Below are 70,624 nucleotides of genomic sequence, written 5' to 3' on the forward strand. Positions count from 1 at the left end.
GAAATAATCAGAAAATCAAACAAAATTATGGACAAAGAAGACTAATAAAGGGAATGTTGGATAGCAAAACACGCAAGCTCAGATGCGCTGAAATAGGTAAGTAAATAAGTACAGCTAGTGCTCGACTTACGACCACGATTGGTTCCGACAGACCGGACGTAACACGATTTGGTTGTAAGTTGAGTAGGTTATATGTACGGTACTGTGAAATGATGTTATAAAAATCTTTAAGTCATATTTTATCATAATTTTCTTTCATTATTGTCATATATAATTTTCTTTGTTCATTTTATGCCATTTGTATCATCTCTACACCATTTGGTTTCTTATTTTTACATTCGTCAGGTTTAAGTAAAACACTGCATTACCAGTACAACTGGTTTAATATTTGCAAAGACAATTTCCTTTTGGTAGACATCTTGGGAGGGGTTTGATGAAAAATTTCCAAGACACAAAACACAAATTGCTGTACCGAGTCTAGGATAACAGTTGAAATGGTGCACGTGGAGATGGTAGTGCTGCCAGAAGCTGGTCCACACTGTCCTACGCCCATCTGGGCAATGCTTGCGCTGCCAGACGCGGAGCAGTCATGGCTAGCGATTGTGGTTGTAAAGTTGAATGGTCGTAAGTTACATAGGTTGTAAGTTGATCAATATTTGTATATTATGCTACCACCCAGAGTCCCCACCCTGCCCCTCACTCCTCTCAGAGCCCCCAGTGCTGGCAAAGACAGCATCTCCATGCAGTGAGGAGCCTGGGGTGGGGTGGGGGGGAGCCAGCCTCAAGGCCAGGACAGGGCAGGGTGGTCATGCTGGGGGCCTGGGGCCAGCCAGCCAGGCTCTGATAGCCGACAGCTGCTTTCACAGTGCAGGGGCAGAATCAAAGCCGGCCCCAGCCACTGTGCCCAAGTCCCTGTGGTGTTACCAGCCCCTTCCTTCAGGGAGCTGCCCAGGAAGAGAAACCTCTGTCATGTTCCTGCAGCAAGAAACAGCTCTCCTGGGTCAGTCCCTTTGTGCACACCCTCTCTCCTGCTTTATAGAAACTGGGACAAAGTCCTGCTTGAAGCCATCCATCACCAGGCCACACAAAGCCTCGAATGTGAGCTTGGCTGCCAGCCCCCAGAGAGCCACAGCCATTTAGATTCTGAGTACCCCGAGGGTCGGATGCTGCCCAAGGTTTTAACAACAGGTGTTTGTTGTCAGACTCCTGCGCTGGCCGCATGTGTGTGCGGCCCACCACCCTCTGGAGCCCATGTGATCTCGTTTGAGGTTTCTGAGCAGGAACACAGCTGTGCTGAGTCTGCAGTGTGGCCGGTGGCCCCAGAAATTCTTGCTGCGTTGTATCGGTGACTATGAAGTAGCTAGTGTGGGCCTCCGGCTGGGAAGTCCTCGATGACCCAGGGGCGAGCCTGCTCCTTTCCGAGGCGGGGGTGGAGGCCACAGGACAGTTAGCCAAGAGCCCTGCTCTGCTTTGGGACTCAGCAGTGGGTGTCGGGTTTGGCGCAGAGGCTGGCCTCTGGCCTGGGGTTTGGATCAACAAGGCGGGTGCTGGCTCGGCCCGGCCAATCACTCTCACGGTGACTGGTGCCAAGGCCTCCTCAGGACAGATATGGAGCCCAGCATGTCCTGTCCCAGAATGCCAAGGGGACTCTCTCAGAGCCAGAGCAATTGGATTAGGGTGAGTGCCCTGGCAGCCATACGAGGGGCGCCCACACTATCAGAGCCTCAGTTTCCCGGCTATTGACTTTTCGGGCCAGGCAAGTGTAGCTGTGCCTTGCAGAAAGGTGATGGCTGAGGGGGGCAGTGGGGGCCACATGCGCTGGCACAGAACTGTGCCCACCCAGAGGAAGGCATGCTTTTTCTAATTGGCACAGAGATGGCCTATGAGCTAGCTAGTTGAATCTTTCCACATCATGCAGAACCATTATCTTCAACATGGCAAATGCTCATGGTCCATGTTTTCTGGGCAGGTGGGCCCAGAAAAAGGAACTCATTCCCATGTAGCACCAGGAGGGCTGCATGGAGGAAGGGGATTTGAACTGGGCCTGGCAGGGCCTATCACAGTCAGTGATTCCACCCACGATCCATGTCTGGCCAACTGATTTTCCCCAGAAGGGCTCTGGCCCGATCTGTGCTGCTGTCCTTCCCAGCATGGTTGTTTTTTCTTATTTCTCTATTTTGCTTCCTGTTGACTCTTCCATGACATAAATGCAAATGAGACCAACAGACACACCAACTTAAAGGCCAAGGAAGCTGGACTGTGCTGGGCAGAGAGGGTGGCTGAAGTGATGGCCATGCTCATCAGCACTCACCCTCCAGGACTTAGCCGGGTGAGGAGACCTTTCCAGGCCCTGAGTCCCCTGGGCGGCCAAGAAGAAGTGGTAGCCTGGAGGTAGAGCCTTTGGCTTCTGATTAACAAGAGATCCAAGCATGAGTCACGACTGGATTTCTCTTGTTTTTTTAATCACAGAGAATTTAGTTCAAAGGTTTTCCTGCATGGAGCCCCAGAATATAAAATGAAGGAAGGAGTGACCCAGAACCTCCCACCCCGCTTCCCCCTTATGGGCCCAAAAGCACTTCCACCAAACCTAGGGCTCCTTGGGCCACCAGTAGTGGGGAAAAACTGACCCACCAGTGTGACCAACATTTCCAAAGCTTTTCATAACTTTCTCCTCCATCCCCTCCGAACCCTCAAGCTGTCTCATCCTACCTCTGGCCACATCAGAGTCCCTGTTCCTCTTCTGTCCTCCAGTGTTTTGATCATTTCTGTTTTGTCGCTCTGGGATATTCAGTCTCTCTTCTTTCCTCTGTCCCTGTCATTCTTCTCCTGGAGAACTTCTAGTCATCCCTCAGAACCCTGGCGAAGATACGATCTGCTCTGAGAAGCTGGCTTTGATTTCTCTTCCCCTCTTCCTACAAACACAGGCAAAGTGGTCCCTTCCCACCCCCTCCCATACTCCATTCTCCTTACCATCAAAATATTCCTTCTATTGTTTCTGAAGTACCCATTTTCATGTTAGTTCCCACCGGGATCTGGGCTCCTTCAGAGCCTGGTGTCTCTTTACCTCTGCCCTCCCCGAGGTAGGCCCATGTAGGCGCCCCATCAGGGATTGCTCAGTGCAGGCCCGAGGCAGCCATGAGGGGCCTCTGCAAACTAGACCCAGGGTGAGATTTGGGCCACTGAGTGTGTTTAGGGTCCAGCTCAAGGCCTCCGCCTTTATGGCCGCAGAGAGTGGCTGAGCCTGACTCATCCTGAATCTCCACTTGAAGAGAGAGACCCAGAGAAGGCAGGGCCTCGAGACCAGCCACCCAATGTTGCCTCGGCCCGCATCCCCAGGTCCCTGGCTGCCTCCATGTTCACGGCGTGGGCTTGGAACGCTGGCTTCCCAGGCCACGGGCGGGTGAAGCCCTCAGCCTCAGCCCTGGCCACCTCCTATCCCCCCAGCCCAGCAGGGAAAAGGCATTTACTCCAGGACTCTGGAGCGAAAGGTCACTTCCTGGGCCAGGGTAACCACAGCAACGCCATTCCCACAGCCGCGGACTGGCCAAGCATCCTCCTAAGCTCTCACTTTGTCCGGCTTGACCATCTCAGGCTGAGAAAGGACTTGGGTGGTGTTGAGCCCTGGCCCGATTTCCAGATGTCCTGGACAGGCTCGGATTGGCTGCTGACGTGGGGGGTGGGGGGACTCCAGCGAGCTTTGCCCCTTCCCCCAAGCCTTCTGCCTCACTTTTCTCAGCTGGAAGAAAAAGAAAATTATTTCAATTAAAACTGGGCTGTAGGAACCTTAGGGTTTCCGCAGACATTAGAGTACCTTTGCCAAGCAAAATACTTTGCCTGAAGAAACCTTCTCTTATTGATTTTATATATCAGACATGTTTAAAGCTCTGGGTAAGATTTTTGGCTTGAGAAAAAAAAATTTTTTTTTTACTGATTTAAAAGAGAGACTCTGAAAACTGCTGGGTGTACTTTTCATGTATTTAGAAATCTCCACTGAAATTGTAGTGGGTTCTCAAAGATCAGGACTGGGAGGGTCCAGGGATGACCTGCTTCCGGTTTTCCAGCTCTAGTGGCTTTTTCCACACTGTCATGTGTCATATTTCCCAGGTGCCAGAGGGCCCCGTAGCATCCTCTGCCCAGCCTCACTGTCTCAGTCCCGCAAAGCAGGGCTGCCCCAGATGTTAGGCAGCCAGGTATGAATAGGTATGCCAGCAAAGCCTCTTTCTGCCCTGTGCCTTATGTCAGTCCTTCTCTCCTGTAAGACTAACTTCTTTAGATGTAACACTGTGTTCTTTAAACTTTGCTTTTATACTTCTCTCTTCCTTTTCCAGTGGGTACTGAGATGGTGAGCTGAGTTCCTTCCTGGCAGAGGGTCTCAGATGCTTGAGAAGGAGGGGACAGATTCTGGGAAGGTAAGGTGGGGGTGAGGGGTGGTGGGAATGGGTGGGAGTGGGGAGTGGAAGCCAGAGATGGGCACAGAAACCCGAAAATCCTGAGCACTGTCCCTTCTGGAGTGATTGCTAAATCCTACTAGCAAAGTTTCTATTTTTCTGCCCAGACTCCTAGCATGCTGGTCAGGCCAGTAGCTGGGGCTTGTTGGGATCCTGAGACAAGAACTGGAACAAGAAGATGGAAGAGCTGTCATAGCCCCTGACTGAGTGAGGACACAGCAGTGCCAGCCTGCCCCACACTCCCAGCCACCCTGGGGCCAAGGAAATGCATCCCTCATGGGCAATCCTGCCAACCACAATGCGACACCTGGCCTCAAGCCCAGCTGGGGACACAGGCCTTCATCACCCCAATTGTCCCTGCCACCCAAGTCAAGCAAATGAGATCTGGGTACTTGGAAACCAAGCCAGCGGAGTGCTATATGGGGAACAGAGGCCAGGGGGGCTTTGAGCCTTCTCGGCAGGGTCCTACTTTTTTCTTTTTTCAAGAAAATGTATTGATGGATTACTTAAAAATAAAATGATAAAGTTTTAAAAAAATAAGATTTAAAGAACTTATTGTAATAATATCAATTGTCTTACAAGAGACTCTAAACATGTTTCTTTTTTTTTTTTTTTTTTTTTGTATTTTCTGAAGTTGGAAACAGGGAGGCAGTCAGACAGACTCCTGCATGTGCCCGACCAGGATCCACCTGGCATGCCCACCAGGGGGCGATGCTCTGCCCATCTGGGGTGCTGCTCTGTTGCAACCAGAGCCATTCTAGTGCCTGAGGCAAAGGCCATGGAGTCATCCTCAGCGCCTGGGCCAACTTTGCTCCAATGGAGCCTTGGCTGCGGGAGGGGAAGAGAGAGACAGAGAGGAAGGAGAGGGGGAGGGGTGGAGAAGCAGATGGGCGCTTCTCCTGTGTGCCCTGGCCGGGAATCGAACCCGGGACCCCTTGCACGCCAGGCCGACGCTCTACCACTGAGCCAACCGACCAGGGCTAGACACGTTTCTTTTTCAGATACGGAGGTAGCGCTTGCCTGGCTCACACGGTGCTCCCAACTTGAATGGTTTGGTACCACATCTGGCTCTTTGGGCCTCAGTTTCCCCATCTGTACCACAAGGAGTGGACCTGACAGACTCCAAGGTCCTTCTAGTCCTGACATCAGGATGAGAAGTGTCACTGTGTGAGGAAGCAGCAGCCTGTCTGTCTGTCCCGGCTCCTCTGGGCCCTCTCTGCAGTAGTGCGAGTTCACTCCAGACACAGTTCTGAGACGCAAGCCCTTGGAGGCTAGGGCTGTCAGCTGGGGGGTGGCCCAGGGCCATGAGGCGGCAGCAGAGCACCCCTGGGGCCCTTGGGGCAGGTGAGCTGAGCTGTTTTCCTGAGAACAGTTATGACAGGTCCCAGAAAGCCTTCGGGGTCCCCCAGCCTCAGCAGTCAGAGCGAATGCTGACATCGCAGATCAGTCATGTCTCTCTGAGTTTGGGATTTAATAGCCATGACCTGAATGTGTCACTGACAGAGATGGTCTGGTTAGAGATATTGCCCTGTGATCCTGCCCCCCACACCAATCACTATGACAACAGCTCAATAGGGGCCCAAGGAGCTAAGAATCCTGCTTGCACTGAGTTGGAGGCTGGCCGAGGTCAGACAAAGAGGGATTAATAGAGCCGTGTTCTCATTAGGCCACAAAGCGCCCTTATTACAAGTCACAACAGCCCTACTAGGAGACACAACAGGCTTTCCAGTCACTGAGAGCCCAGTATACTGCAGAGAAGGGCTCCAGCATCAGCCTCGAAGTCGCCCTCAGACCAGATCAGGGGAGGAGGAGGAAAGCCCAACAGAAGGTTGCGCAGAGCATGCGTCAGCTCAGCAATCACACAGGCTGCAGTCATTCACACGACAGTGCTGACCAGATCACATTACAGTCCTCACGATACACAGAAACAGGTCCGAGAACTGCCAACAAGATGTCATTTTTATAAAAAAATAAAATCATATGCATATGTACACACAGTAAAAACAATATAGAAGAAAGTATTTCAAAATGTTAGCAGTGGTTACCTTTAAAAAAGTGTGATCGTGTGTAATATCTGTTCTTCTGGTTTATTTTCTAAAATGGACATATGTGTCTTATATTTCTGAAAACTTTTATTTTCTGAAAAATTGGTGCCAAGAATTAGAGGGTGGTCCTTCTCCTTCTTCCCCTCTGTAATCAAACTTCAGTTCATGAAACCCACGAGAAGGCTTTGTTTTGGAAAGTCAAGTTTTCTTTATTACTAATATTTTATTAATTCAAGAACAAATACTTGAAGAAATTTTTGTTTTCTATTTACCAGTGTTTAAGAAAATTCTTCTAAATAACGGTGCCTTCTTATAACAGAATACAATGAAAAGAATTTATCATTAAGTTTGACATTATGAAGGGTCCAAATTAGATAAAAGGCTGATCTTCGGGGACTATTGGATGATGAAAAAGTGTTTGTGCTTCATTAAATACCTTCAGATTACTTCATTTAATGAGTATGTAGATTTAGTATTTAGAGTGTGAACTTTATCCTGGGGGCAATTGCAGCTATTGAAGAATTTCAAGAGGGAAAGTGAAGTGCTCATATTTGTGTTTTTAGAAGATTACTACAAGAACAATTTTATGTGTGGCAACACAGTTAGCAGGAAAAGATGGAGGTCTGGAAGGAAATTGTGCTGTGAAAAGATAGATTATCTGGGACAGTCCAGCTGATAAACCCAGACACAGTCTTCCTTTAAGAATAGCCAGGAAAAGTGATGCCTCCCCTAAGCTATATAGACACATGTTTATCTCAAGGTCCTGTGAATCTTACAAAATAATTGCATTTTCCTCTCTACTTTGGCTGCTAGGAAGCCCTGTGTATGTAATAATTCTGCCCTCTGACTTAACCTTTGGCTTCATCGCAGATACATACTTTGATTTTGCCTAGAAGTCTTTTTTATGGTATCCTTTCCATTATTTGAACTTTCATCAGTAGCATCGAAACCGATCAGTTGCTGTTTTGGTATGGGCATGGTTCTCCCTCTCCCGACGCCGATTTTCAGGACATTCTCAGGCCTCACCTGGTTGTGCTGCCCGCTCTTCATCCCCCCTGTTCCCATTCATTTCTCCTCCAAATTCTGGATTCTCTGCAGCCCAGGCTCCTTGGGTCTGACCCTCTTTAAACTTGAGCACGGGAGCTTCTGTTTAAACTCCCATGGGAGAAAAGGAGTCATGGTTATTCCTGAGCCTTGACTCTCTCCCTCAGAATGCCTTTTATTGCCAAGAAAAATGAAACAGATGTCTTGGCGATAGCTTCAAATGCTTCCTGCCAAACCCGGGGAGAGCTTGTCTTCAGTTTAGATGCAGCCAAGAAAGACAAGTCCCAGCTCATATCATTCCCAGGAAGCACACAAACACACACGGGCTCCTTTAACCTGGGAGACCCACACTCCCAGCAGCCTCTCTCACTGATTTCAACATCAGCTGCGAAAATGGACTGCCTCCCTCCCTTCATGCCTTCAGTGACTCCGGGACCCCTTGGCCTGGCAGGCAAGGCCACCTTCCTTGCTGGGCTTGTCTCCATCTTGTCCTAGGTACACTTGTATGTGTGGGGTAAAATAACACACAATGTAACACCATTTTAACCATTTTCAAGTATACAATCCAGTGGTGTTTAGTGCATTTACTAAACGTTGCACAACCATCACCATCTTCTAGTTCCAGAACATTTTATCACCCAAAAAAGAAAGCCCATACTCATCCAGTACTCACTCCCCATTCTCCCATCCCCAGCCGCTGGCCCCTGGCAACCGTTAATCTGCTGCTATCTCTAAATTTGCCCATTCTGGGTATTTCATGTAAATGGTCTTGTATAATATGTGGCCTCTTGTGTCTGGTTTCTTTTGCTCAGCTTAATGTTGTCAAGACCCACCCATGCGGGAGCGTGTTAACAATGCTTCGTACGCTGCACATCACAGCCATCCCCAATGGCTAAAAGATAGAAACAACCGCGATGTCTACCAACAGATGAATGACTAGACAAGGGTGCTAACAACCACACAATGGCCTTTAGGATTTCCTATGTGCAAGATTATGTCATCTGCAAATAGATCATTATACTACTTCTCTTCCAATTTGGATGTCCTTTATTTCTTTTTCTCGCCTAATTGCTCTGGCTAGAACTTCCAGGACAAGGCTAAAGAGAAGTAGAGAAAGTGGGCATCCTGTCTTGTTACTAATCTCAGGCGAAAGCTTTCAGACTGTCACCAAGACCTTTCTTGACTCTTACTGGCTAATCTTGCCACTCTTCCCAGGTGTCTGGCTCCGTCCTGGCTTATCCTGCTGCCCAAAGGGAAAGGACTCCCAAGTCATTGCCATGCCCTCCAGTCTCCACCTCTGCCACCTGGGTCTGAGTGAGTTTCCCTTCCTTTAACATTGCTTTGAGGCGTCCCTGTGTCTCAGTCATGGGTCCCACCTAGGCCGCATTTCTCCTCCCTGGTTCTCTCGCTCAGTCCTGAGCATACAGGGGACAGACCTCATAAATGCTGTGAGGTCTTGAAAAGCAACTGGTTTTCAGGAACCTGAGAGGTCAGGCTTGCTGAAATGAGCTTTGTCTGAGCCTGCTTGGCCCCAAGAAACACAAATCACCAGGTCTAGCTGGCCTGGTTGTCAGGAGCCCAGAGAGAATTGAAGGCCATTCAAGAGGCAAAGGTGTTATAGGGCACCTGGCTTCCTGGCAGGGGGCACTTGCCATGTGGCATGGACACTCCTATTTCTGGGCAGGACCTTTGGTTTTCTTCCCTCTTAGCTGGAGGGTAAGCTGTAAATGCCTGCCTTGATGCCCAGGCCTCTGAGACCAGACACCTCTGTGAAGAAAATGACTTGGGACACAAAAACATGTGTTTGGAGCATAAATCCAGAGACAGAAGCCAGATAGGCCCAGGACTGTGGCCAATGTGAGGTCATAGCCTCATGGGAACCTCCGGCATTTCTTGGAGACCAGGCAAGAGACTGCCAGGGACCCACAGCCGAAACTGGCTCCAAATAACTTCCAGGAGAATTGGACAAAACTCCGTGCCAGTGGGGTGCCTACAATCTCCCCTCTGAAATGATGGCTCCAGGGAACCCAGAGTAAATAAGAATACCAAATTCTGAGAAACATCCTCAAAAATTTAACAATTACAGATATTCTATAAATAGAATATATATTTTGAAATATCAAGTGAACACTTATGGCCTCTTTAGAGAAAGGTTTTTAAGTTACAGAAAGTAGAAGTCCTATAGATTCCCTTCCTCAGATCACCATATACCATAAAACGAAATAAATCGCAAAGGAACATTAACAATAGTGACAAAACCTGGAAAACAAAAGCACAAACATACCAATGCTACTAGGATTTAAAGTAGTTTTAGAGTTTTCAGCAGGAAATAAAAGCTACACATTTACACTTCCCAAAGATGAATGAAAGCGAAACGCTACAAGGCAAGTCAGTGGTGAGGGAGAAGCTGCGGGGTGGGGGGTGGGGTGGGGGGTGGGGGTGGGGCTTTTGTACGATTAACAACAAAAAGGAAAATAGACAATGAATGCCATGCTAAAGAAACTTTAAAAAACATGGAAAGAAGAAATGAATACTAAAATTAAAATAGAAATCAATTGATTAGATGTAAATAAATAGTAAAATAGATCTTTTAAACTAGAACCTGGTTCTTTGAAAAGATGAATAGAATAAATTTCTGACAAATATAACCAATAAAAAAAGAGACAACCCCCACTCCCTAGGAGTGATGATTAGACTATAACCACAACTAGGGAGACAATTTTTGAAGTTACAAGAGAATATAGACAATAATGCCTTAGGTGGAGATGAGAGGAAATGTGCCCTGTGTAGACAATCTAGCATGTAGTCATGTAGCATGTCCACACTGTTATTTGACCACGGGACAGAAAAACCCTGCCCCCTCTCTGCCCAAAGCCTGTAGCAGGATGAGACTGTCCTGGGAGACTGAGGCTGGGCCCTGCCCCGCAACAGGACCCTGACTTGCCCTGGAACAGGGCCTTGTAAGCAGTCTGAGCTCTCTTTCCCTGAGAACAGCGCTTCCTTGCTCCCAGCAAGCCAAGTTCCCTGCACTTTCCAACTTGTAGGAGAACTGGTGGGAATGTTCTGCAGGACTGAGTCTTCAAAGCTTGCTCCAGGGGCCCAGGTGGACCACTGAATCTTGGCCCATCTGAGAAGGCTCACTTTCTTCAGGACCACTGTAGCCTACGCTCCTGCAGCTTGTTGAGAGCTTTAGGAGCACCTGTTTTCCTGATACTGAGCACCCTTAGCTTTCTTCCAGCAGGGGGGAGAGGAGGAGGGACAGGAGAGGGGAGAGGGGGGAGAGAGGGGAGAGCGAGGGAGAGAGGAGGAAAAGAAGGGGGAGAGAGGAAGGAGAGAGGGAGGAGAGAGGGGGAGAGGGGAGAAAAGAGAGGGGAGAGGAGGAGGGACCAGAGAGGGGAGGGGGGGAGAGAGGGGGAGAGGGGGGAGAGAGGGGGAGAGGGGGGAGAGAGGGGGAGAGGGGGGAGAGAGGGGGAGAGGGGGGAGAGAAGGGAGAGGGGAAAAGAGAGGGGGAGAGGAGGAGGGACCAGAGAGGGGAGGGGGGAGAGGGGAGAGAGCGAGGGAGAGAGGGGGGGAGAGGGGAGAGAACGAGGGAGAAAGGGGGAGAGAGGGGGAGAGAGGGGGAGAGGGGAGGAGAGAGGGGGGAGAGAAAGGGGGAAAGAGGAAGGTGGAGGAGGGGGGAGAGGAAGGGATATTGGGCTGGGCCACTGCAGGCTTGCTCAGGGCATCGTGCCCACCTCCGAAAGGCGCTGAGCCACCTGACAATAAATCCTCTCCACCTGTCTCTCAGGGCAACGTGGGGCGACTACTCCAGGAAGGAAAAAGGAAGATACAAATCATACAGAGGAGGAAAGATGAGCTTTTTTCTTTTTATTTATTTATTTATTTATTTATTTATTTATTTTTAATTTTTATTTATTCATTTTAGAAGAGAGAGAGAAAGAGAAAGGGGGGAGGAGCAGGAAGCATCAACTCCCATATGTGCCTTGACCAGGCAAGCTCAGGGTTTTGAACCGGCGACCTCAGCATTCCAGGTCGATGCTTTATCCACTGCGCCACCACAGGTCAAGATGAGCTTTTTTGATGAAGCAAGGCCAGTGAGCATCTGGGGCTCCCAGGCCTACTGGGGGTTCTGACCCCTCATTTCCCCAGAGGACTCTGGGCAGTCCCCCCTTCACAGGGAGCATCCCGTTGCCCCTTCCCTCCCTGCTCTTTTTTTTTTTTCTTTTTCTTTACAGAGACAGAGAGAGTCAGAGAGAGGGATAGACAGAGACAGACAGATGAGAAGCATCAATCATTAGTTTTTCGTTGCGACACCTTAGTTGGTCATTGATTGCTTTCTCATATGTGCCTTGACCGTGGGCCTTCAACAGACCGAGTAACCCTTTGCTCAAGCCAGCGACCTTGGGTCCAAGCTGGTGAGCTTTTGCTCAAACCAGATGAGCCCGCACTCAAGTTGGAGACCTCGGGGTCTCGAACCTGGGTCTTCTGCATCCTAGTCTGATGCTCTATTCACTGTGTCCCCGCCTGGTCAGGCTCTCTTCTGGCTCTTACCTACATTTTTTCCATCTACTAGACCAGAAACCCCTCCCACTGTCAGCTGAATGTCTCGGAGCCTCAGCTGGAGCCCTGGGCATGCTGGAGGCTGGGGGGACATTACTGAAGGTCAGCACGGCCCGGGCGGCACGACTGGCATCTCAGAGCCTATGTATCTACCTTCTGGGCCAAGAGCCTCCTCCTTGTGGTTCCTTTATTTTTACTTTTATTTTTATTAATAACCTTTATATTTGAGAGCAGTTTTGAGTTCACAGCAAAATTGAAGAGGAAGTGTAGAGTTCCCTTGCCGCACACACATCCCCTATGACCAACACTCCCCACTGGAAGTGCGTTTGTTAAAACTGATGAACCTGTATTGACACATCATCACCCAAAGTCCACAGTCCACTTAGGGTTCACATTTGGTGCACGTCTGTGGGTTTGCACAAGTGCATTAGACACTGCAGCATCCTACACAGTATTCCCACTGCCCCGAGAACCCTCTATGCTCGGCCTAGTCACCCCTTCCCCCCCAATCCCTGGCAACCCCTGGTCTTTTTACTGTTTCCATAGTTTTACTATGGAAAACATAATGCCTTATATTTGGACTCCTATGTACTTTTCACAGAGGCTTCTTTCACTTAGTGATTTGCACTTCAGGCTCCTGCCCATCTGTTCACGCTTGACAAGTCCTTCCTATTTGGCGCTGAACAGACTTGTCTGATGTACCGCAGTCTGTTTATCCACTCACCTACCTACTGAGGGGCAACGTGGTTGTTTCCAATTTTGGAAAGTATGAGTTAAGCAGCTATAAACATCCGTATGCAAGTTTTTCACACGGACGTAAGTTTTAATTCATTTGGGTAAATACCGAGGGACACAATGACTGGGTCATACAGTCAAGAGGATGTTTGGTTTTGTATTGCAGCTCCTTTTTCAACATCTTTACTGAGGTACACTTTACGTACAATAAACCTTTCCCATTTTAAGTGTGCAGTTCAATGAGTTGCTTATAGTCATGCCCACATTTTAGAGCATTTGTCACCTCAAATGGTTTCCTCCTGTCCTCCTGCCGTCCACCTGCACCCCACCCCTGCCCACTACCGATCTGTTTCTTGTCTCTATGGTTTTCTCTGTTCTAGAATTGCATATAAATGGAGGCATACAGTGTAGTTTGCGAGGTCTGGCTTCTATCACTTAGACTTTCTGAGACCCATCCGTGTCATTACAACTCTTACTACATGGTTTCCTTTACTGAGCAGCACTGAACTGAGTGGATGTTCCTGTTTGCTTATCTGTCGACCACTGATGGAGATTTGGGTGGTCTCCTTTGGTCGGGGCAGGGGCTGCTATGAATAACGCTGCTATGAACATTTGCATATACGTCTCCATGGGTGGGGTTTCTTTTCAAAGAAGCATACAGGAAGGTACTTCACTCTCACCCCGCCAGCCACCCTTCCACCCCAGTCCTGCCCAGAGCCAGCAGGGCGATGATGGGGAGGTTGGAGGAGGCCCAAATCAAAAAGATGTGGCACGGTGCTGAGGCACCTCCGCAGCCCCTCCCAGCATGGCCGCCAGCTGTCAGAGCCGCCAGAAACCTCTCCCCACTGGACACTCCCTTCTCCGCCCCGCCCAGCCAGTCCCTCTGAACAAAAGGTCAGGGGCCAAGAAGGAGAGGCCCGTGTTTATTTTGCTTGTCTCTATGGGGCTGGGAAAGCGGTCCCTGAGGTGGCGTGTGGGCTGTGCTGGGATGAGCTTCCTGCTGCCGCAGCCTGCGGCTGTGTTACTGGTCCCTACCGGGATGGCATTGTTGCCAGGGGCTGATTTCCAGCAACATTCCCTCCACTCTCCCTCTGGCAGACCCCACGGCCCACCCATCCGGGACCTGGCCACACCCTAGAGCCCCCAGACACGGGGCCGAGCAGCTGGTGCCTTGTCCACCTGTTCCTCAGACCGCCGGGAGCAGCGGGGGTGCCGGGCTCCTGTGGCTCTCAGTTGGTTTTGCATGTGCGTGTCCTGGGATCCCCCCCCCCTACGCAAGGCGGCGGAGGCCAGCTGTGTTACCCCACTTGGCAAGTGAACAGACCGTGGCTCGAGAAGCCCAGTGGCTGGCGTCAAGTGGCACAGCCTCTCCTCCCACCCGTTTCCCCTCCACACGGCAAGTGCCACGGGCTTCCCTGTCCACCCAGAGGTCTCCTTGTCACTCTTAGATGAAAAGAGGGAGCACTGGAACCCTGGAGCTCCTTACTGAGCTTTAATTGTTCACATATGTGTACTAGACAACAGGAATTCATCAGAGAACTTCACAGGTAAACTCATTTTCTCCTGGTAACTACCCTAATAAAGCAGGCACAACTCTTGTTCCCATTTTTTAGATAAGGACACTGAGGCAGGAAGAGGGAAACTGGCCTGGGGCCCCACAGCGCGGAGGCCAGAGGGCTGGACGTGGAGCCAGACCTCTGGCCACTGCCCCTGCTGCCCATGCGTCTTTGTTTCCTTGTCCAGTCATTAAGTTTTATTCAGGTATAATTTAATGGTGTAATTTAAAATGCACCTATTTTTGGTGTATAATTGAGTTCAGTAAATTTACAGAGCTGGGCAAACATCACAACAGGCCAATTTTAGATATTTCCATCACCCTCCCCCCCAAAAAAAGATTTGTGCCTATTTACAATCACTGTTTCGACCTCCGGCCCAATGCACCTAATCTACTTTTTTTTTTCTTTTGAGAGAGGCAGAGGGAGAAAGACAGGAACATCGAGCAGCTCCTGTATGTGCCCTGACCAGGAAATTGAACCGCAGCCTCCATGTTCTGGGACGATGCTCCAACCAACTGAACTATCTGGTCAGCGCTTAACTTTTTTTTTTTATTCTTTTTATTTTAATTTATTGTGTTTACATAGATTCTAGGAGCGCTTAACTTTTGACTTTTTTTTTTTTTTTTTAAAGAGAGATGGACAGAGGCAGGGAGAGAGAGGACTGGAGAGAAAAGGGGAAGTACCAAAACCTTGTTTCCAGACGACGCTGTTAACGGACTGAGCTAGTAATCTACTTTGTGACTTTGCAGATCTGATTCTTCTGGAAATTTAATTGTGATGCCTGAGATCGAGGCCAGGCAGGTTACACTGGATCCGGGCAGACCTCAGAACCGCAGAGTGGAAAGGTGTCGAAGCCTTCCCTAGCAGCGGGCCAGCCGGCGGGAAAAGCGGCCTGTGGCAGAGTGCCTGCAGCCGTACATGGGCTATGCAGTGTGTGCCCCTCGGCCCCGCCCTTCATCACTAATTAGGAAAGTGCAGCAGCTGGAAACAAGAACACGCGCCTCACTGCAGACTTCCCCCACCTTCTGCAGATAGAGCCATGCGAGGTGGCCTTGTGAGTCAGCCTTCTTTCCTGCAGCGCAGTGTTTCTGAGGTCGATCCACACTGCATCATTCTTTTCGATTGCTGAGGCCACTGTGTGGCCACCCCACATTTTGTCTATCCACTCGCCAGCTGATGGACGTTTGGGCGTCTCCACCTTTCCACCACACTGAATAAAGCTGCTGTGAGCATTTGTGTATGTCTATGTAGACATATGTTTCCCCCTCTTTTTTAGTATATTTTCAGAGTGAAACTGCTGGGTTGTATTGTAAATTTACGTTCCATTTTTTTAATAAAAAATGCCAAATTTTCTCCCCCAAGATGCTGGGGCATTTTCCCTTCCCATGACCATGGATTTTCTAGTCTGAAAGGCCAGGGTTCCAATCCCAGGGCCACCATATGACCAGGCAGAGCCCATTTAGAGTCCTAGACCATTCCGCCAGGAACATGAGGCCCTCGGGCCGCTTTGGGTTGAGCTCAGCCTTTCCGCCGCTCGGATGGTCTGAGAAATATGTGGATAAGATGACAGCTGTTCTGCTTTCTAATCTAAAAAATAATCACCCTCTGGGACTGAAAGCACTTCTTAAGGGGAAATCAGCAAAGTGGCTATTAAACCAAAAGGAAAAACACACACACACAAACATACACACGGACAGACAGACAAGTCAGGAGGGATCTCGCCAAAGGACGCAAGCCAGCTTGAGAAAGCAGAAGCCGGGAAGACACCCTCAGGTTCCTGGGTTGCTGGCCAGCAGCATTTAGTGCCCTGGAAGGCTGTAGCACTTTGTTATGATGGCCCTAGGAAAAGAATACAGTGACCAAGAGCTGGGCTCAGGTTGTCCGCAATACACTAGGTGCTGGCGGGTGTCGGGGTGGGGGGGCAGAAAGGGTTGCACGGAGGGGGAGGTGCCACGTTTGGTTGTGTCTGACGTTTGGGCAGGAGGCCCCGAGAACAGAACTGAAACCGGGGGCTCAGCCTGGCTCCTGGTAGGTCGGCTTTAAGGGCACATGCTTTGCCACCTTTGCGTCCTCTGTCACGCTTGGAATGGGCTTTGCACCCAGTGGGTTGTTCAGGAAATGTTCACTGGCCATGCCAGCCTGATTCTCTCCGTGTCCTCGAGCCCCAGCACGGTGCCTGCTTTGCACTGTGTTGTTCATGAACTTGTCCTGCTCCTAACAGCTTGTCTTCACGTAATCACCAAACTGTGACTGATGGCCATTGTGGCGGGGATCTTTTAGACCGAAAGGGCCCGTCTGCAATTTTCCTGCGCCTCACCTTCCCTGACTTCTCGTGTTCGACAAGTTGTAGTGCCTACACACACGAGGTACCACGGAACACCTAGTGTTTTGGGGTGAGCTTTGCACGTGAAAAGACAAATGACATGATTGGCCTGCGGGCAGGAGGGAGCTAACTCGGCTTACCTGAGAGAGCGATTTCGAAGCTGCTGCTGCCGCTGAGTAGGCAGACAAGCATCAGCAGCTCTGGGAGTTGTCCATTGGGATTCTGCTTCTGCTTGCTGAGGCCACATGCTAAGCCCATGACCCCTGCCTCAGAAGCTGTAGTTTTCTCCTGGGTGCTACCAGAGCGATGACATGCCTCGGCTCTCACCAGTGGCCAGAGCCATGGAAAACAGGAGCCAGAGGCCAGCCGTGAGGAGAGGGACCAGCATTTGCACTCCAGGCTGAGTTCACCACGTTGCATACTTGGGTCCCGATCACCATGTTGTACATAGTGCAACACCTAGACATCAACGGTTGGTGCTGGGGCTGCAGGTGAGGCTCAGCTGAAGTGCCCTCTGACTGTACCTACAACTGGCTCAGTGATTAGCTGCCCCGTGTGAGGCCTCTGGTGTGCAGCAGGGAGTGATTTGGAGCGGTTGGAGTTTGCCTGAATGGCACCACCCAAAACTCGACATGGAATGGTCAGCCATTCAGAGGGGCCGTGAGTGCTGGCCACACCTGCTCTGGGCATCCATCTACCCACACAAAGACCCAGTGGCAATGGGAGGTGCCTGCCATCTGCCAGGGCCACCATCGGGGGCAGCAGCTTTGTTGCCCGTCCATCTACCGGGCTACGCTCGGCCGGACGGTGGGTGAGCTAGAGAACTGCACGTGACTTTCCACGCCTGGTCTCCCCAGAGGCTGCAGGTGTGGAAACAAACCAAAGCCTGACGCTGGGCCACAGAGCACGGTGCAGAGTGGGCCACACAGAGCCGAGGTGGCAGCACAGCAGGATGGCCATGAGGCCCCCAGGAGGGGCTGGACTTGTCTGTGTCCAGCGCGAGGGCAGCCCCCAGCACACGTGCAGGTGATCTGGGTTCCAGATGCCTTGGCCTGATACGGTCACGGGACAGCAGAGCTCAGTAGGGTGGGTGCTGGCCAGGACAGGCACCATGATCGGGACTTTCCAGGACGGCTGGCCTGAGTTCCCAGCTTCCTGAGAGGAACAATGCTGGAAGGACCGGGAGCGCTGTCACAGACTGCACATCCTGTCTGCGGGGCTGACAGCGGCTTCAAAACAAACAGACGTGGCTGCCCCACCAAACCCGTTTCCCTGCTGTGAACTCTGCTTCAGGCTCGTGCACTGAGTGGGTTTACTCAGAGTGACCAGCTGCTTGTGCTCAGAAGCCAAACCCCAACTTGCACTTAGCTACAAGCTCAGACTGCCCCTGGCAGACTGCCCCGGGGGTGTCAGCTTACTCTGAGGTCCTGGGCACAACGCAGCGCCTCAGAGTCTGAGCAGAGGGAGGCGTGTGGAGGCCAGGACAGGTCTGTGTACGGATGGACAGGGCTGCCTGCTGTCCAAGGGCCTCCTAGACCAGTCCGCACACGAGGGGAGGTCTGGAGAAGAAAGGGTCCTCTTCCCAAACAGATCCTGGCTGAGAAGTGTGGAAACAAACCACACTTCTGCCGGGCCTGGGCCCTGTGCCTCAGTTTACACGGTGGGACCCTACCTTTGCCTTCAGTCCACTCTACTAATCAGCAGCCAGGAGGCCTCGGGCCTGTAAGGGCAGCTCCCCTGGTTGAACTCACTGTTCCAAAGAGAACCCCACCATCCCCCATTGTCTCTGGAGCAGAAAAAAAACACCACCAACAAACGCTGGAACGAGTCACTGCCGTAGACTTTACTACACGACTCGGTGGCACGGACTCACCAGCAGGTCCCAGACCTGCGGTGGAAACCAGTCGCAGTTTGAAACCAGTCTGGAAGGCACACATCACAGCTCAGGTGACCGGAGAGCACCAGGCCGCCGAGGGGGCCGGGCTGCAGTGGCTGAACTCACACCAGACTGGCAGACTCCATCCGTGGCCCTTACTAGATGGAGGGCCAGACCCCGTGGACATGGGGCCCCTGCCGGTGGACCCTTCCGCTTCCACGTCACGTGTTGGAGGTGGGGGAGCTGACATGGGGTGCCGAGTTGAGAACAGGGCAGGAAGGAGCCCAGGCAGAGCTGCCCGCCACCCACTTATCCCTCCTGCAGTCAGCACGGGAGTGGGCGAGGCTGGTGGGGTGTAAAGGCTGGCAGGGAGTGCACGGGGCACGCGCTGCAGGCCGGGGCGGGGCTGCCCTGGAGCCAGTTCAAGGGCTCAGGCCCAGGGAGGCAGGGCTGTGCGAGGCGGGGAGGAGTTCAGCCCTCAGACCCCAGAGCTGCCCCTTCCTCTCACTTTGGCACAGGGGGAGGGAAAGGGACAGACTTTTCAGGACTAGACAACTGACAAAGGTGAGATGCATGACAGATCAGACAGAGTGCCCCACCACCCGTAGGTCCTGGCACAGGGCAGGGAAAGACAGGGAACGAGAGGCTCTGATGGCAGCCAGCACCCAGCCCGGGCAAAGGGCCTCCCTCCAGGTTGGTTGTTGGTTCCAATCAGGAAAGGTCTGGGGTTTTTGTCCCAAAGCCCCTGCTGATGCCTCTTGTCAGGCAGGACAAGCCAAGGGACAAGAGTGGTTGCATTTCATAAAAAAACTTGTGTTGCATTAAAAACTAGGTCTGAACATGGAGCACACACCATAAAAAAGGCATCCTTTGCTCTGTGAAGCATCATTCATTCACTGAGAACTTTCTGAGCACGGCGCCAGGCCCGGACCCGTGCCGGGCGTGGGGGACTGGAAGTCTAAGGCACTAGCCCTGCCTTGGCACTCGGCTTCTGCTCCCTGGAAAGGCCAGTGAGCAAGTCCAGACCCGGACAGCAGGAAAGGCCTGGCAGCATCTGCCACTGGACAGACCAGGCCCTCAGCAGCCGCAGAGCATCCTGTCCTTCCTACTCTGTGCAGGAGGGACATGCCAGGCCGCAGGCCCGGGCAGAGCTCTGCAGGAAGCTGAGATCAGTCTGCTCACAGTTGCAGTAATGGACACTGGCTCTATGTCCAGAGGCTCCAGGGGCCATGATCTGTCTGGCCAGGTCTTCCCTGGGAAAGGGAGAAAGGAAGAGCTGGCTTAGTTAGGCCATTCCTACCCCCGAGATGCAGGGCTGGGTTTGACCCTCTAAGTTGGAAACTAGGGAGAGAGCCCTGCTTAGCATCTGGTAACCAGAGGCGACTCAGGAGCCCTGCTGCCCGGAGACTGGTCCCCCGCCCTACCCTAGTTTGGCAGCCCCTCCCTCCTGTGCGGAGGCGCTGAGCCAGCAGGCAAAGCCTCCCTGGGCTCCCCCAGTCTCAGTCCATCCTGGGGCCGGGATCTGGTTAAGAAGGCACCCCCACATCCTCTCCCCTCCACATGCACGTGGCTGAGACAGCTGGGCTCAATTCCTATGGTGACCTCTCCGTACCCTGCGGGTTCCTGACCCCACCAGCCAGAGAAAAAGAATCATGGTGCAGGGGGACTGTGACCAAGCTCCCCCCCCCCCAGGCCTAGAGGTCCTGGCCTGCAGGACACAGCCCCCACCTCACCACAGATCCCTCCACAGCAGAGGGGCCACTGGCCCAGGGCTGGCATGGTGGAGGGGGGTCAGAAGAGGCTGGGGGCGGCCTGGCCAGGCGTGTCATGGTCCTGGATGTACTGCAAAATGTCCATCTCGTCCATGGCGTGGATCTGCTGCTGCTGCTGCTGCTGCTGCTGCTGCTGCGTGGCCTTGGGCTTGGACGAGCTCGCTCTAGGGGGCACAGCTGGCTTCCTGGGCAGCACTGGCTTAACTGCCACTGGTGGCTTGGGCTTGGGCTGAGGTTTGGGCTCCGCTCCAAGGTTCAGAATCTGGTCCAAGTCCTCTTCAACTCTAGAGAACCAGAGGGAGATGCCCTGAGCACAACCTCCTGCAGAAGCAGCAAGCTGGGGGCGAGCAGACCCCACCCCACAACAGGGAGAGCCCCCTTCACTCTCCTCGGGCCGAACGAGGTCTAGATGAGAGCTTAGCTTCTCACATCAGACATCCAGCTCTGACTCGGGCACTGCCATACACTACCTGTCATCTCAGGCAGGTCTGCTTGTCCTCAGTGCCCCTCTGTGGGTCACCTGGCCACTAGACAGAGCCCACCAAGATTCACCTCGGTCCTGGACCTCACAGCCCAGCAACACTATGGGGGGGGGGCTGTACAGGTCACACAGGACCAGTCCCAGGTACCAAATGGCAGTTAAGAAAAAGGGCCACAGCTAGACTCTGCCCTCTTTGCCCGAGACAGCTCCTGCCACCAGCATCTGGTGGAGGAACTCAATTCCTGGAGACCAGGTGCCCAATGGAAAAGCCAGTCAACCCATCCCACCCACTCGCCCGCCCATTAATAGCTGTCTTGGACTCAAGGCCAGGAGGCGCCACCCAGGGACAGGATGCTCCTGGCAACCTTGGCTCAGAGGTGCCCTGAGCCCTCCACATGGCAGCCCTTCCCTGGGCAACCCTGGGACAGTGCTGGCTCCTGCATCCTCCGCTGGAGTCTGGGTGCCCAGAAAGAGCTCAAAAGGACTGAATTATCTCAGTCAGGGGCCCTTGGGGAAACAGCAGCAGCTAAAAGCTTGTGTCTAGCTCAGAATTTCCACTGATGGGCAAGGCGCTGATTCCATGAACTAACAGAAGCTGAATTTGCTCTGAGCTGGGGATGGACGGTCACACTCGGGGTATAGGTGGCTGCCCGGGCACCCCTTCCTAAGTGCTCAATTTCCACCTGGGCTCTTGTATCATGGCTAGAATAGGTCTCACGATCACAGTGAAATGCTGCATGGTGTTTCCCCTTGGAGCCACTCATGTGCTTAACACTGGTGTTGCCCAGCCATCTGGCCACAGAGCCCCTCTGAAGGGAATAACCTTTGAACACCCCAGAAGGATGTTCTGGAGAACACAGGTCTGAGAGTGCTGGTGTCATGGGTTTAGAATCAACTATGCAAGAAAGGTCCCACTGGAACTCCGTTGCTGAGACAGGCAGAGTTCTGGAGGTTCTCTGGGGTGGGGTGGGGAGGCTCCGCTGGGCCTTGCCACCCCCTGGAGCTGACCCCGTAATCTGCTTCCCTATGCCTCAGTCTCTCCCCTAAACACAGCAACAGTCCTGGCTTCTCTCAGCCTGCCAGGATGTCAGGGGCCAGGGCACAAGAGAAGAGTGGACAGACGCCAGGGGCCATGGGGAGATGCAAAGACAAGAATCCATTCTGTGACTCTGGCATGGCGGGCACTTAGAGAACTCTGTAATCACCTGCAGTTACTAATGAGGGTGCAAATGACAGCCTCTTGGGGCCACATGCCTCAGCACCACGTAATTGTTCCTGGAAAGAGACAGCGTGGCTTCCTGTAAATTGCCCAGCATGCCCGCGGCCCGGGGCCCCGGAGGGTGTGCTGAGATGCACGGGGCGCACAGGGCCGGCACTCTCAGTGCAGCAGGGGCAGCCCCCAAAGCTGCTGCCCTGGGTGGGAGGTGAGTCTCCCAGCCTCTCCTCCTGCAAGTGCTTAGTGGGTCCTGTGGGAGGACAGGACACAGGCAGTCTGGCCCTGGGATCCAGTGCACCTGGGAGCTATAGCTTTGGGCCAGTTACCTCTCCCACACTCCACTTTCTATAGCACGGAGGTAACAGCACCGCCCAGGGGGCTGGCGTGCAGATTAAGTAAGGTCACATGTGAAGAGCCCAGCAAGCTGCAGACGCATGTGGGCACCCCGTCAGCAGTGGCCATCGGTGTGCACCCAGTCTGCCAATCATCCTACACACACAGACTAAGTCTCATTCTCCCCTCTATAAAACCTATGTGGGGACCCTGCTGCGGTCCGGCCACCGTCCAGCACATCTGTGCTTCACTCCCTCCTCGTGAGCGGCATGCTGCCGATGGTCAGTTTTATTTTTTCCCAAACCTATTTACGCCAGTTATTCCTGTTTTTGCAATGAAGTAACTTAATTATTCTTTATATAAACTATTAAAGTATGAGTGTGAAAGGGAGAGAAAGAAGTGGGTTCAAAGCTCTCTCTCTCTGGAACATGCTGAGCTGCAGGTCCCTGTCCCCGGCCCCCAAGACCCCATCACGCCTTGGGCCAGCTCCCACCCACAGAATCCTGCCTTCCCAAGGCCAGGATCCCCCCGCAGAGAACAAGGCTGTGGAATTCTCCCTTGCTGGGACAGGTCTGTGGCTCTGTCCAGGCCCTCTCAGCAGGCAGAGAATCGTTGGGGACAGCTGGTACCTGAGCAGCTCCATGGAGGCCTCTCTGTGGCCCAGGTGGGGTGTGGGCCCCCCACTCTCGCGGGCAGTCGGCAGCAGTAAGGGGTCACCCAGGTGGACGGCCCCACCGAGGTCAGGATCATCAAACAACTTCAGGGCTGTGGAGAAGGCAGCAGCAGAGCCGTCAGGGGAAGTCCGGGCCCGTCTGCATTGTCCCGGGAATGCAGGGTGGAGATGGCTTAGCCCAGCCGGGCAAGAGCAGCCAAGGGGCAAGGCAGAGCGCAGAACCAGAGGAGTGGGGCCAGGTGGGTGTAAGGGACAGGATTCACTGGGGCAGGCACACCTGTCTGCCCAGCCCTACCTCCTGCCTCCCGCCACACTGGGCCAGTCAGCAGACGGCACCACTCAATTCAAATCCAGGTGGCCTTCCCACTGCTTTCAGGAGGAAAAGCCTCTTCAGCTCACTGCACCAGGGGCCCCACAACCAGGCCCAGCTGGACCTCTTAGCCCCCATGCTGTACCCCAGTTTCTCTAGTGCTTACTGAGCACTACCCCCTGCCCAGGGACTGCTGCCTGCAGGAGTCAGTGGTGAGCTGACACGGCTCTCCCCACAGTCCCTGCCTTCCTGGAGCCTGGGTGGGCTCCCCACCCCCATCTCTACTGCCCTTCAGGAAAGGGGAGTACAGCCCCTTCACCGGAACCACCTTCCCTCCTCAGCAGCCCGGGCAAACTGCACCGACCTCTCGGGATCCAGCTTGAGTAGGGCTCCCACCCAACGTCACCCTAGGAAGCCTTCCCTGATGTCCCCACAGGCACAACGCTCTGCTCAGACCCGTTACAGACGCAGGCTATCCTGTAAGTGTCAGGAGATGTCCTATCTCCCATGGGAGGCCCTGAGGCTGGGCTGTGTCTTACTTACCAGTATATTCTTGGGCCCAGCACAGAGACTGGCCCTTGGGGAGTGGTCAGTCACCAAGTGGTGGCTGAATTAATGGATGACATCAACTCCCCGCCCTGAAAGAGGACCTGGGTGGGGTGAGGACAGGTCAGACCCAGGGACGTGTGTAGAAGTCCTGAGGACGCCCAGCTTTCCTGTCTCTGCCCAAAATCCCCCAGTGGGGTCTACGTTGGCAACACAAAGCTTCTTGTCCCAATCCTAATCCTAGAGTCGCAGAATGAATGCCTGGGGCAGTCAGCATCCACCTTTCACCCATGCCCAAGTCTGGCCTTGCCAATCCCAATCGACACTCTGAAAGCAACAAGAAAACCAGTCTCCCCTTCCAAGGGATGATCAGAATAAACACGCAGCCCCAGAAGTTTCCAGGCCAGGATGTAAGAAATGAGACACAAAACAAGATTTCTCCAGCAAAAAATCTCCGTCAGGCCCTGGCAGGTGGCTTAGTGGATAGAGTGTTGGCCTGGTGTATGGCTGTCCCAGTTTCGATTCCTGGTCAGGGCACACAGGAGAAGGAGGAGCGACTATCTGCTTCTTCCCACTTCCCTCCCCCCTTCTGTCCCTCTTCCCTTCCTGCAGCCAGTGGCCCGATTGGTTCGAGCATGGCCCCAGGCGCTGAGAATAGTTTGGTTGGTCTGAGTGCATCAACCTCAGGTGCTAAAAATAGCTCGGTACTTGAGCCTCGGCCCAATATGGGCTTGCTGGGCGGATCCCAGTCAGGGTGCACATGGGAATCTGCCTATCTCCCTTCCTCTCACTTAAAATAACTAAAATTAAAAAAAGGAGAAAAGAGCCTGACCAGGTGATGGCGCAGTGGATAGAGCGTTGGACTGGGATGCAGAAGACCCAGGTTCGAGACCACAAGGTCACCAGCTTGAGCGCGGGCTCATCTGGTTTGAGCAAAAAGCCCACCAGCTTGAGCCCAAGGTTGCTGGCTCCAGCAAGGGGTTACTCGGTCTGCTGAAGGCCCGCGGTCAAGGCACATATGAGAAAGCAATCAATGAACAACTAAGGTGTTGCAACGCACAATGAAAAACTAATGATTGATGCTTCTCATCTCTCTCCGTTCCTGTCTGTCTGTCCCTGTCTAGCCCCCTCTCTGACTCTCTCTCTGTCTCTGTAAAAAAAAAAATAAAATAAAAATAACTAACTAACTAACTAACTAACTAAATAAATAAATAAAGGAGAAAAGAAAATCTCCGTGAGTCAAGTCTGTATCATGTCATAACACAACGAGGCAAAGATGTCTATCCTGCTCATGTTGTAGCAGGTCTAAAGCCTCTCCCAGGGGCTAGTTGGGTAACCCAGGGGACACCAAGAGTGGCCAGAACACACGGGGCCCTACTTACGGTCCCTGGACGATGCGTCTTCTGAGGGGCCCTGGGGGGACGGCTTCCTGCTTGGGCCAAAGAGCCCTTCATCAGGGTCCACCTCTTCATCAAAGATGGTCAGCCGGGACGAGGGTCTGGGCTTTGTAGCCACTTCAGGGCATTTCTTGGGCTTCTTGGAGCTGGAGAATCACAGATAAATCTCAAAGTTAGGATGTCTGAGGATGCCCCACCAGCCGGCCCAGGTGGCCTGGGCAGACCCACACAGGTGCTGGGTGGGCTTGAGCTTATGTCCTGAAGGAACTTTCCAAGGACCTGACATTGGAGGTGGCAAGACCCTGCTCCCGGAAGTGGCTGAGCCCTGTGCCTGGGAAGCCACCACTGTCGCGATGTGGAGAGGGTGGGTGTCTGGGCTCCATGGCCGGCTGCCCAGTGACAGGCAGCCATGAAGGGCCACTCAGGCCTCAGGCTTGACTGCATGGTCACCAGCCAGAGAGCACACCCTCCTTCTCGAGGTTGCGGGGGGCCACCCAACCTCAGCGCCTCCTGGGGCCAGACTCAGTCACGCCATGCCCCTCGAAAACAGAAACGGGGTGGATGCAGTCTGAAGCCACAAACCTCAGGGCCCAGCCCCAGGGGAGAGCAGAAAGCAGCCCTGACACATGTTCCATTTTCCCACACACATCCTCTCATCCCTTGAGAGGCCTAACCTCCATCCGCCTAGCAAACACTTCAGTCCCACTGAGCAAACCGCACGCTCTTCGAGAAGCCCCTCAGCTACTTAGAGTCCCACTAGACGCTGTCACCCCTCAGGTGGCCAAGGCCCTGCTCTGGGCCAGATGCTGTTGCCGGATTCCAGGAGCAGGGCGCAAGGGAAGCTTCCTGGCCAGGGGGTGCTTTTGCCCCAGTCCGGCTAGTGGCTGCACAGTGCACACGGACACATTCATGGGACTGAGTGTGCAGACCTGCTCACGTCACTGTAAGTTGCGCCACCCGCACATAAATAAACAAACAGACCTGGGTTTAGTTTAACGAGGTAATCCAATCCCTGCTGCTGATGCCTAAATGAGCCATTTTAGGTTCCTGGAAGCGAGAATAAACGTTTTACTGGAAAACAGGATTTCTGGTTGGACTGCTTGCCTGGAGGGCAGTTCCACTGGACAGAGGTCACCGTCTGAGCTCACATTGGCCATACTACGTGGCTAAACTGCGCCAAGAAGCTGGCTCTGTCCCCGAAAAACGGTAAGAGATTAACCAGCAGCAGATAAAAATAGCAGCAGGGTGAATGTGGGAGGGCAAGGTGCTCTGAGGAGACCATTCCCACAGTCTGGATTTAGATGCCTGGGAGGGTTTCAGACTTCCAACTGGGATGGGAAGCTACAAAAACTGGGAATACACCTGTTGGAAGGTCACAGGAAGGTGCACACCCCCCGTGCTCAGGGCCAAAGTCCCGGCCAGAGGATTTCTGCTGGGCTTATTGGGCAAATGAAGAAACAGAGAGGCTAGGAGTCTGCTCAGGGCCACACAGTAGGCAGGGGGACACTGAGACTAGAACTGAGGGCAGTCAGAGTCATAGACCCCTGCTCCTGCCCCTCAAAGTGTCCCATGAGCAGGAATGAGATACGGGATGCTGTGGGCTAACAGGCTTGGTCCACTGTGCCCAGGAGAACAGGGCACACTTTGAAGGGAGAGCAGAGACCGGGCAGGGGCTGTGCCAGGAAGCCCCATACACCTGATTCCCCATTCTTACTCTGTTCTGGGCACAAGCCAGGTGGGCAAACGTCACAGGCCCCTGGGGACATGTCTCTGCACTGGCGCCAGCCCCAGGCCCTGCCTGCACTACTGGGAAAGGAGAAGGCAGCCTGGACTCCATCCTCACAGCAAGTGCTTTCCAGAAACTCAGCCACTGCTCCTCACACACCCTGCGGAGCCAGGGTGGCCTGCCCTCACTGGGATATTCCCCCCGCTTGTTTCATGGGTCGGGCAGAGTCAGCTCAGTCCTGACGACCCATGGAGGTGGGTACCGAGGACAGGCCACAGCTCTCAGGCAGGCCAGCCAGAGATGGCCCAGCCGAGGTCTCCTGAGGCAGGACCCCAGGGGCGAGCCCAGGAAGCTGAGACCTGGTTGAATGGGTGATCAGTCAGGCCTGGGAGCCACCGGACCAGCCTGGGGCCTGTGGGCTCTGTTCCACTGTTGTCCCTCAGTCACCCTTCGCCTGGCCCTGCTCCTGGGACCAGCAGGGACTGCCGCAGTGGGGGGGCGGGGAGACCAGCCCAGGTCTACTGCCCAGACACTAGCAGGCCCTAAACAGCTACCAGAGAAAACAAACTCACACCCTCCCAGCAAATGGGCCCCTGCAGCGGGGGTGTGGACCAGAAATCGGAGGACGTGTGGAGAGAAGGAAACCTTCTGAAGAACAAAGTGAGAGTGTGCTGTGACCAGCGACCTCCGGCGAAGCTGTTCAGTCCAGCGACCTTCCTGCCTGCCCCTCGCTCCGGGGCTGAGAGCACACTGTTCGGTCCAGCGACCCCCTGCCTGCCCCTCGCTCCGGGGCTGAGAGCACACTGTTCGGTCCAGCGACCCCCTGCCTGCCCCTCGCTCCGGGGCTGAGAGCACACTGTTCGGTCCAGCGACCCCCTGCCTGCCCCTCGCTCCGGGGCGGAGAGCACAATGTTCGGTCCAGCGACCTCCTGCCTGCCCCTCGCTCCGGGGCGGAGAGCACACTGTTCGGTCCAGCGACCCCCTGCCTGCTCCTCGCTCCGGGGCTGAGAGCACACTGTTCGGTCCAGCGACCCCCTGCCTGCCCCTCGCTCCGGGGCTGAGAGCACACTGTTCGGTCCAGCGACCCCCTGCCTGCCCCTCGCTCCGGGGCGGAGAGCACACTGTTCGGTCCAGCGACCCCCTGCCTGCCCCTCGCTCCGGGGCGGAGAGCACACTGTTCGGTCCAGCGACCTTCCTGCCTGCTCCTCGCTCCGGGGCTGAGAGCACACTGTTCGGTCCAGCGACCTCCTGCCTGCCCCTCGCTCCGGGGCCGAGAGCACACTGTTTGGTCCAGCGACCTCCTGCCTGCCCCTCGCTCCGGGGCTGAGAGCACACTGTTCGGTCCAGCGACCTCCTGCCTGCCCCTCGCTCCGGGGCTGAGAGCACACTGTTCGGTCCAGCGACCTGCCTGCCCCTCGCTCCGGGGCAGAGAGCACACTGTTCGGTCCAGCGACCCCCTGCCTGCCCCTCGCTCCGGGGCGGAGAGCACACTGTTCGGTCCAGCGACCCCCTGCCTGCCCCTCGCTCCGGGGCTGAGAGCACACTGTTCGGTCCAGCGACCCCCTGCCTGCCCCTCGCTCCGGGGCTGAGAGCACACTGTTCGGTCCAGCGACCCCCTGCCTGCCCCTCGCTCCGGGGCTGAGAGCACACTGTTCGGTCCAGCGACCTCCTGCCTGCCCCTCGCTCCGGGGCTGAGAGCACACTGTTCGGTCCAGCGACCCCCTGCCTGCCCCTCGCTCCGGGGCGGAGAGCACACAGCAGGCCTGCCTTCTCCGCTGCACGTCTTCCGCTCAAACGGGATGAATCTTCTTGTTTCCCTCCCTGAAGTTGGTTTTGATGTTTTATTGTCTTGGATGGAAACCCAGTGAATCCAGGGCACAGGGGAGCGTGCACTCAGGCGCCCCACCCTCTGCACTCCAGCCCGTGCCTCCCTGGGCCCTCCTCCATCTCCCTGACTAAGCAGGACACGCGGACCCTTGACGGCTGAAAGCCCCAGGGTCCTGTCCTAGACGGTCCCCAAAGTTCAGTCTCTGGACTCAGTAGTGTGCCTGGTCCAGAGCAGAAACTCAGTAAGAAGTGAATGAGAAAAGGATGGCCTGCCCTGTGGTGGCGCAGTGGATAAAGCGTCGACCTGGAACGCTGAGGTCGCTGGTTCGAAACCCTGGGCTTGCCTGGTCAAGGCACATATGAGAAGCAACTACTACAAATTTATGCTTCCAGCTTCTCTCCCCCTACTCTTCTCTCTCTCCTCTCTAAAAAAGCAACAGAATCTTAACAGAACAATGAATAGTTGGATGGATAGACAGATGAATGGATGGAAGAGAGTGGGGAAAGGAAGGACAGACAGATTAACAGAGACAGACAGGGTGACAGTACATGGCTCACCCAGGTTTATTTCTTCTGACTCTCTCAGGGAGCAGGGGAGAGGAAGTAACGAGAGCAGCATCGTTACTGCTGAATGAACGTAATGAACAAGTTGCTCCCAGCATCGCTCTGAGACAGGGACCAGTATCTACAAAGCCCTCTGCCCCTCGGGCGTGCTGTGAGCAACTTGTTCATTCAGCGAGCTGGCACTCACGGGCACCTTTCCCCTGTGGAGGACCTGTGCTGGGTTCCCAGGGCACGGAGAGGAGGAAGCCCTGCCCCTGTCCCCAGCCCCCGACAGCCGAGCGGTCACAAGCACACAGCCTGGTCATTACCATGCAGGCAGTAATTCCAGGACAGCTGGAGCACAGAGGTGGCCTTCTGAGGAACGGTGATGGGGGCGTGGGCAGCAACCCAGCCTAGGCAGGCTCTGGGCGAAAGGGCGGCTCGGCAGAGGAGCCAGAGACCTCATTCCGTACAGGTCTGTGAGGGGGACGTGGGCATGCCCGGGAAGCCAGTCCCTGTGGGAGCTCTGCTCACAGTCCCTGGAGAAATGCTCAGGCCTGGGCAGGGGGGGACGTGGGCATGCCCGGGAAGTCGGTCCCTGTGGAAGCTCTGCTCACAGTCCCTGGAAATGCTCAGGCCTGGGGGGGGGGGGGGGCTGCCACCATGTGAGGGGAGAGCAGATCAGGGAGGACATCAGATGGCAAAGAGCTTATAAACCTGGCCTGCTGAAGTGATCAGTGGGCAGCAGGCGCGTCTAGTATGATGCCAGATTTCTGACCTCAGGTACAGGGTCAGGCACTGCCTACGTGTTTCCAAGCCCATTTTTCCCCCCTCACTTGTAGGTCATATGAGCATGCATGCAGAATGCACATCCAGGCTGTGGCCCTGGCGTCCCCCTGTCTCCCCTCTGTTCCTTTTCTTCATCACCATCTACCCAGCTGCCCGCAGGAAGCACTGCCCAGCACTGCATTCCAAAGAAACGCTCCACCTCACGACGCAGCCAAGGCCCAGGGCCCGGCGCCTGCGCCCCTCCTCTAGGCCGAGTGTGGAAAGCCCAGACATACAGGAAGACATGTTTGTACAGGAACCAGACGGTCCCCAGGGAAAGTGAGAGTCCTCAGGGACCAGGGCCTGGAGAGCTCCTGGAGCACTTGGGGGGAGGGAGAGGTGGGGGCAATGCGGGCAGGATTCGAAAAAAGCAGAGAGGCTTGCTCGACAGGGTATGAAGTCCATAAAGAACCCCCCACTACTCCAAGTGGCGCAGCCTAGGCCCCCCGGCGGGAGCTTCTGGGACAGATATGTGGGTTGAAAGCTCAAAGGAATAACCACTCCCTACATGAAAAAGTTCGTCACTGTGATAGCAAAAACCTACAAAAACCACATGCCCCCAAGCAGGACTCTGGCAATACCTCAGACAGCACACGGGCCCTCGGACTAGCACCGGGTAAGAGTGCAGACGTCTACTGATCTGGAAAGAATCAGATAAGCTAAGAAAAAGCAGCAGCCAATTATGGAATGGCATGTGGGACACGATCCTATTTTGGGAATAAAACATTGATATACCCTTCACGGCAAAATGACTCTTACCTGTGTTTTCAATTTTTATAGACGCATCATATATTATTCAAGTTATAATTTAAAATGTTCCCAGCAGAGTATTTTCAGCAAAAGGCAGGACTATTACAGCACCTTCATCTTTCTCAGAACAGTGAAGTCTCAAAAATAGAAAGTTCAACACAAAAACTATGCATGACACGGGAAGCGACCGAAAGAGGACATTCAACGGGAAAACAGACTGCAAGGAGGCACAGGTGCTAAGGGCTGCAGCAACGTGGGTCGCGGGGCCAGGGACGCACACAAACCCCACACACGGGGGAGCCGAGGGTCGGGATGGGCCGGGCGAGGGCTTTTTTTTATCTTTACACGCCTTCTAACGGTGTAGGAACCCGTCTTTTCTCTAATCAAAACCAGGTTTAAAAGACAAAGAAAAGCCAGACTGGTCTCCGCTTCGGGCTTTGTGCTGGCGGCTCCTAACCTTCCAACAGCGGAGCAACAGCGCCTCCCAGTGGCCGCGGCAGGGAGGACTGACGCCGCAGGGGTAATGAGAGCACAGGATGAAGAAAAACTCATGCAAAGGACAAGTCATCTGCAAAGAACATCATGTTCCCCACCAAAGGGCAGGGCGGGCGGCACTGTGCAAGAAGGTCCACAGGCCCACCTGGGGGTCCCGGGACAGGCCAGGGGAAATCTGACTTCAAGGTGCTACTAGGTCACACACAAGTCCGCACTCAACTCCGTCCTCAACGCCCCCATCTGTGAAAGGGGGATAATCCTATGGCCCTGCCCAGCTCTCGGACTGCCACAAGCCTGGAATCAAGGGACAGGGAGGAAAAATGGCATGAGTCCTGACTACTGTTTGTAGCTGAGGGAACATGGATGAGCTACCTGACTCCAAACCTGAGCTTCCTCAGACACAAAGTGAGGCTGTGCTGGCTTCTGCTTCCACCTCCCAAACCAGACCCACAGGGGACTGGAAAGCACCTGGCGTGGCGTACCTTTATTATTTTTTTTCTTAATGAAATAGAATAGAAAATACTTATTCACATAAAAGCTAATCAGTTCCCTGTATTTAATACTCTCAAAAAATGTTAGTTATTAGTATTCCTGATGCGGTAACAACACTGACTTGTCACACTGGTCATTAAACAAAAACCTGGCAGAAAGTCTTCAGCCTCTGGGATCTCTTCCGGTGCTAAGCTTTCCTAGGATTCAGGAGTGCACTCTGGAGTGCAGAGCCAGGGACAGCGCTGGGGGACAGGTGGCCCCGGACGGCTGATGCATTCCCCCAACAATCTGCTACTGAAGAAGGAGATCCAAGGCCGCCCATGCCAACCCCAAAGAGCATTTTGCTGCCCAAAAAAGGAGCCGCTTTGCTAAGCATGTCCTTGAGCCAAAGGCTGGCACAAACTGCCCAAGTCCATCTCAGTCTGGCACTACGTGTGCTAACTCAGAATAGCAGGGAATGTGAGCTCACACAAAGCCCAAGAAGGGCCCGCGGGCTATGCAAGGCTGATCAGGAGGGTTGTGACAATTTCTCCCCAAGGAACCTGGCCACCCTCGCTGCCGCCCTCACAGGGCTGCTGACCCGGCTCCAGGACAAGGCCTGCCGTGGAGAGTCGGAGGCCTGGCTCCTGGGCACCAAGGTGCTGCGGGACCTCGGGCTCCGGCCCCATCTCCCCGAGCGCTTGAGCAGTTCCCTGGGAAGTGATCCCTTCCTCCTCCAGGCTGGCGTCACACCACCCACTGCCCCACCCCCACGGCCATGTCTGCCCCCCCCACCCTGTGCGCCCACACCGCACAGCCCGCAGGGCAGGAAGGTCTGTCTAAGTGGGCGGGGGTTTGGGGGCTTTATTTTTCATGTTCAGTTGCACTGGCCCCTGCCTGACTGATCGCTCATTGGCTCTAATTCCTTCTCTGAAAAGGACCTGCAGGAAGGCCTCCCTCCTCAGTTAGCTGAACTTCAGTGGATCTCCTAGCAGAGAGAAGGTCACCCTGGGCCTGTGGTCTCATCTTGTGGAGGTGGAGGGGCAGGAAGACATGGCCATGGAAAGGACTAAGTGCGGCCCTGGCCGGTTGGCTCAGCGGTAGAGCCTCGGCCTGGCATGTGGAAGTCCTGGGTTCGATTCCTGGCCAGGCCCACAGGAGAAGTGCCCATCTGCTTCTCCACCCTTCCCCCTCTCCTTTATCTCTCTCTTCCCCTCCCACAGCCAAGGCTCCACTGGAGCAAAGTTGGCCTGGGCGCTGAGGATGGCTCCATGGCCTCCACCTCAGGCGCTAGAATGGCTCTGGCTGAAACAGAGCAACACCTGAGATGGGCAGAACATCACCCCCTGGTGGGCATGCTGGGTGGATCTCGTCGGGTGGATGCGGGAGTCTGTCTGACTGCCTCCTGCTTCTAACTTCAGAAAAACACCAAAAAAAAAAAAAAAAAAGGACTAAGTGTTAACATTTATGTAGACTCAATTTTTGCAAGAGCCCCAGTGACAGGAGCTCTCACTACAGAAAGCTGAAGAAAAGGGGAAAACTGCCAAGAAAACATGCCTGGTCATTGGCAGAGCTGGGATTCAAACCCAGGCAGTCTGGCTCCACAGTCCGGGATCTCACACTCAGTTTGAATCCCAGTACCATTATTTGCCACCTGTCTGAGCTCAGGCAAGGTGCTTGGCCTCAGTTTCTTTAATCTGTAAAATGGGATAATGACAGCTGCTTGCAGGCATTGATGAGACATGGTATGCAAAGTGCAAAGTGCATGCCCGGCTTGAAGTAGGTTCCCACTTTGTTCCTGGTATGTTCGGGCCAAGGGGAAGCAGTGAGGCCTCTGGGCGGCTGAGTCTGTCTCTCCCTCTCACCTCCTGGTTGGGCAGTCCTTCCCAAACACCTCACTCAGCCTGTACCCATTGTGGGGAGTGGGGCTTGGGAGCAGATGTCTGGCTCTCTTGTCTTATCTACCCTCTAGCCCCTCCCCTGGGGCAGGGTGGTCCCTGCAGGGTGGGCTCGGGAGCAGCTCCCCGAAGGCAGGAAAGCAGGAGGAGGGAGACAGTGACAGAAGCAGGACACCTGAAGGGACCACCAAGACCACAGCTGGTTGGTCTCTTCTTCTCCAGCCAGTGCATGTGTGCGTGCGTGCATCTGCATGTGCTTGCTTGTGTGCACATGTGTGTGCACATATGTATGAAGGAGACACACTGCACTGGCCAGGGGCCCCAGGCCCACTGTACCCCTTGAATCACACCCGTTGGCACCTGACGGGTCACCAGCTGCCTCCACTCATGTGATCCCAGGAGCCCTCCAAACACCCTGGGGGAGAGGGGAGGTGGGCTGAGGTAATCGCCCTCCTTCGCAGCCGAGGAGCTCCAGCCATGTGCCTCAACTCCCATGCTGCCCGGGACAAGCTGAACCCAGGCCTCTGGGCTGCCCGGTGGGTTCAGGCAGCACGGGCTTCTGAGCTGTCGGGGACAGCTCTGCCATGCCTCGGTGCAGGGCCACCCTGTCACCACGGGGGTGGGGGGCAGGTGATGCCTGAGCTCAGCCCCGAAGACACAGGTGATGTGGAGGGTGAGCAGCCAGTCAGGTCCCCAGCACACCAGGCCATGCAGGGCGCTGGCCCAGGGAGACGGGGGTTTCTCAGACTCCTGGCGGGGGGAGGGGAGGAACTGTTCCCAGAGAGCCTGGAACCAGCAGGAAGGGGGTGCTCCCCAGAATGGGGAGACCTACCGCATGATGCCCAGAGGGTCCAGTGCCTCCTCCTCTTCTGAGGACCTCCCTGCATCCTCGTCCTTCTGGCCTGGGGTGGGGGGGCCCTCAACTCGTTCCTGCTGCTGGAAGAAGTCAAAAGCGTCCCCATCGTCCCCTGCTTGACTGTCTGTGTCCAGGACAGAGACATCTCTACTGGAGAGGTCTATAGCCCCTGGGGACCTGGTGCCTGTGAGGGGACAGAAAGAGGCCATCTGACACCCACTGCCAGGGGACAGGGAGGTGCCTCACCACACCTAGTGCCTGTGCCGGACCTGGGCTTCCTGCAGAGCCCCGGGAGCAGGAAGGCCAGTCTGGGTGGCTGACCGACAGCCAGGGCTCCAGGTGTCTGTGCAGCCCCCGAGGCCCCCCAGGGCTGGCGGCACTGGCCAAGCCTAGAGTGGAGTGGTCACAAGTGGGGGCTTTAAAGCACAACACAGGGACCTGGCCAGTTGGCTCAGTGGTAGAGCGTCGGCCTGGCGTGCAGAAGTCCCGAGTTCGATTCCCGGCCAGGGCACACAGGAGAAGCGCCCATCTGCTTCTCCACCCCTCCCCCTCTCCTTCCTCTCTGTCTCTCTCTTCCCCTCCCGCAGCCGAGGCTCCATTGGAGCAAAGTTGGCCTGGGTGCTGAGGATGGCTCCATGGCCTCTGCCTCAGGCACTAGAATGGCTCTGGTCACAACAGAGCGACGCCCCAGATGGGCAGAGCATCGACCCCTGGTGGGTGTGCCGGGTGGATCCTGGTCAGGCACATGCGGGAGTCTGTCTGACTGCCTCCCCGTTTCCAGCTTCAGAAAAATACAAAAAAAAAAAAAAAAAAGCACAACACAGGCAGTGGCTCCTGAACCTCTGTGGCCCATGGCCTGTCAGGGCCTAGCTCTGAAAGCTCAGGGATTAGGGACAGAGCCTCGGGTACCTAGGAATTCTAGCAGCTCTGGGCTGCTGGCCAGCTCAGCGTCCTTGGAGACACGGCTCAGAATCTCGTTGAACACAGCTCTCCTTTCCCGGATGTCAGACTCCCCAACGAACAGGACCTTCCTGGGGAGCGGGGGAAGGCTGGCCCCTGGATAACGACTGCTCAGTTTCTGGTAAAACTCCTCAATCTCGCTGTACTTTTTGGAGACCTGGAATGACAGAAGCATGTAGTTTCCTGCGCACAGAAAGGAGAGAGTGCACATCGTCTGACCCCAGTGGGAGGTCCCCAGAGGGCCGGGCTATTCCAAGTCTCCCCCAGGACCAGCTGTCTCAGGGAGTGCGCCCTGGGTGGGCCTCCCTCCTGACCCTCTGCCCAACTCCTTGCCTCGGGCTGCATTCCCTAACCCTCCTCCTCTCAAAGTTAGGCTCAATTATGAAAGTCTCGGTGGGTCGAGGATGGGTTCCAGGCAGTGACTGTCTGGTCCAGGTAGAGACGCTTGATACAGGGTCCCCCGCTTGCAGGTGACCATGGGCACCACTTCCATTCTGAGCCTTCAATGCATCAGTGAGGTGACCTCACGGTCTGGCTGGCTGTCAGCTCATCTTCCTGTGACAACACGAGTCGCCTTTGCTCAGAAGGATCTCTGAGTCATTCTCTTAGGATTAGCAATGGCCTTCCAGCGGGGACAGTCCTTCCATTGGTGGACAGCCAGCCAGTTTCTCTGCCGTCAGCCAGGCCCGTCCTCACATCAGGACCTCGAGGAGGCAGGCCAGGGCTCCTGCCGGCCATCTGAAGGTGGGCTGGGCCGTCCGAGTTCCGGGGCAGCGCTCGGCTTCCGCAGAGCCAGGGTCCAATGGCAGCCTGCCCTCAGCCTCTCTCCAGAATTCTCCAGCGGCTCTCGCTCGTTCTCATCAAGCTCTCCCTGCCCGTTCACTCTGCACGGGGACACCCAGCATGTCTCTGCTGCAGGAGCCCCCTGGTCTCACATGGGGCAAGCAGCCATAGCAACACGGACGGTACCATCATTATGGTCTGTCTGACCCAACTCGGGCACTCAAACAAGAGTCCCTTGCTCTGCAGCACGCCCCTCCAAGAGCCCAGTGTCCCCCTGTCTCTCAGTCCTGGACTCCTCTCTGCTTCCCCTGTGTGCCAGGCCTGTGCCCCCATCTTCTCTGTGGGAGCATCGAGCAGGAAGATGTTGATATTCTCACGTCTGTTCCCAGACCGCCGCTGTGCCCGCAGCACCCATGGACATGCTGACGAGGCTGGTGGGCTGGGGGGCGTCTGGTGCATCCACACGCAGAGACCAGGGACCCCGCTGCACTGCCGTGTTAGAGCACATGGCCCTGGCAGACCACATGGTCCCTGGAATGCCCAGCCTGGAGGGTTCCAGATGTCAGCAGGGGGTTGGGACACTGGGGGACCTCGGGGACCCACATTTGGGACAGGAGACTGCGGCCTGCTCCGGAGCTCCCCTGGGAACAGCCTTCACAGAAAGGAAGGGGATACTTACACAGAAGTGATGTAGGTTCCCACTCCCAGTGGCCCTGAGAACTCAAACCCCAGAAGCCCCACCCAGCAGAGTGGGCCAGGTGGGGGCTGAGCGCCCTCTGCTGGCCAGACTACTCCACGCGGGCGTGACCCATAGACCTTCGGTCCCAGGGGTTCTGGGACCCCAGGAGGCCAAGGGAGAGGCCCTGGGAGCAGACTGGGAACTCCATTGACTGATGATCTGGGAAGCAGAAGACAGGATCTCTTCCCACATCCCTCTGATACCAGCGTGTGTCTAAACCAGTGGTCCCCAACCCCCGGGCCGTGGACCAGTACTGGTCTGTGGGCCATTTGGTACCAGTCTGCAGAGAAAGAATAAATAACTTACATTATTTCCATTTTATTTATATTTAAGTCTGAATGATGTTTTATTTTTTAAAAATGACCAGATTCCCTCTGTTACATCCGTCTAAGACTCACTCTTGACACTTGTCTCGGTCACGTGATATGTTGCCGCTAAAATTAAACCCATAAACTAGCAAAATGAGTGAAAAACAAAATTCCATCAAAAGTTTTTTTGTGAAGTGAAAAAGGGCCAGTGAGGAGACAGAAGAAGAACCTACGACCTCGAAGAAAAAGAAGGCTTCATTTAACAGACAATACCAGGAGTCCTACTTGAAGTATGGATTTATCGCAACTGGTGATTCTCACGCACCAAGGCCGCTCTGCACAATATGTGGCGACCGGCTAAGTAATGAGGCAATGAAGCCTTCAAAACTGCTTCGCCACTTGGAGACCAAGCACCCTACTTTAAAAGACAAGCCTTCTGAGTATTTTGAAAGAAAAAAGCATGAACAAGAAGGACAGAAACAATTACTGGTTGCCACTACATCAATAAATGCGAGTGCACTGAGAGCATCATATTTGGTGGCTAATCGTATTGCTAAGGCTAAGAAGCCATTCACCATTGGTGAAGAATTGATCCTTCCAGCCACTAAAGACATTTGTCATGAACTTCTAGGAGAGGCTTCGGTTAAAAAGATAGCACAGATGCCTCTTTCGGCTACCACCGTCACACGGCGTGTTGAGGAAATAGCAGAGGACATTGAATTACAATTATTGGAAAGGATTAATAAATCACCATGGTACGCTCTCCATGTTGACGAATCTACAGATATTGACAACAGGGCGATGCTACTTGTTTACGTCCGTTACCTTTATCAAGAGGATGTGCATGAGGATATGTTATGTGCACTATCGTTGCCAACCAAAACCACAGCCGCAGAACTATTTAAATCGCTGGATGACTATATATCAGGAAAACTGAAATGGTCTTTTTGTGTCGGCATATGCACAGATGGAGCTGCTGCCAAGACCGGAAGGATGTCTGGTTTAACTACTCGGATTAAGGAGGCTGCACCTGAATGCGAGTCTACGCATTGTGTCATTCATAGGGAAATGCTGGCTAGCCGAAATATACCACCGGAACTTAACAGCTTATTGAATGATATCATTAAAGCTATTAACCACATCAAAGTACAAGCCCTTCACTCGTGCCTGTTTGAGCAGCTTTGTGAGGAAATGAACGTGGAGCACAGACACCTTCTCTTATACACAGAAATAAGATGGTTATCCCGAGGGAGGTCCCTGGCCAGAGTGTTTGAATTACGAGAGCCGCTGCAGAGATTTCTCTCAGAAAAAAAGTCACCACTAGCAGCACATTTCAGTGACGAGGAATGGGTCGCAAAACTCGCTTACTTGGACATATTTAACCTCCTCAATGAACTCAATCGGTCACTTCAGGGGAAAATGACAACAGTCTTCAACTTGGCAGATAAAGTAGCTGCATTTAAAGCCAAACTGGATTTGTGGGGATGACACGTGAACAGGGATATATTTGACATGTTTCAAACATTCGTGGGAACTTTGGAAGAGACTGAGCCCAAGCCTTCATTGTCCCAGCTGGTGCACGATCACCCGTATTTGCTTTTAAAAGAGTTTGGGCCCTGGCCGGTTGGCTCAGCGGTAGAGCGTTGGCCTGGCGTGCAGGAGTCCTGGGTTCAATTCCCGGCCAGGGCACACAGCAGAAGCGCCAATCTGCTTCTCCATCCCTCTCCCTCTCCTTCCTCTCTGTCTCTCTCTTTCCCACCTGCAGCCAAGGATCCATTGGAGCAAAGATGGCCTGGGCACTGGGGATGGCTCTGTGGCCTCTGCCTCAGGCGCTAGAATGGCTCTGGATGCAACAGAGTGACGCCCCAGATGGGCAGAACATCGCTCCCTGGTGGGCATGCCAGCTGGATCCCGGTCGGGCGCATGCGGGAGTCTGTCTGACTGCCTCCCCGTTTCCAGCTTCGGAAAAATGAAAAAAATAAAAATAATAAAAAATAAATAAATAAGAGTTTGAACACTACTTCCCAACCACAAAAGACCCATGGATTACCAAGGAATAAATCCGCGATCCATTTGTCAACAAACCAGGTGAATCCAGCGTGTCTATGCAAGAAGAGGATCAACTACTGGAGATCGCAAATGACGGCGGCCTTAAAAATATGTTTGAGACTACAACTCTGCCGGTGTTCTGGATTAAAGTCATGGCAGAATACCCCGAGATCACCACAAAAGCACTAAAAACCCTGTTGCCATTTCCGACATCCTATTTGTGTGAAGTGGGATTTTCTGCAGTGACAGCAACCAAAACAAAATTACAGAATAGACTGGACATAAGCAACACACTTCGGGTGTCACTGTCTCCCATTACCCCTAGATGGGACTGTCTCATTGCAGAGAAACAAGCTCAGGGCTCCCACTGATTTAGCATTATGGTTGTTGAGAGATAGGCTACTATCTCTCATTCTATATAAACATTATAATAAATAACCCTTAACTTACAATATTCATAACAATGGTGAGTTGTATTTTTCATGCACTTTATATTTCTTTTTGTGTTGTATCTTATTTTTAAGGCATGTTTAAACGTTACCATAGCGACTGGAAAGTGTTTGGAGGCAGAGAGGATGTTACTCATGTTCTGTTGTTGGTGCGATGTTAAGAGGACGCTTCTAATACAGTTGCATATGAGTACACAGTGGATTCATGTTTATTTTTTATTGTCATAGGTTCATGATTGGTAGCGAGCCTGAACCTATCATATTACATATTGATGTCAGACATGAAACGTTGTCAGCATAACAAATTTAAATACAGCCTGAATAATGAGGACATGCTCGTTCCTTCTTTAACTTAGCCCAATAAATATCTTAAGTTCAACAATTATATTTTAAAATACCACAGTTTTTGCCTGACCAGGCGGTGGCGCAGTGGATAGAGCGTTGGACTGGGATGTGGAGGACCCAGGTTTGAGACCCTGAGTTCGCCAGCTTGAGCACGGGCTCATCTGGTTTGTACAGAGCTCGCCCGCTTGGACCCAAGTTTGCTGGCTCGAGCTAGGGGGTTACTCAGTCTGCTGAAGGCCCACGGTCAAGGCACATATGAGAAAGCGATCAATGAACAACTAAGGTGTTGCAACAAAAAAACTAATGATTGATGCTTCTCATCTCTCTCTGTTCCTGTCTGTCTGTCTCTGTCTATCCCTCTCTCTGACTCTCTCTGTCTCTGTAAAATAAAATAAATAAATAAAAATAAAATACCATAGTTTTTACGCCGGTTGCATAATTTTATTTTGTGCGTTTATCCGTCCCACCCTAATGGCCAGTCTGTGAAAATATTTTCTGACATTAAACCGGTCCATGGCCCAAAAAAGGTTGGGAACCACTGGTCTAAACCACAAACAATTATGCTGCCCCTTCCCAGAGGCTGGTTTATTAATCTGTGGTTAGCAATTAAGTTCATTTTTGTATTAAAACACATACGTCTTTTTGAAGAATTGTTGGGCAGATAAAATGTATTATGCTCACTTTGTTAAAGATTACGCTGCCCACGAGGAGGCCGTCACCCAGGTGATATTAATGTGTGTTGAGAATCCTTGTAGCCTGGGACTTGGTTTTGGGATTAAGCCTTTCCCACCCTTTTTGATATGGGGTGGTACAATCCAATCATGCCTCAGAGAAGTGACTTTGTATTAGGGACTTCCCTACTTTGTATATTGGATTAGAGGTTGTGAAGCTACAATATAAAATGGGGGCAGAACGAGAGTTTGCGCTCTTGGTTCCTAAGATTATCATTAGAGGAGAGAGCAGAGCAGAGAGCAGAAGAAGGCCATGTGGAGTAGGCCAGGAGAAGCAGCCAAGATGGCGGAGTACTGAGTGAGATGCCAGTTTGTGTAGAGTTTGTATCTGGGATAAGGAAGAAGATGGGGAACTGAGGAGAATAAGCCTGGTGAGCTAAAAACCTTTGATTCTAGGAAACTCAGATAAGTCAGTGGCTTTGTGAGCACTGAATGTGAGTGGGTTTTGGAGCCCAGTGTATGTTTTTACTTGCCCGCCGGGTGCAAGCTAGGATTAAAGACTATGGACCACCAGTTTGTGGCTCCGTTGTTTCTTTACCGACTGTCCGAATCCAATGCGAACCTGCATGGGCGGCTGCTTTGATAGTGACAGCCATGGCTCCTGGCCTTACAAGAATAAAATGCAAAATGCTCATTTTTTTTTTAGCTAAATCAGGAAACTTCAAAGAGATTCATAGATCTCATGGGAAGCAAAGGCTTCCTCCTTTGCCCTCACCCACGCATGCACACGCACACGCACACCTGCAGAATACGGGTGTCGCTGGTCAGGAAACAGCGGCACAGGTGTGACACATGGAGGTGATGAAGGTGTCCTCACGTGTGCTCTCACGCAGACGCTGGCTCCTGTACAGGACCCGCAGACGGGCGGGGTGCTCCTCGGAGCGCCCAGAACACCCTCTCCTGATACCCAGTCTCTGATCTCAGACATGCCCCCTCTCGTGTTCCTGACCATGAAGATGCGGCCACACTGAGCTCCGCCCTAGGTCACATCAGGTCACCAGGGGCTTCAAACTGCCCTGCAGGGCAAAGCACACCCAGAACTGCCGATAACATTACACCGTGGTCTCACCAAGAATCAGTCTAAGAAACAAATGGAAAAACCAGGCTCTTCTAGATGCTTCCCCTGGTGTGTTTCTTGAATGTCCCTTGATAAGAGATTTGTGTCATAAATTTGTATAAATTTGTCTCTCTTTGAATTTGGTGCCTCTTCTAATTAGTCCTGGGAGCGAGGCCATTCCTTGTCTCCCTTCCCATCCTGGCTGCCAGGAGATTAGAAGGCTCGTGTGCAAACGTGTACCAGTTGCTCCTGTCGGACCGCAGGATGCCTGCTCACGTTACCTTTACCCAACAACCCTGTGGCCTGTCTCTACCGGTCACAGCACCGGGCCCTTTTACGAGAAGCAAAAGGTGAAAACGAATGTTGGTGACCTCCTTCTCCCTTGTGAAATTCCATCCTCCTCCATCTCTGGTGACTCTGTGATGTCCCTCTTTTCTTCCTTCAGGCTCCAGGAGGCGGCTTCTCTGTGCCTGTCCCTGAGCTGCGGTGTCCCTGGGTTCCCCTCCAGCTCTTCCCCCACACTCCATATCCATTCTGTGGGCAACTTCATCCACTCCCAGACTTCCAACATCACCTCCAAGCTGACGCTTCCCCAACCTGCGTCTCAGGTCTGACTTTGTCCTGCTGTCCATTCTCCAGCCTTCACTGCGCGGACATTCACACCGACACAGCCACTGAGCCCTGCCCCTCCCCAGGACGCTTTACTTCAGTCGGTGGAGACCACCGGTCAGAAATTATGGGCATGTTACCTTGGAACTATTTTCTCCTCTCTCCCTTTCCAGGCAGGGGCCTGGCTAGCTCCCAGCCCGCTGGGAGCACCACCGTGAGGCTCGTCACTGGGCTCCCTGCTCCCTGCCAGTCCCTTCTACTCCAACTCCACTTTCCCACCACGTCCGTCACTCCGTGCTCAATACTCCCCCTGGGCTGCAGGAGAAGCCAGGCTCCCACCTACCCTCCATGACCTGGATCCCGCCCGCCATGACCCTCATCTTCACCAGCTTCCTCCACGACGGCATTCAGCCGCGCAGTTCCCCACACAACACCCCGTCTCTAGCCTCTGAGCCTTTGCTTACCAGGGGTCCCCAAACTATGGCCCACAGGCCGCATGCGGCCCCCTGAGGCCATTTATCCGCCCCCTGCCGTACTTTGGAAGGGGCACCTCTTTCATTGGTGGTCAGTGAGAGGAGCACATTGACCATCTCATTAGCCAAAAGCAGGCCCATGGTTCCCATTGAAATACTAGTCAGTTTGTTGATTTAAATTTACTTGTTCTAAAAAAAAAAATTGTTCTTTATTTTAAATATTGTATTTGTTCCTGTTTTTTTTTTTTTTTTTACTTTAAAATAAGAGATGTGCAGTGTGCATAGAGATTTGTACATAGTTTTTTTATAGTCCGGCCCTCCAATGGTCTGAGGGACAGTGAACTGGCCCCCTATATAAAAAGTTTGGGGACCCCTGGCTTAGGCTGTGGCCTCTGCCTGGAACCCCGCCCCCCTTTCTGCTGCTGCTGAGCCCCGCCCACTCAGAACACAGCTCAGTCCGCATTTCTTCAAGAGGACTCCGGAACCTTTGGGGGGGGGGTGAGGTGCCCCTCTGCTACACTCCCCCAGGCCCCGTGTGCTCCTGTAACCGCCTGTACCTGCCTCTTCACAAATCCATCTCCCCAGACTACAAGCCTCTGGTCCACGCAGCCCGGCATGTGTTGGCACTCGGGCCCTGAGTGAGTGTTGGCTACAGAAGCGCCTGCTCCCCAATGCCCCTCATACCCTAGAGGCAGGCATGTCTGCCCGCCTGGACCCCTGAACCCGGGGCACCCTCAGGAGCATCCTGGCAGAGCCCCCAGCTCACCAAGAACTGGACGACATCCTCAGGCCTGTGCTTGGCCGACTTGAACACAGCCAGCCGGGTGACCACCAGGATCTGGTACTCCACGTGGCCTGACATCATCTTGCCCCGCACCTCCTGGTGCTGGGGCACGGTCAGGTCAAGGCCCGTGTGGGCATTCTGAACTCGCCTGCCAATGGGAAAAAAGGAAAAGCAAGCTCAGGTTCAGGTCAGCAGGCTTCTCGAGCGAAAGGCAGGCAGGACCTCGGGTGGCTCAGTGGGCCCGGGCATGCAGCATGTGGCTGCTCTGCTGGCCGTTCGCAGCAGAGCTTTAGGCCACCAGCCCTGCCACATGCCCGGCCCTCATAAAACCTGACTTCCCAGGCCTCAGTCTTTGGGTTGTTCAGGGACAAAGGGCTGTTCCCAGCAGGAAAACAGGTGGGAGCAGAGAAAGGGGGGCTCGCGGAAAACCACAGCCAGCCAGCATCCTACACATGCTCGGAGCTCAGGCGCCTGCAGGGTCCGTGGGACGGCATCTTGGGGACTCTGTTCACACCACTGGAGGTGCCCGGCTCTGTGCACACAGGTGGGAATGAAACCTGCCAGGAATCTGGAGAGAGCCACAGGTCGTCAGCTACCCAGCGGGCAGCAGAGCCATTACAGAATCTGCCCAGTGGGGGAGACGGGGAGGGCACTGGATGCCAGGCCCTCATTGGTCCTAGGCCCCAGTGAGCACCGAGGCCACCCTCAGCCACACACTGCAGCTCCTGCAGAACGTAAGTGCTAAGCAAACACACTGAATTGTATGCAAGGCAAAGAAGTTATGGGACGTTTTCTCCAAAGTTAAAAAAAAGCTCGTGTCCTCATCCAATGTAAATAATAATGCAGACCCGTGCATGTCACACAAACACCTATGCGAGGTTGTGCCAGGAATACGATCATCAAGGTAGAGACCTACTGTGTGCTGGGCAGGGTTTTCAGAATACAGGAAAGGGGAGGCCCTGAGGGAGACAGGGTGAGGGGGGTGGGGGGACTTTGGGCTAAAACTGTGCCTGGGGCAAGGCCCCTCCCTCTCTGGAATTATATCCCAATCCATCAAGTGACTCTCTGCCTCCAGCACTCCTTCCAGATGCCTCCCATGTCCACATTAGGCATGTGACAGTCACCAACTTGGTACCTTTTGTCACCTACTGGGGAGGCTACTGTCATATGCCTACCTATGACGTGTATACGCGTCCACTGACCACACAGACCTATACACACGTGAATATTGCATGGGTCTAAGGCACATTATAATAAACACACAGCATATAGGAAGGCCCAGGTGACCCTACCTTCAGTTAGGTGTTAAATAAGTTCCGATGGACGTGTGCAGGAGGGAAAACCACCCAACAGACCGGCTCTGGTTTCCTTTCGTCAGTCACCACATGCATCCCTGTCCTTACACGGAGCACAGAGCACAGATCAGGCTGCTCCCGGGCGTGCACACGGGTGTGTCTGTTAGAGCGTGGGAGAACTAAGGGTGACAGTGGGTGTGATCATAGTTGGCACTATTGCAGCCTCTGCTCTAAGGACCTTACCTATCCAGGTCACAGCCTCCCACAGTCCTACACAAGGGCACTGCCACTTTGACCCACTTAAAAGACAGGAAAACAGGCACAAAAAGAGAGTTGCTGGCTCTTGGTCTCAGCAGGTCAGAGGCAGAGCCAGGGTTCACTCCCAAACAGTTCCCCCAAGCTGACTGGTACCTCGTATTGGTACCAGGCTCAGAGTAGACCCTTGATCAAGTCCTGCGGAATGGATGGAGGTGTGAGCGCACGTGGTGATGGTTGTGGGAGGCTGGGCCTTGCCTTTGCACTTACCCTCGGGTTGCTGGTGCCTGCCAGCAAGAAGCCACAGGCATGCAAACCTGGCCTTCACCCCCAAGCACCATGTCTGTGAATAGGCCCTTTCCCAAGCACCCAGCATCCAAGTCACACCCCTAGGGGTCTGTGAGTGGCTGAGAGGGTGCCTTGCTGCTGGCCCTGCTCACACCGACCATCTCAAACCCTGTTCTTACAGAAAAGGACACGGAGGCTCAGTGAGAGGAGGTGGCTTATATGGCACCGGGGAACTCTCTTCTGCTAGTGACCTGCAACCTCACTGTATGATGCAGAGGAGACCAAGCAGGTTCTCACACCAGGGCTTACTTAAAGAATGTAGTTTTTCTAGACCTGGAATCACAGGAAGCCCAGTTATAGCTGAAAAAATAACGGTAGCGCTGGGTAACACATTTGTTTATGTAATAAAACTGGCATCTTTGCCCAAGATTTTGTGTAAGGGGAACAAGGATGGAGGGCATGAAATACTGGAAGTGAGTCACTTGACAGATGTTGACAAGGGGAAAACAGAGCAGAAGCCTGTCCAGACCAGCCTCCCCAGGTCCATCTGGCACTGGGTCCTCCAGGCCTGGCCCAGGGCGGCCGCGGTGTGTCCTCCACTTCCGGGGTCCCCCAAGGCCTTTGTTCTAACTTGCACTTCTCCTGAGCTGCCTCCCTGCAAAGCCACCCCCTCTTCTCACCCCTTCAGTGAGTAAGGTCCACTCTTCCTGCAGGACGTGGCCTCATTCACCCCCTCTCAGAAGTCTGGGTACACTCCTGCACAGCGTTCCCATGGCAACCTGGACCGGCTACCCCTCCAAGCACCTGCCCTCCGCCCCCCGGGTCCGCGTTCATCTCCCCGGTTCTCTCTGCAGGGCTGGGCCTGTCCCCTGTGCTGAGCACCTGGCCTGGAACACGGTGATCACTGAAAGAAGACAGGGCAAGATTTTGGGGCCAAAAACACGAGCGCAGGTCGGCAGAGGAGAGCCTTCTCCCACTGGATCTTGGGTGTCCTCGTTACCCCCTAGGGCCTTCAGATTTTCCACCAGCAGAGCGGTGACACTTGAAGGAAGTGGACGGGCAGAACCCAAGAAAACGGCTAGAGCGCTGCAGAGGCCGGAGGGCGGCGGGCTACTCCCACCGAGCGCATGGGGCCGCGGCTCGCGCGCACCGGCCTAGACGATGTGCAAGATGCTGCCTCTGGGCGCCGGGGTCTGGCTCACCTGGAAGTAACGAGCACCGGCGGGGACTGCATGACCGCAGCGGCTTGGGGCGGGGCGCGCTATCACGAGACCCGCGGGCGCCGGCGTCGACGGGTCCCCGCCCCGCGCGCAACTCCCCACTCCAGCCCCCACCTTCGCTGTGGCACTGGCTCGCCCCCTAGTGGCCACTGGTCTGGGCCAGAGGCAGGCGTTCATTTTCAAGTCCGTCGGAAAATCTGGCTCTGCCCCCTCTACATCCCTCGGAGCCATTGTGTGCGGTGGCCAGGAATGCGCCAGGAAAAGGGAGCATGTGCGCCTGTCTGTAACCCAAAGTCTTGATTTGCACCTGATTTTGGCGTTATTAGTAATGTTATTGAACACAGAGAGTTCCACCACCCGGTGCTAGCAGAGCCAAACACTAAACACCCGAATTGCAGTGAAGAAAGACTGGCTATTTTATTATGAAAGATGCCACCCAGGAGCAAAGGAAGCAGTAAAGCCAGTAGCCACGGCCACCATCACAGCCGCCTGGCCCCTGCAGGTTCAAATTTGATTCTAACAGACGGTAATGAAATAACGGAGCCAAGAACTGGTGGGCTATTAGCTTTAATCCTAGTTTGCACCCCCCCCCCCCGCAAGAAATACACACAATACTCCAAAGCCACTGACTTAGCGAGTATTCCTAGAATCAAAGGTTTCTACCTCACCAGCCTTATTCACCCGTTCTCCATCTCCATCTCTGCACAAATTCTGCACAAATTGGCTTCTCCTTCAGCACTCCGCCATCTTGGCTACTTCTCTTCTCTTCCACGTGGCCTTTCTCTGTTCTCCTCCAGCATGGGCTCCTCTGCTCCATTTTATAGTGTAGAAATCAAAACCTTTAATCTGTTGTAAAGTACCCGTACCTCACTTCCGTGAGTTTATGTAGAACACCAAGTCCAGATGAATTTTGAAGTATTTTATTAAAGGAGGAGATTTATTAAAATCTCTGGCCGTATATGACTAACACAGGGCATTTGCAGACCCAAATCATACCTGGGCACAGCCCTTGTGGCAGGTTATATACCTTTGCGCGTGCGTGCACACATGTTGGTGGGAAAAGGAGGAGGGGGATGGGACACAATTCATTAGCAAGCTTATAACATTTGTCCATAGGATTTATAAAAAACATTTCTATATATCAAAATTTATAAGGTAACATAATAGCAAAAATGTTCTATATATTAAAAGACATTCCTAAATCTTCCAGTGTTCATTTGCCATTCCTTGTTTAGAGGTACATACATTAATTACACATCTTCAGGAGGATAGTGTCCATGGCGCCAGGGGATAAATGCCTGCAAATGGCTCATTAAATAGGAAAACATTTTCTTTTTCTTTTTTTTCTGAAGCTGGAAACGGGGGAGACAGTCAGACAGACTCCCGCATGCGCCCGACGGGATCCACCCGGCACGCCCACCACGGCGATGCTCTGCCCACCAGGGGGCGATGCTCTGCCCCTCCGGGGCATTGCTCTGCCGCGACCAGAGCCACTCTAGCGTCTGGGGCAGAGGCCAAGGAGCCATCCCCAGCGCCCGGGCCATCTTTGCTCCAATGGAGCCTTGGCTACGGGAGGGGAAGAGAGAGACAGAGAGGAAGGGGGGGGGTGGAGAAGCAAATAGGCGCTTCTCCTATGTGCCCTGGCCGGGAATCGAACCCGGGTCCCCCGCACGCCAGGCCGACGCTCTACCGCTGAGCCAACCGGCCAGGGCCCCGGAAAACATTTTCTTAATCTCTCTCTTCCTGCACCTGGCTAGCTATTTACCTGCTTCCTTACAGGTGTGGGGGGAGGGAGGGAATCTAAATCTCCTTCCCCTCTCCATTTATAGTACAATGCTATCGGCCATTCTGAGTTGGTGCTAATCACACAAGCATAAAAATCATATTTACAAAATCTCTGTATGCCTAGCCCAAATTAATAAAATACCCTTTAAGCTTCCTAGTAGAAGGGAGTTTCTGACACAGTATGTTTCTGCAAGCTAGGAAACTTTCATATTTTTTTCTCTTTATTCTCTACAGAAAAGAGGAGACAGGAAAGCCTGACCTTTACTCCTAAAATATCAATATTAATTTTTCAGCTTTTTGGTACCTTACTACAAATCCAATATACAAATAAGAAAGTCTCTGATACAAAGTCACTTATCTAAGGCATAATGGGATTCCTCATGAGAGTGTACCATCTCACATCATGCAATAGTCAAGTGTGGGGAAAAGCTTAGTTTGAAAAGATCTTAGTATTGTATTAAAAGGGTGGGAAAGGCTTAGTCTTAAAACTAAGCCTTAGGCCAGGGGTCCCCAAACTATGGCCCGCAGGTCACATGTGGCCCCCTGAGGCCATTTATCCAGCCCTTCCGCACTTCCTGAAGGGGCACCTCTTTCATTGGTGGTCAGTGAGAGGAGCATAGGATGCATCCACATCCTGTGCTCCTGAAGTACTGTATGTGGCGGTGCTGCAAAGCACGGTGTCGCTCATGTATAGTACTACTTCCGGTGACACAGGACGCACACATCATGGCTCCAGAAGTGCGTCGTATCACTTGTTACAGCTAGCAGTGACAAATATGGAACCAGACATTGACCATCTCATTAGCCAAAAGCAGGCCCATAGTTCCCATTGAAATACTGGTCAGTTTGTTGATTTAAATTTACTTGTTCTTTATTTTAAATATTGTATTTGTTCCCATTTTGTTTTTTTACTTTAAAATAAGATATGTGCAGTGTGCATAGGGATTTGTTTATAGTTTTTTTATAGTCTGGCCCTCCAATGGTCTGAGGGACAGTGAACTGGCCCCCTGTGTAAAATGTTTGGGGACCCCTGCCTTAGGCTATAACGACCCTGCCTGCTTACAGCCTGTCCCCCACACCCAATGCAAACCACAAGCAAGCAAACCTATATATCATATTTACAAACTCATTTGATTGACCAACATTCCACCCCTTTTGTTTGCTTACAATCTAAAGCACAGGTATTCCTGCACAAGGAAATTAGCACATTACACAAATTACAACAACATGACAAATCATATAATTTCAACAATTACAAAGGTACATTTCATCAGTCTCTGAGCACTTTGCCAAAAGCACAAAATGTCCTCGGCCTTTTTTCAAGCCGTTTGAAAAGCTTCCCAGGGCAGGGGGTGGGCCTCCAGCAAAGCCGCCCCACCCCCATCAGGGTATTTCACATTGTCCAAAATTCCTAAGTCCATCCAACAAAGGAGCCAGTGCCTACTCTGGTCCTAGTCCGGGAATCAGTCCATGTACATGGGGCCTCAGCCACACCCCTCATTCCTGCCATCCTGGCAAGTCTTACACTGTCCCAAGGAGGAGCACGTGGCAATGGCAGTCAGCATTTCCATCTCTGCTCTGGAGAGCATGATGGCATCCACCCCTATATCCCATAATCGTAGTAACCAGACTACCAGGGATTCAGTAGGTTTCTGCCAAAATTGTGCCCCCAATTCCATCAGTTCTGCCTGGGAGTAGCGCCGGACCACAGAGTGTTCCATTACCTGGACAGAAGGCTATGGTTGCTCTTGAGAGACTCTTTGCTGCTGGCATTTTACCTTCTTGGCAACCATTGGGTGGGCTTTGAGTGGGCATATGGCAGCTTCAGCCTGAGCCTTCTCATCCTTAGAAGAGAAGTTGGAAGTGCCTGCTTCCTCTGACTCAAAGCCAATCCACCAGCACTGATGTTGCTGCTCCTTTGGCGACCATTTAGGCTCCTGTGGCTGCTGGCTTCTGACCAGAAGCTGAGACTCGAGCTCTTGAATCCGCAGTTGTTTCTCCAACAACTGCTGGTGCAAACATTCAGCTTGCAGGGCAAACTGCAACTCGCAAACTCGTAATTCCTTCTCCAGTGCTCGCTCCAATTCCAGCCTTTTTTGCCATTTGATTTCAAATTCATCCTGGAGCTTTCAACCTCGGGCAGCTTCTTGCACAGAATTCCTGGTTTCCTCTTGAGTAAAAAACACCAAGCCCATGGCCCCTAAAAGGATAGCCATGGGGAGCCATAACAGCAGCCAGTCCTCTACTCCACCGCTCAAAGATGGTGGTGGCTCCATACCACTGTGTTTTGAATCCTGCCACAGACTACGCCAAATGTAAAGCCAGTAGCCACGGCCACCATCACAGCCACCTGGCCCTGTTGAATTTGATTCGGACAGACGGTAATGAAAAAACAGAGTCAAGAATTGGTGGGCCATTAGCTTTAATCCTAGCTTGCATCTGGTGGGCAAGTAAGAACACACACTGGGCTCCAAAACCCACTCATTCAGTGCTCACAAAGCTACTGACTTATCCAAATTTCCTAGAACCAATGGTTTCTAGCTCACCAGCCTTATTCACCTCTGTTCCCCATCTCCTTCTCTCTACACAAACTGGCTTCTCCCTCAGCACTCCACCATCTTGGCTGCTTCTCCTGGCCTCCTCCATGTGGCCTCTCTCTGCTCTCCTCTCTAATGCTAATTTCAGGAACCAAGAGAGAGCAAGCTCCCGGTCTGCTCCACTTTATAGTATAGAAATCAAAACCCTTAATCCAATATACAAATAGGGAAGTCTCTGATACAAAGTCACTTATCTGAGGCATAATGGGATTCCTCATGAGAGTGCACCACCCCACATCAAAAAGGTTGGAAAAGGTTAAGTCTTAGGCCAGGGGTAGTCAACCTTTTTATACCTACCGCCCACTTTTGTATCTCTGTTAGTAGTAAAATTTTCTAACTGCCAACCGGTTCCATAGTAATGGTGATTTATAAAGCAGGGAAGTAACTTTACTTTATGAAATTTATAAAGCAGAGTTACAGCAAGTTAAAGCATATACTAATTATTTACCAAGTACTTTATGTCAAATTTTTGCTAAGTTTGGCAGAATAAATCTTCATAAAATAACTTACTATAGTTAAATCTATCTTTTTATTTATACTTTGGTTGCTCTACTACCACCCACCATGAATGCTGGAACACCCACTAGTGGGTGGTAGGGACCAGGTTGACTACCACTGCCTTAGGCTATAAGAATCCTGCCTGCTTACAGCCTGCCCCCCCCACACACACACACAAAATGCAAACTATAAGCGAGCAAACATATATATCATTATTTACAAACTTATTTGACCAACACCTAGAATCAAAGGTTTCTAGCTCACCAGCCTTATTCACCTCTGTTTCCCATCTCCTTCTCTCTGCACAAACTGGCTTCTCCTTCAGCACTCTGCCATCTTAGCTGCTTTTTGTCTCCTCCACATGGCCTTTCTCTGCTCTCCTCCAGCATGGGCTCCTCTGCCCCATGTTATAGTGTAGAAATCAAAACCTTTAATTTAATATACAAACAAGGAAGTCTCTGATACTGTTGTAAGGTACCAAAAAGCTGAAAATTGATATTGATATTCTGGGGGGCAAGATCAGGCTTTCTCATCAGGCTTTCCTGTCCCATCCCTCCTTAGGGAGGGGAGGGAGAGGAATGTAGAAGTTTCTGGCTTGCAAGAACAATAGGTCATTCAGTTTTAGATCTAATATGAAGGTTAACCTAGAAACTTCTCTTTTAATAAGAGGCAGAATTTACATACCACCCTGCATTGACTGTAGTTTTTTCCCCTTCCTGGAATCTTGAGGGTAAAATACCTCTAGGCTAGTGAGGGAAGATGAACCCTGAAAGATTTGTAGATATCTTTGATTGTGTTACCTTAAAAGTCTTAATGTTTCTGGCCCTGGCCAGTTGGCTCAGCGGTAGAGCGTCGGCCTAGCGTGCGGAGGACCCGGGTTCGATTCCCGGCCAGGGCACACAGGAGAAGCGCCCATTTGCTTCTCCACCCCTCCGCCGCGCCTTCCTCTCTGTCTCTCTCTTCCCCTCCTGCAGCCAAGGCTCCATTGGAGCAAAGATGGCCTGGGTGCTGAGGATGGCTCTGTGGCCTCTGCCTCAGGTGCTAGAGTGGCTCTGGTCGCAATATGGCGACGCCCAGGATGGGCAGAGCATCGCCCCCTGGTGGGCAGAGCGTCGCCCCATGGTGGGCGTGCCGGGTGGATCCCGGTCGGGCGCATGCAGGAGTCTGACTGTCTCTCCCTGTTTCCAGTTTCAGAAAAAAGAAAAAAGAAAAAAAAGAAGAAAAAAGAAAAGAAAAAAAAAAAAAAGTCTTAATGTTTCTGTGTATCCCCTAAACAAATGTTGCCAGCTCGTACCATGATGTCATGCTCTCCCCCGCCCGTGTGTGAGCAAGGGTATATAAACAGCCCCTGAACTATTTTTGGGACTGCATGATTTGGGCTTGCAGATGCCCGTGTCAGCCATATGTGGTCGGCATATTAATAAATCTCCTTTTCTAATAAAACTCTTCAAAATTCATCTGGACTGGGTGTCTCTACCTGAACTCGATGAAATGAGGTACAGTGCCTTTCAGAATCTGGGATGAGGTACTTTATAACATATGGGGACTTGTCTGGGATCTGGTGTTTCGTGTCACAGGATTGAGACACCCCGAATCGACAGACTCTCTACTGAGCTGCCCGGCCCTGCTTGAATCTTGTGGAGAGGTGCACCACCTGGGACTTTCCAGGGCTCCTGGTCTTCCTGTGGGGTCTGGACAGTTCTATGGTAGATACCTTCTAGTTCCCAAATTTGACAATTTGGTAGAGAAAATCGAGGAGGTAAGTAGAGCAACTCTTTCTGCTTTACTGAACTTCCTGGCTTCCCTTTAACTCTTGCTTTCGCTTTTATGTTTGTAACTAGTTTGTAGTCTGTGTCAAACTAGAATGTAGGAAGAGTAGACTTGGGGGCTTAGCTGATTTGGAGCTCCGGGGATGTGGAACCCCAGTGGGGTAGGTAGGGCTTTCAAAACTGCTTTGCTAGTTGTTACTTAATCTATGGTTTTTATGTTTTGAACTGGATCTGCCGTGAAACAGACCAGACGTGGTTGTAAATTCGCACAGGCTCTCCAAGACCGAGATGTCAGTGGGGAGTTTTAGTGGTTGGTCCTACCTTGGGTTCCAGTTGCGCTCTCAGTGAATGCCAGAAGTGGGGACATGTGTCTATCTCTAGGAAGGCTAGTGGAGGCTAAATTCATTCAGGATTAGTCAGTCTCACATCACACTGAATCAGTGGAGGCTGAGCTAACCTGGATTGATTAATCTCAATCCAAGAATTCTAAGAGACGTCTCTGTGTTTGTCAAGATCTCAGTCTTTATTTTAATGTTTCTGTCTCTAAAACCCTTGGTTAAGAAGTCTCTGGTGCCTGACCAGGCGGTGGCACAGTGGATAGAGCATTGGACTGGAATGCTGAGGACCTAGGTTCGAGACCCTGCGGTCGCCAGCTTGAGCGTGGGCTCATCTGGTTTGAGCAAAGCTCACCAGCTTGGACCCAACGTCACTGGCTCGAGTAAGGGTTACTCTGTCTGCTGAAGGCCCACGGTCAAGGCACATATGAGAAAGCAATCAATGAACAACTAAGATGTCGCAATGCGCAACGAAAAACTAATGATTGATGCTTCTCATCTCTCCGTTCCTGTCTGTTCCTATCTATCCCTCTCTCATCTGTCTGTCCCTGTCTATCCCTCTTTCTGACTCTCTCTCTGTCTCTGTAAAAGACAAAACAAAATAAAAAAACAAATAAAAAAAACAGGAAAAAAAGAAATCTCTGGTGCTGAGACCTGCGTGCACCTGAGATGCCACAAGGGGGAGCCTTCCCTCGTCTGTGAGACTTTGTCTTCATTAAATTATCCAGTATTATTTAATTGAAATTTATTTAATTGAAATAGGCACTCATTGTTTGTGTATAAGTCCTTTGTTTAATGTTTAAACGTGTCTGTTTTAAGGCCTGTTTGAGTCTTTTGTGTTAAAATTGGAAGCTTCTGATTAAAAGCAATCTTAAGTGGCTTTCTTTGTTCTCAAATCTACCTCTGGGGCGCTCTGACTTCTCCCCTGAAGGAAATTATTCTCTTCCGCTGGCTTCTTCCCCTTGTCTTGTGTAATAATTAATATCTCTATGGTCAAACACCCTCTCATTCTGGGTGCTATTTTAACTATCTGTTTTATATTTTTGTTTTATTGGTGCACTAATTCCTAGATTCTCCTGAAACAAGTTTCAGTTTTGTAATAAATAGTAGCAACCGGGAATTCTAATCCCTGGATAATAAGGACAGTCTGGAATATAGTAATTGGGAACCCAGGTTGTCCCGTTCAGTTTCCATACATTGATCGGTGGCTAAATTTAACAATGAATCCACCACAGTGGCTTAAAAGCTTGCTCAATACAGAAAGGGCTGGCAAGCAAGCGATTTAAATGAAAGAAAAGTGGAGCCCACAAATTGAAAGTGTTTCTCCAATCTCTGGAGTAAAAGGACTAGCAAGTGAGCAGTCTGAGTGAGAGAAAAACCAAAGGGCAACGCGGTGTGTGGAGCGAGGGGTGGGGCCGAGTACGCATGGTCCGTCCCCTCTCAGTTGACATTCAGGTCTCCACCAGTGCTGCACCCAGCAGCAGGCAAACAGTAAACAGCCCGCCGCCTCCAGGCCCACGGTTAGGTTAGGATTCAGCTTGCTGTGTGCGGTGCAGAGGAGAAAGAGCAATAAAATAAGGGTAAGGTGACTAAAATATAGAATAGGAATTAGTTTCAAATGTCAACCAGTGGACCAGAGGAGGTTTTCCCCATTTAGAAATTACAGGAATAGTATTAAATTGGAACTTTGGTTTAGAAAAATCTTAGAAAAGGAACAAGACCAGGTAAAAAGAATTTAGAAATTAACAAACTGTAGGTGTGGACCTTGCTAGTTAATTGGCAGTTTCTTAAATTAAATTGCAACTCCAGAAGGAGTGATAAAATCATAAGTAATAGGATTATAGGAAATAGAATTAAAAATAAGCTCTCCATGTGGTGGGGATGATGGCTTGTTGCCCCCACTGGTGTAAGAATGAGGAAAAGTTCCAACACTCTCCCGTGAGCAGAGAGGGTGTTGGAGTCTCTCCAAGTCTTTCAGTTACGTAAAAGACCTGAAGTTCATAAGGAAGACCCACAGCATTAACCATAATAGTAAAAATTGTAAAAAGAATTTTCAGGGAATTGTGGGAAAAATTGGAAACATCATATAGGCTAAAGCAACTTACTATTGGGAAAGTAATTTTTTGAAAGTTGTATTTAGCTACTCAAAGTGAGGCAGTTAGTTTACAGGTGGCAAATTGATTCGAGTCCTGCTTAGGAAAAGCCCCATTGTCTTGCTGAGGGGCTTGACTGCAGAAAAAAGAAAAGGTAAAAGCGGCAAGCCCTCAGTTCTTGAAGTCTGCTTCTCCCTCAGGCATCCATCCCGCCCCTCATGATTGAAATTACTGTAAGTCAAACTAAAGTTAATATCTCATTGCCAGCTGGGTAGTGTATACCAAGAATCCCTTATTGTATAAAAGTATTTTCCATGTTAAAAATGTATATATTGTTTCAAAGGTCTTTTGTTAGTTCTTTTATTTGCTGTTTTATAGTCCTATAATATTGGAATCTTAGTTTAAATATTAAGAATTGTTAATAATGTTTTTTTATGTAATGTTAGTCATATCTTGGAATTCCTGAAAATCTATTTTATCATGCTTTTGTTAAAATTTCTTTTGAATGCTAATATACTGAGTTATTTAGCAGTGAAGAGACTCTGGAATTCTAAAGGAGACACCCAAACCTATTTTTCTTGAATTGATCCAGCTAATAACATTGCTTTTGTCTTTTTTCCAAAAGTTTATATAAACAGATAAGGACCCTCAAGCCCCTCAGTGAGATCTTCTGAGCATGGCTTTTAAGGTCTATAATGGCCAAGGGAATAACAGAAAAGGCAAATAAGGCCCAAAAGAAGTCAGGAAATACCAACTTTTGGCATATGCTCTAAAGCAGGGGTAGTTAACCTTTTTATACCTACCGCCCACTTTTGTATCTCTGTTAGTAGTAAAATTTTCTAACCACCCACCAGGTCCACAGTAATGGTGATTTATAAAGTAGGGAAGTAACTTTACTTTATAAAATTTATAAAGCAGAGTTATAGCAAGTTAAAGCATATAATAATAATTACTTACCAAGTACTTTATGTGGGATTTTTGCTAAGTTTGGCAGAATAAATCTTTATAAAACAACTTACTATAGTTAAATCTATCCTTTTATTTATACTTTGGTTGCTCCACTACTGCCCACCATGAAATCTGGAACGCCCACTAGTGGGCAGTAGGGACCAGGTTGACTACCACTGCTCTAAAGGTTCCAGCGCCCAGAAAGGGTTTCATAGGATTCCATCAGGGCCTTGCATCAAGAGTGGAAAGAACCTGACTAGGTGGTGGTGCAGTGGATAGAGCGTCAGACTGGGATGCTGAAGGAACCAGGTTTGAGACCCCAAGGTCGCCAGCTTGAGCGCGGGCTCATCTGGCTTGACCAAAAAGCTCACCAGCTTGGACCCAAGGTTGCTGGCTTGAGCAAAGGGTTACTCAGTCTGCTGAAGGCCCATCGTCAAGGCACATATGAGAAAGCAATCAATGAACAACTAAGGTGTTGCAACAAAAAACTGATGATTGATGCTTCTCATCTCTCTGCGTTCCTGTTTGTCCCTATCTATTCCTCTCTCTGACTCTCTGTCTTTGTAAAAAAAAAAAAAAAAGAGTGGAAAGAAATGTCATTGAACTGAAGCCTGCCAGGCTTCCTGGCCCCACCGGGGGACACGTCTTTGCTGTGAAAGAGGGACATGAGAAGGTAAGCTGCCCCCTTGCTCCATGGAGGGAGGGTTCAGTCTCTTTTAGCCCTGCTCCAGCTACCTGTGACCTGACCTTGCCCAGCTTACTGGGAATTGCCACTGAAGGCCCAAGGACATTGTTCACGAGCCTATGGTATTTCTTCCAAGTAGCAGATAAACTGATCTCATTTCTTGTGAACACAAGGGGCCATCTACTATGCCTTGTCTGAATATTTGAGTTTTCTTTATCCCTTGAAGATCTCTACTGTGGGTATTGACAGTCTGATTTTATTGCTTTATTTAATGTATAGTGTCTCCTATATTCCTCTTGTCTCAATGCCCCATGCCTATTGTAGGCTGGGACCCGCTCCTAATTCCAGCTAGAAGCGGTGGTCATTAGGACTTAAACTAGCTGCAAAGTGTAGAAATGTGACCACAACTCCAATGCCTTGTGGACTTTTCCTGAATATGTGTAGCTCCCGTTCTTTAGAACATTTCTCAGACTTAGTGAAATTATGTTAACATGTTAAGAACATTTGTGACTGTAAAAATTTTATTTTGAATCCTGTTATATTAGTCAGAATTTTATTTTTGTTTAATAATCTAGTAGGCTTTAGTCATTTTATTGTATTAAGATGCTTGTGATAGTATTTGTTAACATTAGCTATTTGAATTTTATTGTAAATTGTATATTTTTCCAGTTTGCCTCAAAATCAGAACATAGTAATTCAAATGAATAAATGCCACCCAGAACCAGTGGGGTCTTGGGATCCTTTCTGCCAAAGCTACATTTGAAACCAATTAGAAAAAGATTTGGCCAGTAGGAAAGGAACCCAATGTTAATTAGAAGCTCATTTGAAGCTACATTGTGCCCACAGGTACCCAAAAGTTCAAGGCGAATAAATTGCATGAATCAAATAGTAAAAGAAATGTAACCACTATTTCCCTAAGTAATTGCAGGATTTACAGATTACTCAGCAAACTGTTCAAAGACTGTCCAGGAGATCCAGCATTATATCACCCAAGGACTGACTTTCACATGGATGGGTCCACACACTGTGATCCTGACCACCCCCAGTGCTGCTAAGTTAGAAAAACTCCAACCACAAACTGGAAACTGGTTGGTCTACATATGGCGAATGTAGGAAAAACTCACTAAGGACTTCTTTTTATCAGACTCTGGGAAAAGGAAAATGATAGATATATGAACTTACCAGAACTTCCAACTGCTCTTTTTTTGTCCCACCTGGCTGCCTGAACTCACCCTTACTTACTGGATAATCGCCCCTGAGGCAGAAAAGTTTCAGAAAGCTGATCAACCACCCAAGAAGGAGAATTCCAGAAAGCTGAAATCGTAAAACTGGAAAAGGGAACAGGGAACATACCAGAACTTTGGACTCAGTACCCCCTCAGGTTCTCCCAAACCCTATAAAATTTGCCCTTTGGTCTGTACCTGTGCCCTTCTCCCCAGAGAAGTGCTCTTCAGGGTTCCTTTCCTTTCTTCCTTTCAATAAAGCCTGTTACTCTGGTCTTTGTGGACTCCCATGGATTCCAACAGAAAACTAGGGTAAAATGAAAGCCAACTTAATTGTCACTAAAGGTTAAGATTTTTAAAATCAAGAGTTCTGACTTAGAAAGGAATTGTATACTTTTAATAATAGAAGGTATAAGGCAGGGGTCCCCAAACTTTTTACACAGGGGGCCAGTCCACTATCCCTCAGACCGTTGGAGGGCCAGACTATAAAAAAAACTGAACAAATCCCTATGCACACTGCACATATCTTATTTTAAAGTAAAAAAACAAAATGGGAACAAATACAATATTTAAAATAAAGAACAAGTAAATTTAAATCAACAAACTGACCAGTATTTCAATGGGAACTCCTCTCACTGACCACCAATGAAAGAGGTGCTCCTTCTGGAAGTGTGGTGGGGCCGGATAAATGATCTCAGGGGGCCGCATGCAGTCTGTGGGCCATAGTTTAGGGGACCCCTGGTATAAGGTATAAAAATACTTTTGAAAGAAAAAGAAAAAAGCAGGTTTTTGTGAAGGCCAGTTATTTCTGGATAAGAAGATTTATGAAAGTTGAAGGTTTATGTAAGTTGCAGAAGGTTTGTGCAGGTTCTAGAAGGTTTGTAGAAAAAAGAATTTGAACAGTCAGAAAACTGGTTTTTGAAGAATGTTTAATTAGTCACCCTAGCTAACAATCCTATTGTCTGCAGTGATTAGTCCTCTTACTTTAATATTGTCTTGTACCATGTTTGATCAATTTTATAGCAAGGTTTGTTCCTGTCTGTTAAATATCAGTTACATGTTATAAGTTAATAACCCTAGACAACAGCCTCATACTCTTCAGTAAACTACGTGAAGGATTTGACTTAGGAAATAGAACCAGTGGGGAATGTTGTAAGGTACCAAAAAGCTGAAAATTGATATTGATATTCTGGGAGGAAAGGTCAGGCTTTCTTATCAGGCTTTCCTGTCCCATCCCTCCTTAGGGAGGGGAGGGAGAAGAATGTAGAAGTTTCTGGCTTGCAAGAATAATAGGTCATTCAGTTTTAAATCTAAAATAAAGGTTAACCTAGAAACTTCTTCTCTTTCAATAGGAGGCAGAATTTACATACCACCTTGCACTGATTGTAGTTCCTCCCCCTTCCTGGAATCTTGAGGGTAAAATACCTCTAGGCTAGTGAGGGAAGATGAACCCTGAAAGATTTGTAAACATCTTTGATTGTGTTACCTTAAAAGTCTTAATGTTTCTGTGTATCCCCTAAACAAATATTGCCAGCTCGTACCATGATGTCATGCTCTCTCCCGCCGTATGTGAGCAAGGGTATATAAACAGCCCCTGAACTATTTTTGGGACTGCATGATTTGGGCTTGCAGATGCCCCGTGTCAGCCATATGTGGCCAGTATATTAATAAATCTCCTTCTCTAATAAAAACTCTTCAAAATTCATCTGGACTGGGTGTCTCTTGTAGACAGCATATGTATGGGTCCTGTTTTCTTATCCACACGGCTACCCTACGTCTTTTGATCAGATCATTTAATCCATTTACATTTAAGGTTAATATTGATATGTAATTATTTATTGCCATTTTATTCTTTAAAACTGTATTTCTCTTTTGCTATATTCTTTTTCTCCTTTGATGTGTTTACAACAGGCCCCTTAACATTTCTTGCAGCCTTGGTTTGGTTGTAGTGAATTCCTTGAGGTTTTTTTTTTGGTCTGGAAAGCTTTTTATTTCTCCTTCAATTTTAAATGATAACCTTGCTGGATAAAGTAGTCTTGGTTGTAGGCTCTTGTTCTGCATTACTTTGAATATTTCTTGCTATTCCCTTCTGGCCTCAAGTGTTTCTGTTGAGAAGTCGGAAGTCATCCTTATGGGGGCTCCTTTGTAGGTGATAGTCTTTTTTTCTCTTGCAGCTTTTAATATTTTCTCTTTATCACTTAGCTTTGGTATTTTAAGTATGATGTGTCTTGGTGTTGATTTCTTTGGGTTTCTCTTTAATCGAGTTCTCTGTGTTTCTTGAGCATATGAGATGTTTTCCTGCCTTGAGAGAAGTTTTCAGCTATGATATGCTTGAACAAAGTCTCTATCCCTTGTTCTTTCTCTTCTTCTTCAGGAACCCCTATGATGCGGATGTTATTTCTCTTCATGTTGTCACAGAGCTTTCTAAGAGTTTCCTCAGACTTTTTGAGTCTCTTTTCTTTTTTCTGCTCTGCTTCCGTGCCTTTATTTATCGTGATTTCTAACTCGCTGATTCGATTCTCAGCTTCATCCATCCTGCTTTTATTTCCTTCCATTGTGTTCTTCATTTCTGATATTGTATTTGTCATTTCTGACTGATTCTTTGTTATTACTTCAATATCCTTTTTTATATTTGCTATCTCTTTATTTAGGTGTCCGTAATGACTATCTATTGTTGTTCTAATATCTTTGAGAATCCTAACAATCATTATTTTAAACTCTGCATCTGGTAGTTTGGTTATATCTGATCCATTCAGGTCCTTTTCTGGGGATTTCTCTTGATTCATTTGTGTTGCATTTCTCTGCCTTCTCATTTTCTCTGTGTAAAGGAAGGTTTTGGCCACTGGAGTCCACTAAGTGTGGCTTCTGATCCCTAAGTATGGTCTGTCTGCAGGCCCGCCACCCCCTCTGCTGTTGCTGCCTATGGCATTTGGGTATGGGCATTGCCGGTGCCTACCCACTGGGGCTGTTGCTGTAGTTTCCACCTCTCCTTCACGGGAGTGGCTGTGATCATGTGCTCAGGTGTACAAACCTTGGTGGCCTTGGCCTTTGCCCTGCCCCCTTGGGTGGCGTTATGCTCAGCCTTGAGGGCAGTGGCGAGCACTTTTGCTCCGCCTGTTTCCCGGCTTTCCCCCGGCCCCTGCAGGAGGAGCCCGCTCGAGGAGGGATGGCTGCAAGCCTTGACTCCACAGGCCAGGCGGGACTGCATGCCCACACTCAGTAGCAGAACCCTGCTTGTTCTGGGTTTTTGGCTCCACCCCCACGGGAGGAGCTGGCTCCCAAGTCAGGCCACAAGCCTCGGTTCCGCAGGCAGGGCTGGACTGGGTGTCTCTACATGAACTCGATGTAATGAGGTACAGTGCCTTTCAGAATCTGGGGTGCGATATTTTATAACAATACAAAGTCACTTATCTGAGGCATAATGGGATTCCTCATGAGAGTGTACCACCCCACATCATGCAACAGTCAAGGGTGTGAGGAAAAGCTTAGTTTTGATAAGATCTTAGTATTAAAAGGGTGGGAAAGGCTTGGTCTTAATTTTTTTTAAATTTAAAACTTTTTAATCTTCTCATTAGGAATATGGAGTCATGTCTTTGGGAAGTTACACTAATATGGAAATTTTTTGTGAATTTGAAAGTAATCTTTATTATATGCGGCTTAAGTGTCTGTTTGTTGCCGATAGCTTATTGGTTGCTCGTGTAACTGTACTAGCCAATGGGGTAAAGTTGCCACAGCATTCAAATAGTCCTGCCTTCTGGCATGCCACCTCACAAATTGAGGTTAAAGATTGGAGCAATTATTATGCTGTTAAGAAATCTTAACACCAGAAGGGGTCTTTGCAACGGTACAAGACTAGAGGTTCTCCAATTGAAAAATAATGTCATAATAGCTAAGTCTTTGACTGGCTCCTCTAAAGGTGAAATACATGTCATTCCAAGAATTGATTTGGCTCCATCTCAAACAGGGTTGCTGTTTCAATTGAGACGTAGACAATTTCCTGTAAAACTTGCCTTTGCTATGACCATCAATAAGTCTCAGGGCCAAACGCTTAAGCGTGTTGGCATTTTTTTACCTGAGCCTGCATTTGGACATGGTCAACTTTATGTTGCCTGTTCAAGAGTTCGTGAAAGAACGGACATAAAATTAAAAATAATTGATGATCCTCTGCAAGGTGAGCTTAAAAATGATGGAAAGATCTACACAAGAAATGTTGTGTACAAAGGGATCTTTGACATGTGAATTAACATTTTATTATTTAAATCACCTTTACTTATTGAGCTAGCGGTGGCTCTTAAGAAATGTACTGCCAGTGGTTTCCTTCATTGCACTCTACTTTAAGCAATTAAGCAAGTAGAAGGGGGAAACCCCATGGGGCAGTAAGCAAAGGGGCATCCTCGCTGCCTGCCATGGATAATTCAGTTTGAATTAGCAGACACCTTTGCACAAATCATTTTAATTACAATTTATAATATCTAGAACAGCAGTCATTTCATATGACCGCCAGGCTTTCTAGTATGTGTGTGTGTGTATGTGTGTGTGTGTGTGTGTGTATATATATATTTTTTTTTTACAGAGACAGAGATAGAGTCAGAGAGAGGGACAGATAGGGACAGACAGACAGGAATGGAGAGAGATGAGAAGCATTAACTTTTTGTTGTGACACTTTAGTTGTTCATTGATTGCTGTCTCATATGTGCCTTGACCAGGGGCTACAGCAGACCGAGTAACCCCTTGCTTGAGCCAGCGACCTTAGGTCCAAGCTGATGAGCTCTGCTCAAACCAGATGAGCCCACACTCAAGCTGGCGACCTCAGGGTCTCTAACCCGGGTCCTCCGCATCCCAGTCCAATGCTCTATCCACTGAGCCACTGCCTGGTCAGATGGGAAAGGCTTAGTCTTAAAACTAAGCCTTAGGCTATAATGACCCTGCCTGCTTACAGCCTGTCCCCCACACCCAATGCAAACTATAAGTGAACAAACATATATATCATATTTACAAATTTATTTGACCAACAGAAGCTAATGCTCAAAAGACCGACTCCTTGAAAGGCTGCAGGTTACAGGTTAGACAGGGCAAAATCATAAGACATAATGGGTTGGGGGGGGGTCAAGGTCATGCTAGGAGTTAAGCAGTTGGAGGTGAAGAAAGAATAAAATAATTTCCGTAGGTCTTGAGGACAGTTTTGAATTTGTTCCAATGTGGTTTCATGGGAAAGTAGCCAGGGGTGGGGATGGGGGTGAGGGTGGGGAGGTCTTTCCACCTTAGGGCTGTGCAGCTGAAATATAATTTAGATCAAATGTTATCTTTAGCCTGGGCCCTATAGCTCAGTTGGTTAGAGAATCATCCAGATACTCAAAGGTTGCCAGTTCAGTCTGTGGTCTGGGCACATAAGGAACAGATCAGTGTTTCTCTCTCTCTCTCTCTCTCTCTCTCTCCCTTCTTCTCTCTAAAATACACTTTTAAAAAGATGTTATATTTAGCCTGCCAGAGGGCTGGGCCATGCAATGAGAGAGAGAGAGAGAGAGAGAGAGAGAGAGATGTATCCCAATTAGACAAACAAGCATAGCAAGGAAGATGGGCCAGGTAAGGGAGGTTACCAGGGTGAAAAGCCCCAGGGGCCTAGCAATGGGCAAAACTGGGAAAACAAGAACCTCAGGTCCAGGGTGACCTTTCCTCTCCCAGCATAATGCAGGTCATACAGTAGCCTCCCTTAGAGGAGTGGAGGAGTGGCCTCATGAGAGGCTCAAGCCGGCCCTTGCACAACCACTCTCTTAAGCAGTAACTCAGCAAAACCAGACACCAGGATACCAGGTTGGGTTCAGCTGCTTTGACTAATGATCTCTTGGTGCCAACCAATCAGTGACTCTGAAAAGACACACCTGAAACACTGATGAATATTCTATTGGATCCAAAGGACCTCCCCTAAAATCTCCACCCTTAAAAGTCCTCAGTACCAGGACCCCACGCACTCCCAGAAGCATGCCCTTCCTTTCCCCTCCCCCTCTTCCCCCAGGCAGTTTCCCCTGCCTTTCTTTTTCTCCTAAACTCCAAGGGCCCTTCTTTTGCCTCTGTAGTGTTGTAAGGTACTAAAAAGCTGCAAAATTAATATTGATATTCTAGGACAGGGGTCCCCAAGCTTTTTACACAGGGGGCCAGTTCACTGTCCCTCAGACCGTTGGAGGGCCGGACTATAAAAGAAACTATGAACAAACCCCTATGCACACTGCACATATCTATTTTAAAGTAAAAAAACAAAACAGGAACAAATACAATATTTAAAATAAAGAACAAGTAAATTTAAATCAACAATCTGACCAGTATTTCAATGGGAACTATGCTCCTCTCACTGACCACCAATGAAAGAGGTGCCCCTTCCCAAAGTGCGGTGGGGGCCTGTAAAGCCAGTAGTCAGAGCCAGGGCCACTATCAAAGCAGCCTCCTGGCCCATGCAGGTTCGCATTGGATTTGGACAGTCGGTAAAGAAACAACGGAACCAAAAACTGATAGGCCATTTTCTTTAATTCTAGCTTGCACTCGGCGGGCAAGTAAAAACACACACTGGGCTCCAAAACCCACTCACATTCAGGGCTCACAAAGCCACTGACTTATCCGAGTTTCCTAGAATCAAAGGTTTCTAGCTCACCAGCCTTATTCTCCTCAGTTCCCCATCTCCTTCCTTATCCCAGATACAAACTCTGCACAAACTGGCATCTCACTCAGCACTCCGCCATCTTGGCTGCTTCTCCTGACCTACTCCACGTGGCCTCCTTCTGCTCTCTGCTCTGTTCTCTCCTCTAATGATAATCTCAGGAACCAAGAGCCCAAGCTCCTATTCCGCCCCTATTTTATAGTGTAGATTCAAAACCTCTAATCCAATATACAAAATAGGGAAGTCTCTAATACAAAGTCATTTCTGTGAGGCATGATTGGATTGTACCACCCCACATCAAAAAGGGTGGGAAAGGCTTAATCTAAAAACCAAGCCCCAGGTACAAGGATTCTACCTGCCCACAGAGACACACATTAGTATCACCTGGGCGACGGCCTCCTCATGGGCAGCGTCATATTTAACAAAGTGAGCATAATATACTCCATCTGCCCAACAGGGCCAGATAAATGGTCTCAAGGGGCCACATGCGGCCCACGGGCCATAGTTTGGGGACCCCTGTTCTAGGAGGAAAAGGTCAGGCTTTTTTGTTCTTTCTTTGGAAAATGGAGGAAAAAGAATATAGAAGTCTCCTGACTTACAAGGATGACTAGGGTCATTTGGTTTTAAGTTCTTTGAAAGGATTAAGATTATCTGAGGAACTCCCTTTCACTTTCAATAGGAGACAAAATTTACCTACCACCCTACACTGATCTTGGCTCTCCCTCCCTTCCTAGAATCTGAGATTAACATGTGCCTCTAGGCAAAGGAGGAGAGATAGATACTAAAAGGATTTGTGGATGTCTTTGATTGTATTACCTTGAAAGTTTTAATGTTCTTTGTAAATCCCCTAGACAAAATTGTTATAATCTTGTTAATGATTGTGTCATGCTGTCATGCCCCCCAACCTGTATGTAGTCAAAGGGTATATAACCAGCCTCTGAAATATACTCGGGGCACACGATTTGGGTCTGCTATGCCCCGTGTCAGCCATATTTGGCCGGTATATTTAACAAATCTCCTCCTTTAATAAAACTCTTCAAACTTCATCTGGACTTGGTGTCTCTACATAAACCCAATGAAGTGAGGTATAGTGCTTTTCAGAATCTGGGGTACAGTACTTTACAACATTAGCTTGTCTCCCAAAGCCCATTTCTCTTACCTCTGTGACTTAATCTTATAGTTTGAGTCTTGGCTCTGAATTCTTTTCTATCCAGAACTCAAGGACTGAGGTTACTGAACCAAGGTCTGGTGTGACCCAACTGGTTTAATACCTGGCACCGTTCCTGGCTCAATACTCGGTTACAGTATTGAGTTGTATGCTTGAAACGTGTAGGGTTAGTGAACCATGTCAACACATACATTAAAAAAAAAAAAAAGACTATGGCAACAGGAGAGAGATAAAGCTCAACTCTGAACACAGCAAAGACAGGTGGTTGTAAGGTCGGTGGATAATGGGGAAAGGTCAGGCCCAGGAACTTTGGCTAGGACCACCCACAACCAAGTGCACCAAAAGAAACTTCGCAGGAAACCTTTGGAAAAAAGCGACCGTCTGCCAGCCAGTGAGATTTCACCACATCATATTAGCTCGACCACCCTAGGGACCTGTTGGGCAGATAAAATGTATTATGCTCACTTTGTTAAAAATGGCCGCTGCCCACATGAGGCCGTCGCCCAGGTGATATTAATGTGTGTTGAGAATCCTTGTAGCCTGGGACTTGGTTTTGTGATTAAGCCTTTCCCACCCTTTTTGATGTGGGGTGGTACAATCCAATCATGCCTCGGAGAAGTGACTTTGTATTAGAGACTTCCCTGTTTCGTATATTGGATTAGAGGTTGTGAAGCTACAGTATAAAATGGGGGCAGAACGGAGTTTGGGCTCTTGGTTCCTGAGATTTTCAGCAGAGGAGAGAGTAGAGCCAGCAGCGGGAGGAGGCCACGTGAAGGAGGCCAGGAAAAGCAGCCAAGATGGCGGAGTGCTGAGTGAGATGCCAGTTTGTGCAGTTTGTATCTGGGATAAGGAAGGAGATGGGGAACTGAGGAGAATAAGGCTGGTGAGCTAGAAACCTTTGATTCTAGGAAACTCGGATAAGTCAGTAGCTTTGTGAGCACTGAATGTGAATGGGTTTTGGAGCCCAGTGTGCATTTTTACTTGCCCGCCGAAAGCAAGCTAGGATTAAAGACTATGGCCCATCAGCTTTTGGCTCCGTTGTTTCTTTGCCGACTGTCCGAATCCAATGCGAACCTGCATAGGCCAGAAGGCTGCTGTGATAGTGGCCCTGGCCGTGGCTGCTGGCTTTACAGGACCCTTTAAATATCTCCCACATGGGTCACCACTTGCGACTTCCCTGGCCTCCATCTTTCCTCGGGGTCAGGGAACCTCGCCGGGTGGGATGCGTGCTCTGTACTCAATAAAGCCTTTTACTATTCCACACTTCATGGCTCCGGCCTCTTCCTTCCTTCTCGGTGGGGAAAAATACCTTACAGTGGTGATTTACAGCCAAGGAGCAGGGTGATGGTCAGTGATAAAAGTTCCTGGAGGAGACAGCAAGGGTAGGGGAGTCTCTCTAAATGAACTTAGCAGGGATCTTGCTAAAGGCAGGCCAAGGACTCAGATATTAAAGGTGGGGAGTGAGGAACTTGATCAGATATCCAGGATGGGAGACTCTTTCTAAGCTGACTCAGCAGCATTCTTGCTAAGACTGTGTAAGGCCAGTAGCCGCCATCATGGCCATTCACATGCAGGTTCCCATTGGATTCGGGCAGACGATAAAGAAATGGCGGAGTCAGAGGACGGGGGGCCATCCTATTTATTGGTGTCTCACCAAGACAGGCAAACCACAAAAGAAGACAAGGGAAAAGCAGAAAACCAGCTCTTCCCATGAAGGGCAAGGGATCAGGGAAGCCCCTGCAATTGTGATAGCAGGAACTGTGTGTCCAAGCTCCTGGTCTGTCCCACTTTATAGTGTAGAAAACCAAAATCCCTTAATCCAATATACAAACAAGGAAGTCTCCGATACAAAGTCACCCATCCAAGGCATAATTGGATTCCTCATGAGAGTGCACCACCCAGATAATACAATCATTCAAGGGTGTGGGGAAAAGCTTAGTCCCAAAACCAAACCCCAGGCTACAACGACCTGGCCTGCTTATAGCCTGTCCCCCACACCCAATATAAGTCACAAGCGAGCAAACATATATATCACATTTACAAACTTATTTGACCAACAGACTGGGTCAGGCAGACCAAAGAGAGAGGGGGCGAAGGTCAAGGTCAAAGTCTAGTGGAGAATGGGATTCAGAGGAGTCTAAAGTCTGGTCAAGGAATGAGTTTGTGACCCAAAGCTTCCCTCAAACTCTCTTCTGCTCTGTGTGCCATCCCCTGCCTCCAGGTGCCATCTTGCTCTGACCCTCTGTTAGGCAGATAAAATATATTATGCTCACTTTGTTAAAGATGGCGCTGCCCACATAGAAGCCCATCGCCCAGGTGATATTAATGTGTGTTGGGGGCGGGTTGTGGGCAAGCTGGATACTTGTAGCCTGGGGCTTGGTTTTAGGACTAAGCCTTTCCCACCCTTTTTGATGTGGGGTGGTACAATCCCATCATGCCTCAGATAAGTGAGTTTGTATAAGAGACTTCCCTATTTTGTATATTGGATTAGAGGTTTTGATTTCTACACTATAAAATGGGGGCAGACCTGGAGCTTGCTCTCTCAGTTCCTGAGATTAACATTAGAGAGGAGAGCAGAGAGAGGCCACGTGGAGGAGGCCAGGAGAAGCAGCCAAGATGGTGGAGTGCTGAGTGAGAGGCCAGTTTGTGCAGAGTTTGTGCAGAGAGAAGGAGATAGGGAACATGATAGATATGTGAATTACAAACTGCCCTCTTGATGTACCGCTTATCTGTAAGACCTCACCCTTACTGGACTATTGCCCCTGAGACAGAGGGATTCCAAGAAGCTGGCAAGCCCCCCAAGGAGGAGCATTCCGGACATACCAGAACTTTTGCCTCAGTATCCCCTCAGGCTCTCCCAAACACTATATAATTTGCCCCTAGTCTGTAACCGGCACTCTTCTCCCCAGAAGTGCCCAGCAGGGTTCCTTTCTTCCTTTCAATAAAGCCTGTTACTCTGGTCTCTTTTGGACTCCCATGGATTCCAACAGAACAGGTGAATAAGTCTGATGAGCTAGAAACCTTTGATTCTAGGAAACTCGGATAAGTCAGTAGCTTTGTGAGCACTGAATGAGTGAGTTTTGGAGCCCAGTGTGTGTTTTTACTTGCCCATCGGGTGCAAACTAGGATTAAAGATGATGGCTCACCAGCTTTTGGCTCCATTGTTTCTTTATCGACTGTCCGAATCCAACGCAAACCTGCATGGGCCAGGTGGCTGTAATGGTGACCGTGGATACTGGCTTTACACCCTCCCTTCCTAAGGACAACCCCGCCCTGAGCTGTTCCCCAACCTCTGTGAAGAGGAGGTAGGGCTTCTGCTTGACTGCATTTTCCTACAAAACTAGCCCCCCTTCTCCACTCCACCACCCTGGAACTCTGATCAACAAACTTCCCGCCTCTTTGCAAGGACCTGTGTTGGTCAAATAAGTTTGTAAATATAATATATATGTTTGCTCGTTTATAGTTTGCATTGGGTGTGGGGGACAGGCTGTCGGCAGGCAGGGTTTTTATAGCCTAAGGCTTAGTTTTAAGACTAAGCTTTTCCCCACACCCTTGACTGATTGCATGATGTGGGGTGCTGCACTCTCATGAGGAATCCCATTATGCCTCAGATAAGTGACTTTGTATCAGAGACTTTCTTGTTTGTATATTGGATTAAAGGTTTGGATTTTTACACTATAAGTGCAGCAGACCAGGAGCTAGATGTCTCTTGGTTGGTTCCTGAGATTAGCATTAGAAAGGAGAGAGAGAAAGGCCACGTGGAGGAGACGAGAAGCAGCAAAGATGGTGGAGTGCTTAAAGAGAAGCCAGTTTGTGCAGA

General features: G+C 50.6%; 1 protein-coding gene and 1 long non-coding RNA gene across 4 annotated transcripts; one reads left to right on the top strand and one right to left on the bottom strand.

Moving 5' to 3' along the window:
* Nucleotides 1–1,548: 1,548 nt before the first annotated feature.
* Nucleotides 1,549–4,879, top strand: LOC136406787 (uncharacterized). The gene is made up of 3 exons (XR_010751705.1): nucleotides 1,549–1,677; nucleotides 4,329–4,409; nucleotides 4,556–4,879. It is a non-coding gene; the product is annotated as an uncharacterized lncRNA (long non-coding RNA).
* Nucleotides 4,880–18,534: 13,655 nt separating this feature from the next.
* HS1BP3 (HCLS1 binding protein 3) lies at nucleotides 18,535–47,136 on the bottom strand. 3 transcript variants are annotated; one of them, XR_010751651.1, is made up of 8 exons: nucleotides 47,037–47,136; nucleotides 43,979–44,144; nucleotides 35,619–35,826; nucleotides 34,686–34,893; nucleotides 25,301–25,461; nucleotides 23,019–23,154; nucleotides 20,321–20,643; nucleotides 18,535–19,840 (listed from the first exon to the last, which is right to left on the bottom strand). XR_010751651.1 is itself a non-coding variant. In XM_066386261.1 (7 exons), exons 1-7 carry the CDS (start codon nucleotides 47,066–47,068, stop codon nucleotides 20,379–20,381), a joined length of 1,176 nt encoding a protein of 391 aa, XP_066242358.1. In that variant the 5' UTR covers nucleotides 47,069–47,136; the 3' UTR covers nucleotides 18,535–20,378. The 3 variants fall into 3 exon arrangements, 1 of the variants encoding a protein (XP_066242358.1); XR_010751650.1 differs by having other exon boundaries at nucleotides 20,316–20,643; XM_066386261.1 differs by having other exon boundaries at nucleotides 18,535–20,643.
* Nucleotides 47,137–70,624: the final 23,488 nt, after the last annotated feature.

Source organism: Saccopteryx leptura, chromosome 5 (assembly GCF_036850995.1).
Source record: "Saccopteryx leptura isolate mSacLep1 chromosome 5, mSacLep1_pri_phased_curated, whole genome shotgun sequence".
Classification (NCBI taxonomy): Eukaryota; Metazoa; Chordata; class Mammalia; order Chiroptera; family Emballonuridae; genus Saccopteryx; species Saccopteryx leptura.

Bases quoted from the DNA above. Each gene is read 5' to 3' on its own strand.
- HS1BP3 (XM_066386261.1), bottom strand. From the start codon at position 47,068: ATGCAGTCCCCGCCGGTGCTCGTTACTTCCAG. The intron at 44,145-47,036 runs GTGAGCCAGACC...TCCCATTGGCAG, and splicing joins CCGGTGCTCGTTACTTCCAG to GCGAGTTCAGAATGCCCACA. The intron at 23,155-25,300 runs GTAAGTAGGGCC...CCTTCTCCACAG, and splicing joins AGACGCATCGTCCAGGGACC to CCCTGAAGTTGTTTGATGAT.